Genomic DNA, 72,089 nt, shown 5'->3' with positions numbered 1-72,089 from the left:
ACAGACATTCAAAATGCCAGAGGCGTCACTGCTCCATAGTGTCTGATCTGCTTGGTCTCTGTAGACTCCTCTTTTCTTCTCTTTCTGAGGACACATAGTGAAAGAAAAGATAAAGAAAAATTAACAAAAGATATTCCACAAGACGAAAGGTCCCAAAAAAGATGGTATAAATTTCTAGTGCATAGGATAAAACTTCCCCCTGTCTCTAAAACCCCTCTCATTATTTAGAGCCTGCACTGACTAAGGAAGGCACTCCAAAAGGACAGTGTAACCACAAACATAAAAAGTCTTTTTCTCTAAACAAAATTGTTGTCTTGCCAATATTAGACAGTACAGAAACAGGCTGTATAAATATTCAAATGATACAAAGGGCTAAGGTTGAAATATAATCCTCCACTTGGGTTTTTGGGTTGGTTTCATTTTGTTTGATGTAACCCTGCAAATTGCATTTTAATATAGATTTTTCAGAATAGACAAAAACATAATGCTGAAACACATGACAAACTAAGTCATTGAGCATGTTCATTGCTGTAAGTAAAGCCAGATGCTCAGCGGTTCTGCTGTGGCTGTAGAGGGAAAAAGCAACACAGAAAAAATCTAGCTGTGTATTTTGGTTTTAGAGATGATCAAAGAGATCTTTCCATTCCCCTGATTGAAAGGTTCTTTGAAATCAGCTAGAGTGATTGGCTAGCAGAAAAAAAAACCAGCAAAATGCAGGTCTTTTCATGTTCCTGAGGCAATATCCCTGTTTGACAAACTTAATTTTCTTTTACAACATGATAACCCATCCAACTGATCAAGAAAAGACAGTTGGTGTACTCTTTTTGGATTTCAGTAAAGCTTTAGATACTGTCTCTCACAGTATCCTTACGGAGAAAAAGTCCAGCATACAGCTGGATACACACATCACATCCTGGGACGGGTGAGAAATTGGTGGTGGGTCAGGCACAAAGGGTTATAGTGAATAAGGTGACATCAGGCTCGAAACCTGTCACCAGTGGGATTTTCCAGGCATCCGTCTTAAGCCCTGTGCTCTTCAATCTTAATTAACAACTTGAATGCAGAACTCAAAGGTATATGGAGTAAATTTGCTACGAGTACTAATCTGGGAGAAGCCCTGCCTCGAAGGCAGGGTGGCCCAGCAGAGAGATATCAGTATGTTAGACAGGTGTGCAATCAGCAATCATACGAAGTTCCACAAGGGAAAGTCTGCACCTGGGACAGGGCAGCCCTGGATGTCTGGACAGACTGTGGAATGAGAGGCTGGAAAGTAGAGACAGAGAAAGGGACCTGGAGTCCTGGTCAATGGCAAGCACAACATGAATCAGCAATGCCCTGGCAGCCAGGAGGACCAAGGGTGTGCTGGGGTGCATCAGGCACAGCATCGCCAGCTAGAGAAGGGAGGGGATTGTCCTGTTCTGCTCTGCTCTGCTCTGCTCTGCTCTGCGGAGGCCTCACCCTGAGAACTGTGTGCATTTTTGGGCACCACAATATAAGAAAGATGTAAATCTATTTGTCAGCTTCAAAAGAAGGAGTACAAAGATGGTGGAAGGTCTGGAAGGGAAGCCATCTGAGGATCAGCTAAGGTCATTTGGTTTGTTCAGCTTAGAGAAGAGGACACTCATCATGGTATACAATTTCCTCATCAGGGGAAGCATAGGGGCAGGCACTGATCTCTTTGGCGGCCAGTGACAGGTCCCAGGGGAATGGCCTGAATTTGTGTCAGGAGATTAGGGTAGACATTCGGAAAAGGTTCTTCACTTAGAGAATGGTTGGGCACTGGAGCAAGTTCCTAGGGAACTGATCACAGAACCAAGTTTGCCAGAGTTCTAGAAGCATTTGGACAATGCTTTCAGACACTTAGTGTGATGCTTGGAGATTTCCTGCAGAAGGCCACAAATTGGACTCAATGATCCTTGCATGCTCCTTTCAACTCAAGCTTCCCTTTCCATCTGGCAATGTTTGCTTTGTGCACCCCAGGACATGCATGGCCCTCCTGGCTGCCAGGGCACTGCTGACTCATGTTCAACCTGCCATTGAGCCCCAGGCCCCTTCCATGGTACTGATTTCCAGCCTTTCATTCTTCAGTCTGTACATACATGCAGGGTTGCCCTTTCCCAGGTGCAGAATTAGGCACGGTCCCTTGTTAATCTTCATATAGTTGGTGATTGTCCAACCCTCAATTTGTCAAGGTCTCTCTGCAGGGCCTCTTTGCACTCAAGGGAGTCAACAGCTCCTCCCAATTTCATATCATCTTCAAACTTGCCAAGCATTCCTTTGAGCCCTGCAGAAAGCCACTAGTGACTGGACACCAGTCTGATGTCACTCCATTCACTATAACCCTTTCTGCCTGACCTGTGAGCCAGTTCCTCACTCATCACATAACATGGTTATCCAGCTATATCCAGGACATTTTGTCCAGAAAGATCTTGTGTGAGACAGTATCAAAGGCTCTGCTGAAGTCTAAAGAAGACTGCAGCGACTGGCTTTCCAAGATCAACTATGTGGGTTACCCTGTCTTCTTGCTTTAAGATGTGTTGCATCCCAAGGTTGGTTTCAGATTAGGGATTCTGATGTATGTTAGTTAGCCGGTTCCAGGTACCCCTTTGTACACCCCTGTTCCCCCCACGGTATTCTGCTCCAGGTCAACTCCAGTAACCACCCCCCATTCCTTCCTGAGGTTTCCCTGTCGGTTACCCCAGCGCTGCAACCCCATTTGCTCCGGAGCCCCGTGTCCACCACTGTCGCGTCCCCATTGGTCACCCCGGTCCACGTCACTCCCTCGTAGCCTGCCCCCATTGGGCGATGGGGTTTGCGCCTCCCTCGGCTCGCCCCCTATAAAACCCCACTCCTTCCTTTTTTCGGCGCCATTTTGTCCACGCAGCACTGAGGAGCAAGTCGCACTTCTCCGTCACAGCTCCACGTGTCAATAAAGCCCTCCAGCCAACCACACAGAGTGGACTATTCCTTCCCTCTTTGCCTCGTCTCTCGCACCCGGCAGCAGAAAGCAGCCAGCCCATCCCTGGTGCACGGAACGCAGAAACGCCTGGAAGCAAGCAGCGGCCCCGAGTCCTGCCGAGAAGCAGCACCATTCTAGGCTCTCTAGAGCTGTGTGGGGCCGGAAAAAAAGAACGCAACGTCGCAAAGATAATTTAAGAGACGCTTTTAAATGAGTTGTCTTCCCTTATGGTATTAACCAATCCTTTTCCACTCAGAAACAAATACTGAGTCAATGTAAGTGAAACACTAACAGTTTACTATCAAGTGAAACTGCCAGAGGCAAAAAATAACAACAAATACAAACAGTAGATACAAAAGTGCCAAATCTCCTGAGCAAAGAGAAACCCAGAATGGTGGGGTAGACCTGCTGCTACATGGCAGCTACAGGCAACCTCGTGTAGGGAGACAAAGGAAAAATGGCATCAGCCTCTTCCCCTTCTACTTATGTGTCTAGGTTTTGAAAGACAGGTGTCTGCTAAGGAAGGCAGGAGCCTCCCCTGAAATGGAAAAAAAAAATGTAAACCCCCTCCCTCCGAATTGTTATAAATTTGAAATTAAGGGGGGCTCTCAGGCAAAAAATATGGCAGTAGGAATAACAGTTCTTTATTAGGGAAGAAAATAAAAAGATAAAATAAACAATGCAGTAAACCAAAACAACACTGACAGAGTCAGAATACAACCTGACACCCTGTTGGACAGGGTGTTGGCAGCAGTCCAATTGGAATTGTGGCTGCAGTCCTCCTGGAGTGTCAGGTGTGGTTCTGTTGGAGCAGTGATCCTGTAGAAAAGGAAGTAGTCTTCCTCTGAAGAGGCAGTGGAAGAGGCAGCTGTTCCTCTGGGAAAATCCAGCACAGAAAAAGCTGTGCTGGTGGGCCAGAATCTCAAGACTATATGCAGGTAGGAATGCTTGGCTCCTCCCTCTGGGCGAAACATCTCACAATGGGATGTTATAGTTCTTATCAGTCATGCAGTGACATTCAATAGTCCATTATCAGCAGATATCTCCCCAGAGGGAGGATTGATTGTGGAAGAGATAAGGAAAAACTTAACACAAGACAACTGCCATACAGATGTCAAACAGAATACATCTTGCTTTTCAATCTGGGACATTACATCCACAGCAGCAGCAGCTCTGTCTACAAATGAGTCTGGCAACTGTGGTGCTCGCTGCTCAGTCAGGGGCTGGAAGTAGGTCAGGGGCTGGAACCCGGTCAGGGGCTGGAACTTGGTTGGGGGCTGGAGTTCAGTCAGGGGCTGGAATTTTTGGAGAGACCTTGCCTTTGCTGTCGGCAGCAGAGAGCAAGCGGCCAGCTGCGGTATCCCGGTCTCCACGCCCCTTCACCTCGGCGAGGTGCTGCCAGCGGCTGCAGTGACCACATGGAGCGTAGCTGCTCGCTTATCCCAGCCTGGCGCTACAGACATGGACAGGTGCTGCAAAATTCTCTCTTGAAACATTTCTTGATTATGAAATGACGCTTCTAAGTTGGCACTGTTGCGAGTAGAAGCAAGGAAAAAAACCCAAGAAATAAACCAAGCAGCCGGAGAGGCAAAAGCTACACAGCCGAAGAGAGCAAACTGCCTGGGAGTGCAGACTTTAAAAGCAACCTTACCGTGCTCTCCCACCCCTCCCCCAACACCCACCCATTCTGGTTTGTGGTCGCAGGGTCTAAAAGAGACAGTAAGAAATTTTGGCACAGATAGATATGGAATACAGTATTTTGTGTTACCCTGGACACCTGTTGTAGAAGGAAATCAGCTGGACAAGCAGGACGTCCCCTCATAAAATGGTGGCTATCACCAATGACTGTGTCCTCTGGGTGTTTTTCAAGACTTCCCAAAATAATCTTTGCCATTGTTTTACTGGGCACTGAAGTGGGACAGAGAGTCCTGTAGTTTATGGGTTTCTCATTCTTAACCTTCTTGAAAATTGGGACAACTTTTGACAGCTTCCAGTCAGCTGGGACCTCTCCAGAATCCAAGACTGCTCAAAAATCATTGAGAGAAGCTTTGTGATAAAAGCAGCAGCTCGCTCCTTGATGATTCTCGAATGAATATCAGATACACAATTATTCACATTTGCTATAGCTTTGAGGTTTGTCTGGGTTTATAACCATTATATTAGCTGTGCTTAATATAGTGTGCTACAAACAAATGTGTTCAGGAAGTAAACATGTAGGTTATCAAAAACTTTTCAGGAAGTAAACATGTAGGTTATCAAAAACTTTTAATTCTTGATTGAAAAGCAATTACTGAATGTAAATAATCCGTAAAAGAATGAATCACTGGAATTTGTTGTTTGGGCAAGTCATGGAAGTAAAAAGAGTTGAATGGAGGAGTTACATTAAACTATACATAGGAAAAATCTCCTTAAGCACTCATAAGGAGTACATATCAAGAAATGAGCAAAGAGCAGACACTAAAGAAGTATGTTTTTAAAAATACAATCTGAAAAGTACTGTAGAGAGCTGTAAGGTAATACAGGTGTGCCATCTAGACAGATTTGTGTGCTATTTTACTATTGTTTGGAGACACTGGAAAACACTGCTCTGAATCTGTTTGGACTGGTGTTTCCAATTAAACAGTATGATTCTTGCCAAGGGAGCAGTTAAGTGTATTGCATGTTGTTATTATGGTGAAACATTGTGAGCCTGCCCTAGAAGACTTTTGTATGGTATATCTCTGTTCCAAAAAAAATGGGTGTGAAATTATGACACAAAATTCTTCATGAAAACTACCTCAGAATTTATGAAGTATAAGTAAACACATTTTAAATATTTTGTGTTTTGAAAAAAATTTCTTTCTAAAAATATGGGAACATCAGTCTGTGCCCCAAATATGTATTTCCTGGAGGACAGACAACTAGGATTATTAGACATGGAGTTCACCAGACATCTTAACAAAAGCTGATGAAAGCATCAGAGATGAAGGGGCTAGGATAGACCTCACAAAAGGCCAAGGACTGACTTCTCCTACTCTGTGAGCTGCTTTTAAATTAACTCTCTTGCTCTTTGCCCTGGCTAAGCTGCACTGCGATCCCTGGCCATCATTCGCAATGTTCTGAGAGTCACATTTCACCATGTTGTTAACACAGTTTTTCTAGAGAAGCAATAGTCTTGGCAACTTAATGATATGATGTCAAAGTTTGCTTTCTTTATGTGAAATAAGTGCAGTTGTAATTACAGAACTTGTCTTATTTCAAAGTTGATTCAAGTTCCGATTGACAATGTACAACTTCAAATAGCTTAGCTGGGATATAGAAGCTGGCAAAGTACTTACAGAGTACTTATCCTCCAAGCAAGATCAAACATTTAGACTGAAGCAATTGCTGTTAGTGAAACCCAGGTCTTTCCTTTCGCAGAGAAAGGAAATATAGAGACCTTTTATAATAGTTCATGATACAATATCCTTCATTATAATGTATCTGCTAGATTAAACAAATAATGAGGATGTCATCATGGAAGTCTTCTATAGGCTTCTTAACCAGGACAATGATGACATCAATTTACTTCTTGAGGAATTAAGGGACACTTCCAAGTCAACTGCCCTTGTCCTTATGTCCTTCAACATGCTAGAAATTAATTCAGAGCATCTGGAAACTAAGGCCTGAAGATTCCTGAAAAACCTGGATGGCAACTTTATGAAACAGGTCCTAAGGGAACAGATGAAGGAAGATGCCCTCCTTGATCTACTGCTTGTCAGAGAGGATAATTGTGAGCAAAGTGAAGATTGGCCACAGCCACCAGTGTCTTGGCCACAATGATCACAAAGTGATCAAGTTCAAAATCTCTGTTGACAGAAGGGAAAGTGCTAGCAAAACCTCAACTCTTGTCACGGTGCGTTTCAGGGGAGGGACCCCCGGCGGTGTCCCCGGGAGGGCCCCCCTAGGCTGTGAGTTTGCTGGTAGCAGCAGGCAGGCAAGGAGACTCCACACGGCTTCTGAGGGTGCTCATTAGATGAGGGTTTATTGGGGGTCCTACCCCCAGGAGGCAGCATGGTTTCTGAGGGAGAGGGGGGAAAGGGGAGGGGGAGAGAGGGGCTGAGAGAGCACCAGCCAGGAGAGCCAGCTAAGAGAGAGAGAGCCAGCCTCATCCCCCTGGCACACTTAACAGGGAGATTCAAAGTGGGCGCGGAACAGACTAGGCCAATGGGATTACAGACACGGGATACTGCAGGGGAGGATCACAGGTTTGGAATAAACCAATCATTTTCGAGGGGTGAGACAGAGCATACCATTTAACTAAAATATAACACCACAAACTCTGGACACAAGGAAAGCAGCTTTCAGATTGCTCAGGAATTAGTAAGCAAGGTCTCCTGGGAAAATGCTTTTGCAGCTACTGGGGTCCATCAGTGCTTTTTACTTTTTAAACAACACCTGCAAAGGGCACAGGAGCAGCAATTCCCAAATGCTGGAAGTCAAGCAGGAGGGTCAGAAGACCATACTGGCTGAACAGGAATCTTATCTTAGAAATAAGAAAAGTAAAAAAGGTAAACCCAGTGGAAACAAGGGAAGAATACAGACATGCTGCTTGCCAATCTAGGGAGAAATTTTGTGCAGTTAAAACTCAGCTGGAGCTGAAGCAGGCCAGAACAGTGAAGGTTAATAAAAGGAGGCTTTTTTGAATACATTAATGACAATAGGTGGTATTAAAATGGCATTGGCCCATTAAAGGATGAGGGTGATCACCTCACACACAGGGACTTGGACAAGGCAGTGGTGTTTTAACGCATTCTCTGCCTCTCTCTTCAGCACAGATTACAGACCAAGGGGGTCTCAGCACCCTGAGCTGGAGGACCATGACTGCAAGAATAATCAACTCCCAATTGACTCTGAAGTTGTCTGGGATCAGCTGCTACAGCTGGACCCCTAAAAATCTGCAGGGCCTTATGGAATTGACCAAAGAATCCTCAAAGCGGTGGCTAATGTCACTACAAAACTTCTCAATGATTTTTGACCTGTCCTGGAAATCCAGAGAGGTCCCAGCTGACTGGAAACTGGCAAATCTTGTACCAGTTTTCAAGAAGGGGGAGAGGAAGGACTCCAGTAACTCCAGGTGTGTCAGTCTCACTTCAGTGACTGGTAGAGTTATGGAGAAGATTATTCTGAGAGGTACTGAAATACATCTGAAAGACAACACAATAATGTTGTTACATGTATTAGAAATATTGGGACTGTGAGATTACATGTCAGATGGAACTGTTCATACCATATGAGTGATCTGAAATCATGCTTCTCTATTCCTGTGCTCCTCATGATTGTCATTCACGTAGGGCATCTATGCTGTGAACACAGGATCAATGGAAAATAATACAATTATTTAATATGTAATCATGACTTCCCATAGAATTTTAAATGAGGAAATGCTAAACAACAAGAAATCTGTAAGACTTGGATTTGTCTTTGTGGATAATCATTCTATGACCCTCCTCCATCTGATCTTCTCAGAAAATATATATTTACTGTGAACTTCACACACAGCTAGGCAGTGTGAAAAGCCAAAAAAATACCATTAAAAAAGGAAAGGGATAAATACATGCACAGTAGGATAAGTTAATTTTCTTGTATTTCTCCACTAAAGAATGAGACCGTATCAAGATAACACTGTTATAATGTATTCATTAAACTGTAGTTAGATGGAGATTGCGTTAGATTTATAAATGGGAGGTTAAAATTTCAATTCATGTAAGAAATATTTTCACAAGAAGAATCCCAGCTACCTACATGAACAGCCCAAAGAAACAGCCAAGCTTCAAGGGTATATGTCTTTGCTGCATCCTGTCTCCACAAGCAGCACAAAATCACATATCTTGGTTTCAGAAAAAAGGAAGTTCAGGCACATGGGATGAAAAACAACAGTGTTCCATGATATTAGATCACAGATACAGATGACTGAGGCACCCATCCTCAGGGTGTGTTGCAGTCATGAGTCATTTTACACTGAGTTTGGGAGTTCAGTTAAAATCTGTAATTTTAAAAACTACTAGCATTTAATTTTCCTAGAATCACAGAACAGTTTAGCTTATATTTTAAGTTCTGTGATTTCTAAAGAAGAGACCAATAAAGATGATTATTCATTGACATCTCAGTTATCATATCTAGCAGTCTAAATAATTATTCCATTATATTAAATAACTTGTGCTTGTTTTTGCCACTTATCTGTTGTTGAGATACGGCAGTGAGAGCAAAATCAGAATTTTGATCTCCAATTTGAGACCTTAATTGATAGATTTCATGCTTTCTTAAAAAGAAAAAAAAAAAAACCCAAAAAACAGTTTTCAAACAAAAAGAAAAATTGAACATACAAAAACCCCAAATACACAAACAAACCCTTTAAAAAAGCAAAAAATACTCCAACACAAATTGAATCATTTTACAACGATATGTAAACTAGAATTGATGTAAGTATAATACACTTTCATTTCTTTCCCAGGCATGGCAAAAGCATGTCTGGCACAGCTATGGCAAAATTCCTACTTGAGTACTTAGCAAAATACCTTGCATTGCTTTCCACTGTTTAGAAGGATGACCTAGATCATACACAATTTCACATGGCTTCCTCTCCATAATTCGTTAACCACAATTCAGACAAAATGCATAGAAATGGGAGAAAAATGAAACATTATGTCAAAAAATAATGTAAATTATATTACTTAATATAATCTTATTTTGTGTTAATATCTTTGTATAATTTGTCAAAATCACTTACAAAACTAGACACTGTTGGAAGATGTCTAGATTTTTTGTGTATCTAAATTCAGATCACCAACTATTATTCTAAAATATATGTTCAGTCATTTGCATTACACACTAGATGTGCCCAGTGAAGCAACAAATATCAGTTGCAGTTAAGATTTCTTAATCGTGATTCAGACAGATTTTGGTCACTTCTTTGGTCACTTTGACTGGCAGAGGAGATTTTGGAATTGGACATAGGAAGATTAACTACCCCTTTCAAGACTGATGCTTATTCCATCCGCATTGGTCTCTTTCTTTCCAGAACAAAATCAAAGTTTATTCAGTTACTTCTTCAAGACTGTAAAACTTGTGGACTTCTTGTACCAACACAGCAGTCCAAAACCTTGCTTGAAGGCAAGCAAAATGCAATCATATAATATAATTTAGTACAATGCTGAATTTTTTGATCCATATTATTGTGAAATATTTATCAACTCATAGAAAATAGAGAATAAAAATGCTGACCCCTTATAAATTCTTTCTTTGTTCCTTCAGCAGCAGAGTACAAGCCGCAGTTTGCTTTCACCTGGAGGGACGTCACCTGGTACAGACTGCCCCAGGGGTGGAAACACAGCCACACAATTTGTCTTGGGCTGATCCAGACTGCACTGGGAAAGGGTGAGAACACTTGTGATACATTGATAACATCGTGTAGGGCAACACAGCAAAGGAAGTTTTTGAGAAGGGGGAAAAGACAATCCAGAGCGTCCTGAAAGCTGGTTTTGTCATTAAGCAAAATAGGTCAACAGACCTGCCCAGGAAATTCAGTTTTTAGGGATAAAATATTAAGAGGGACATAATCACATTACAGTGGACATGATTAACAAAATAGCAGCCTTGTCCCCACCAACCAGCAAGAAGGAAATACAGGCTTTCCTAGATGCTGTATGTTTTTGGAGGATGCATATTCCAGATTACAGTGAGGCTGTAAACCCTCTCTCTCTGGTGACGTAGATTTCAAGTGAGGTCCTGTACAACAACAAGTTTTGAACAAATTAAACAGGAGATTGTTCATGGAGTAGCCCCTGGGCCAGTCAGGACAGGACAGGATATAAAAAATTTTCTCTACATGCAGGTAGGGAGAATGGTTCTTCCTGGAGTAAAGAGGTAGCAAGAGGTAGCCACAGGATTCAAGGATGACCCCTAGGCTTCTGTGGTCAGGGATACAAAGAATCTGAGGCTTGCTACACCCCAACTGAAAAAGAGATACTGGCAGCTTATAAAGGGGTTTGAGCTGCTTCAGAAGGGATGGGCACCAAAGCACAGCTCCTTCTGGCACCCTGACTGCCAGGGCTGGGCAGGATGTTGAAAGGAAAAGTCCCTGCCATACACATGGTACTGACAACACACAGAGTAAATAACTTGCTCTGATAACACAACAAGCTTCAATAGGAAGTCTCAATCACCCAGGGATCTTGGAAGTCATCACAAACTGGCCTGAAAAATTTCAGACTATCATTGGAAGAGGAAGAGGAGGAGAAGGTGACACATGCTGAGGAGGCCTTGCCATACAGTCAGCTACTAGAACATGAAAGGCGACACATTCTCTTCCCTGCAGTCTTGAAGTGATACATCAAAAAAGGAAAGCTGCATTATGCTGTGGCAAGTTGCAGAAGCTATTTAGGGACAAGGGGGATTAAGTCAGGTTGCAGAGCTGAAAAACATCCAGATGGCTTTAGATATCACTGGACAAGAGGAATGGACAGCACTTTACACTGATTTGTATATGAAGCAAATACTCTGTAGAGGTGCCTAGATTGATAGAAACAGAACAATTAGCAACATAGAGGTAAAACTATCTGAGCTGCTGGAGTCTGACAAGATGTCAATGCCTGGAGAGAAAAGCTGTCTGTAAAATCATGTCACGCAGATGCACACGCACCTGTGAGCTGGGCTACTGAAGAGCATCACAATGGACAGGTGGATTGGACTGCCAACATTAAAGTGTCTTAGGTGGATGTGGACTAGCAACACAAGGGTGAATTATTTCTGGCTCGGTGGGCCCAGTTATCAGGGAAGAACCACAATAATACAGGTGGGCTTGTGATCAAAGGATGGACTTCACTATAGACACTATTTCCCTGGTTATTCGTATCTGTGAAACGTGCTGGAATCAATCCACTCTGTGATATAGGGGAAAATGGCTGAAATATAAATATGGGAAGGCCTGGCTAACTGACAATATCATGCTCCTACAAACCTACCAAGGCAAGTTCTACATGCTAACAGTTGTGGAAACAACCACTGGATGGCCGGAGGCGTGCCCTGTGCCTCACCTCACTGCCCAAAAACCATCTTGGGCCTGGAAAAGCAAGTTCTGTGGTGACATGGAACCCCAGAAAGAGGTCAGCCAGACAGTGGGGCTCATAGACCCCTGGGCCAGAGAGCACAATATTTATTGGGTATCATATTCTTTACCATGCAACAGCCTCTGGAAAAATTAAATGGGACAGTGGAACATTAAAAACTGTACTCAAATATTGGAATCTACATTAGTGAAAGTCACCTGGTTAGGAAGTAATTTCCTTCTTACCCTGGTCCTTGAAAAAGATAAGGCATGAGCCATAACTGTTGTTAACTCATGGCTAGGGGTGATGCTGCTCCTTCTGCTGCTGTTGCTGTCACCCCACTGCCACCCCAGGGAAAAAGCGGCCGCAGCCAGAGCCAGCCCTTGTCCACAGTGACCCTGTCCAGACCAAACAGCTTCCCAGGTACTGCTAAGCCTCAAGTCTAGGGAAGGATGGGGAGGGGCTGGTGCCATTTTTGTCTTTGCCTCAGGCCACTTGGGCAAAGACACCACTTGGGGCCTAGGACAGTGAACACCTTTTTTGTACCTGAATCACCCTCATTTTGTGTACTTTCCATAGTTACTATTCGTTGCTATTAGTTTTTCTTATTTCATTAATGCTTTGTTTTGTTCAAGTATATGGTTCATATCTGAGCTCAGAATCTCTGCTCTTACACTCCCTCTCACCAGGAGGGGGTGAGGAGGAAAGAGAGTAGCTTAAGTGGAGTTTAATTTTCCAGATAGATTTTTTTAAACCAGCACAAATGAAAACAAATAGATTTTTCTTTTCAATTAAAGAAAGATTTTCATATCTTCTTAAGATACAGAATAAAACCTTAATGGCCATCAGCAAATTCATATAATATTTTAAAAATAAAGTTTTTACACTATGGTCTTTACAGAGCAAGGTTTCTATAACCCTAATCAATCTGGCTTTTTCCCTCTGTTTCTGCTTCATTGTGGAGATGTTATTTCTTAGACCTGTGTAAGAAAAAGAGGATAAATTTAGTATTTTGTTCATTTTAATGAACAAAATGTATTTTATCAGTTTGATGTGGTCCAGAGGTTCAAAAGTATATTCAATTCTGGCAAGTTCCTACTAGTTTTATTATTTCATTGCTTGACTCATGCTTGTTGGAGGCAAAGATTAAATTGTGAAAGAATAGGCATAAAAATAGAGGCTTCAAGAAGTTCTCTGATCTGTTCTCAACTATACTTAAACAGTCCCTGACAGATTCTCTTTTGCCCTGTAGTACAGACTGTCATTAATTTGATCAATTCAAAGCAACCTCTCTGAAAATCTAAAGCTGTAATTAGGACCAGAAAACATAGGTGAGGGGGAACCAACCACCTCAGCGTGTGTTTCCTGGCCAGAGATTTTTCCATAGATTCCTTTTCTTTTCCCAAACATAAAGTCAGGTTATTGATGGGTCACTGTGCTGTCAAAATATTTATTTCATATTAGATGACTAACATTTATGTATTTTTTTAACACTGATGGGAATATGGGATGTTATCAGACTCAAACCCAGGTATAGACTTTTAACTGTTCTCTTCATTTTTGCTGAAATAGCAGGTCGAGATCAGTCTTTTGCATTATGTTCTTTGATCTCTAGAAAAATCAACAGGTAATTCAGGGTAATCACAAGCAGACAGAAAAGGGTCAAGTAGTTGTTGCCTTTCAGACATGTGGAAAAAAGTTATTGAATTTCTTTTTTAGAAAACATCATTCACTTATACTGTATTTCTTCCTATTATTAAGTCACGGTGCTTAGAACAAATGCTATCACAAGAGGAGGAAATCCATTAGCTGTGTTTACTATGACTCTCTAAGAGTTTTCAGAGCATCCCTCAAAGCTGATGTTTAGATCTAAAATTCTCAGCATGTTCAGCAGAATGTTCACAACACAGCTATCTGTTTTTAGAATAAGTGTCTTTCCCTATTTCAGTTAATTGAAAGCAATTCTCAATCACCCTCCTGTGTTTAAAGTATCTGGATAAAGTTATAGTGCCAGAAATGTCTCAGGGTTTTAAAGACTTATAAACAACATAGTTGTTTGAACAGCTGACAAATAAATTCAAACTCCCCAGGATACTCTTGTTTAGGATTTTCCCAATTAGGCATTTTATTTGATCTCTGGGTCTGGGTGAGCCACAATTCTCAAGAATTGAAGAAGAGATTAATGGACTGGATACAATCGCTAATTCCTCTCCAGAGTTTTGTTCATTGCTTGTCTTTGCTAGTTTAATACCATTATACTCAAAGTGAAATAAATCAAAATGAGAATTAGGCTTAGTGCAACCAGCTTTTGAAGGGAATTTAGGGCTTCCAGATCATAAGATTTTTTAACAATTCTAAACAAAACCTTTAACTTTTCTTATGGAATGTTGCAAAGATAGGTTTTCAAGAAAGCTTTTGTAAGAAAACATAAAGTTGTGATTTTACCTATTAGACAGAAATGTAAAATCACTTTAAGACAGAGACACTTGAAAAAGGAAAAGGAGAACTGAGGCCCTAAAATATTAAGTATTAAAAAAAGGTCTGGGGAGCTGGAGCACCACAAAAATATTTGAGGGAAAGCCAGTGCAATGTAGGACACAGGTAAAGGCAAAAACAGTTTTGTGGTTTGTTTGTTGGGACTTTTTTTTTCCTTTAATGACTGCACTTGAATCTGAAATCAGGCACAGCAGGTAGGAAGATACTAAAGGGTTCTTAAAAGGTATCACACATCTGTATGCTAACTGAGTTTGGTTTTTACCCATAGAGATGTGGACCCCACAGTGTTTACAGTCACAAATGGGAATTGTGTATTTCCTGCAAGTGTACTGTGTCCTGTTGACCCACTATTTAGAGCAGATAACTTCTATCTCTTAATTGCAGTTGGCTTTGTTTTAAGAAATAGGTTGCTTTTCTTGATGGATGCATTTTACGCAAGCTCTCTTCCAAGACAGTGTACTTTTCCTTTCCGTGACTGTATCAGTCTGGACAGGAAAGATTTATGTTCTAGGGGACAGGTGTTCAGATGTATAAATAAGCCTAACTCTCCCAGAATCAGGTATATATAATAGACTGCTTGTCATTGCAAAAATCCTCCCTTTCTGATCACGGCACCCTACTGAGCTACAACACACAGTAGTGTGCAGTTCAACAGCTGTGGTACATGTTGTCCAAATGTTTGCAAATAATAAAATGGTCAAAATGCCCATGCTACAGGAGCTTTTTGAAAATTCTGCAAAATGTGATGGGATCAGAAAGGCTGTGATACTTTCCCAAAATGAAAGTAATAGGGGGATTTTTGTTCTCCATTTTTTAAAGCAACCACCACATTTTACCACTCCTGATGTATTCAAAACTGTCTTCATATTTTGGGTAATGTAAAAGAACACTCGAATCTGATTATTAGTATTAAAAGACCTTAGTCTAAGAACTTTGCTTTGTCATCAAACATTTGATATTTGATGTGAGGCATTTTGGGAGCATGAAGGACCTACAGGCCAGATCAAGTTCGGTGGTCTGGTGCTCCCAGATACCAAGCAGAATAGAATAGAAGGTTGCAACCACTTTTTCCTGGAAGTCTTCCAGGTCTGATAAAAGCCTCAAGGTAGAGTTAGCTAGGCTGTAGGTTACTGTACAAGCTCAGTAAAGCTGGACCATGCAGAAGGAGTCAAAATTATATTCTTTCAGATGCATCTCTGGGGAAGTGTGTAGCAACCGTTAAGTCCAAACCATTACAGACAGCATATATCACCAGTCCAGAAGGAGATTTTCTTTCTTTTCAGGTGTTATAGGACAAATGACTAAGGCCAGGACTGCACTGGTCAATGCAGTGTATCTGGGCTTTTTTTCTCAACACCAGTGAAGGAGCGGGAAACCTTAATAAGTTCACTGTATTGCAAGATTGTGTTTCCTAAGAACTAGAGAATATAATTCATATGGGGCTCTAAATCACATTGAAAGTTATCAATCTCTGTCATTTCGGTATCTTTTGCATTTGGAAATTAACTTATTATCTCTATGTTTGTTGCAGGGTCTGAAGAAAAGGAGTTGATGAAGACAGTAGGCCCTTAGTAGCTCTTCAGTGTTCTAACCATTTCATGAAGACTTTTCTGTCTTTACTTTTAGGCGGCTGATAGATGTAACTGAGTCTTTTCTCACAGTATTATGAAGATTTTACTGCAACAGATGGTCAGGCCTGTTACACAAGACATTGCTCATGCACTTGAAAAAAAATTGTCTTCTTTCTTTAGAAATCCTCCTTCTCAGGAAGTTCATGTCAATCCTTGAAAGCTGAGAATTATCCCCAGTTTAACCACCTCTCCACAGCTGTGTCCCATCTAGCTTGCCACTGCTATCTCCATTTCTGAGCTTCTCTATCACTTGCAAGGAAGGACAAGACTTAAATCCAGACTTTACCCACCAGCCCCTTCTAGTTCCTGTATACTCTAACAGGAAAAACCTCCTTGTGAACACGATGAAAATTTGGTCAAGAACACCCAGAAGTTGCGTCCTTGTACATGGGGTCCTGTGTCTTGCTGCAGGCAAAGGAAGTTGAGAATAAATTCCCATGTTCCACAGACTTATTTTGTGGATTAATAAAATAACCAACCAAACAAACAAAACTGAAAAAGCCCTAAAGATTTTTTTTTTCTCTGAAACAGTGCACTCTGCTGGGCACACTGCTTGGCCATTGTCAGTTGTTATGACAAAGCCAGTAGTTACTGTTTTGAGCAATATTGCAATCCTAACCTCTATTAGGGTTTTATGAAGTTTCAATTGCCACAGTTTTCAGCATCTCAGGTAACTAGTAACGCTACTGGTAAAATACATCTTAGGAAAAACAATTAGAGTGTATCTGAAGAAAATGTTATGGAAAATGTAATGAGAATTTCACAGGTAAGAAGGTCAACTTTGGAGATATTTTTTTAACACTATAAAAAGAGAAATTTATTCCTGCATCTCATATGGCTATGAATGTGACCCTGAAAATAGACTGAATTCAAACATATTAATAAGCTATATAATAATAACTATAACCAAACTTAAAACTTTAAAACTGTTTATGGAAGTTTTTTGTTATTATTTTCATTTTCAGAGTTAAAGGGAAAGAAAATAAAATCATAGACAAAAAAAAAGATATTGGTCTTATGACCACTGTGCAAGTTATCCCTATCTGTTTATGGCAGAATTCTGAAGTCCCGAGATGCTGTATTTAAACTGCAGTGCTTCCTGCTTGTTTTTTTTTTACACTGCTTACATCTTCACACTACACACTACAGTGTTGTAGCTCATATGCTTCTCTGCACATTTCTGCCCATTTAAATAGACAATCCAACAAAGGCAGCTGTCAGGATTGTTGAAAGAAGATCTGGCATTTAGACCACATCTTTGGAAATAGTCAAGATATGGGGAATGCCACTCTGCTTCTCAGACTCAACTTCTACAAAGATATGAGTACACTAGGCATTAAATCTCTATGGTGACATCATTAGTACCCCTCCAGATTCCACTCCTTTACTGCTTTACATTCTCATTTGTAACTCTAGAGTGATTAAAAGCTTCAACACCACAAATCATCTGAGTATCCTATTTATCTTAAGCAGCACTTTAAAATAATCCACTTTTTATATTTTTTATCAGTACTGTTTGATGCTCAAAAACTTGAAGTTAAAACATTATCAGATACCTACTGTCCCTCTGTAGTACCTGTAGTACAGTATAAGCTGAAAAACAAGGTCCCTTTCACCTTTTGTACTACTATTAAACACATTAAAGCACAACACTCCACTGAATAATTCTTCCACAACATACAGACAAACTCCTCCATAGTCTAAAATTGGTCAATTGCTTTCCTTTTAGCATGCTAATTTACCACTGCAAAAACCTAACACTATAGTGACAAGAATGTTTTACAGTAATTTCTGCCCCATCCTCTGCTGCTACATTATTTCACAGCTTCACAGAACTCTAATATAAGATACAGTGAGATCTATAATGCATTAAAAATTACTTCAAAATAGAAATTTTAATTATTTCCTTCCTTGGCCTCATGCCTTGACCATCTCAAAGAGATTTATAGAAGTTAATGAAACTCTTTATTGAGCATGTCTTTCTTTTAAGTTGCCCTTTGTTTTGTTGCAGTAAAAGTTATAGCTGAATTAAACAGCACACCCTATTTATGCTCCAAATCTTTAACCAGAAAATGAAAGGTTAATAGATAAATATATGCACTGTACCCTCCCATCATGTGTGAAACTCTCCAAAGCCAGCTACAGCTGTAGCAATTTGTAGAGGTTTGGCTTCAGGTGGCTTTCAGATCTCCACAAGGTTCTTTCACTCTAACTCTCCTCAACACTAAAAGACACGAAAATGGCCAAGCTCATTGGTTGAGATAAAGGCAATTTAATAATAAAAGCAAAAGCCACACATGGAATTAAAGCAAACCCAGGAAATTTAGTCTCAACTTTGATGAACAGGGACTTATAAAAAGAGGGTGCTGGACAGGAACGAACACAGATCTGAACCAATGTGGTTAATCATACATTCTCCCTTTATTGTTTATACGATGGCAGTTTATATACACTTCAAGATAGTTTGCAATTGTGAGCACACCCTCATTGGTAAACAAACATTGTTTGTCTTAAGGTGGTTAAAGTTTCACACTGCAGACTTATACTAATTCACACCCAGATAGCTCAGTATACTGTGGTACACCTTAACATAATTTCTGACTGCACCACAAACTTGTTCTTAACTGCGCCACAGGCTTCAAGGCCTCACCGAGGCCCACATCTGAGGCCTAGGCTGGGGTAGCTCAACCTTCACTCTAAATATACAGATAATGACCTCTTTCTCTCAGAAACTCTTCTACACAACTTCCTATCATCAGGCAGATTTCCAGCCACTTCCTGGGCAGCAGGGCCTCATCATGCATAGGAGCTGCTCAGGATGACCAAAATTATAAATTTCCAATGCTTCCTCTCCTTCCTTTCTTCTTTCCAGCTTTTATTGCTGAGCATGCTGTTGTATAGCATGGGATTACCCTTGGTTATTTGAGGTTCCTCCCTGACTCTTGCCCAGCCCCAAGCCTTCTAGTGGGGAAATGAGGGGTGTTTGGTGCTCCAGCCTTGATGCTGTGTGAACACCATGCAGCAGCAGCTGAAATACCAGTGCCTCACCCACACTGTTCAGGCGCCCACGTGAAACACAGCACCACATGGACCCCTAAGAGGAAAATTAACCATCTTCCAGCCAGACAGGTACACTAGTGAGCAGTGTCATAAAGTATGTTACATTTTAACAGCAGCTTGAAACCTGATGCTTTTTCTCTAACAGAAATTTGTAACAATTTTGTAACAATCCAAAGTTATTCTGCTGGATAAATGAGATTTTATACTGATATATACAGCTAAGGTAATTTATAAGAGTAATGCAGCTTGCATAGCTAGTTTTTGAAAGCCTACTGTGACCTTCTACAAGGTTCTAAAGACATGGGAAACAAATTTTAAAATATTGTTGTTTTTTCTTAATTTGATTCACAAGGCTAAAAAGTGAAAACTTACATCCAAAAGATCTCAAATGCATTCAGAAATTTCCTTTGCTGCTTCCACTTTTTCACAGCTATTTTCTCAGCTGCAAATACAAAGGTAATGTTAATGAACCACTTTGATTTAGTGTGTAAATTCTTCATATACTTCACTGCACTTAACTTTAAATTACATGAAACCTTTAAAAATCCCATTACATCAAATATTTCTGATTTTCTTTTACATTTTATAATTGATCCATCCCTACAAACAATTTGTCTTCTACCAAGATGAACATCTGTTGAATTTATCTGGTTTTCTTATTTTGCAAGAATAATATTTTCACACCCATCAAACCCAATGGCCCTCTCAAGCATGAAAAATTTGATTTGAAGTTAGGATGAGTCTGTACCATTTCCCATTATCTAAAGTATTTAAAAGTTAGTTTATATATATACTCTTATGTAAGAAAATAAAGAGAACTGTAAAGTGGAAATTAATGTATTCTATTAAGCAAAATAAAATGTAGCATAAGTGAAACACATCATTCATTTATGGCAGATACTTGAATCCTTTCCTCAATGTTTACAAATTCTTATGCAGGTCACTGCCAAGTAAATAATCTCATAAATAATCTCTCATGACTATTGTAACAGAAAAAAAAAAGAAGAATCTGTCTCCACATCAATGTTTTTGGCTTATATATTTGTATCTATCTAATCTAATGTGATCAAGCACTTGTGGTCAGTTATTTGTTTAGTAGTTCAGTTTTCCTAGAGGATTCTCATTTTAGAATGACGTTTTTAACCCACCACTGAGATAATCTGTCTCTCAAGTGTATTATATAACATGATCTCCAAATTATATTTCAATCCAAACATCATATTTAAAAGTAATTTCTCTAGATATCTGCTTCAAATACTTAAATTTTTTCCTTTAACTGTTCCATGAAAGATTCACTGTAAAACTTCCTTGATCAAATTTAATTATCTGCCTCCATTCTCTTGTTTTCTTGTAGTTTGTTTGAGATTTTGTTTTGGGTTTTTGGGGCTTTTTACTGTTGTTTGGTTATTTGTTTGTGGGGTTTGCTTTTTTTATTGTTTCCAGCCAAGAGGGTTGTTTTTATACCTTTGGTTATATACTAGGGGAACTATCAGTAGGAATAATGGTTTCTTTATCTAATTTAAATCACAAGGGAGGAAAGAAATAAAATAAAAAAGATCTTTTCATTCTCAGAATAATTCATGAGAAGACAGCAGGCTGTTCTTGTCAGTTAGGAAGATCATCGTCACTAAAGAACAATATTAGTATTTAGTTTTGGTGAGGTGGAGGACATAACATGTGTTTCAGTCTTGGTGAAATTAATTGAATGTCACATGCCACAGTTGAGGGTCTGTTGTCCCACAGCTTCTGAATTAATGACAATGAAAGATGTTTTGCACTTGGGAGAGCTGACACAAATTTGTAACTGAAGTTCTCACAAATGAGAAACAAACAGGGGTTAATGTCTTGACCTCAAGCATTCAGCTGTGCTCTCAAACCAGAGAGAGTTTTTTCACCCACTTTGCAGCTATGAACGGCTGCTAATCTTTGATGAAACAGTGACATTTTACCAATCTCAATAACAACTGCCTCCTGTTGACAGTAGTACTGTGTTTTAATGAACAAATAAACAGCTTATGTACCATTCTTGGCAAGAAACCCCATTCACTGAGGCAGAGCACCAGCTCTCCCAGTGTTACTTGGGCTAATTGACTCACTGGATGAAGTTAAATCACACTATCCCCAGTGGGATGTATGTTTCCCAGTAATCAATAGCTCAACAAGATCCACATGGCAGGTAATTAAATGGAAATTAATTAATACCAATCAAATGTTTCATTAAGTTTGCCATTCCTTCACTCAGAAGTCCCAGTGTACCATAAATAAGGCTCTGAAGAAAAGGATAAATACACTCTATTTCCTAACAAGCTAAATATTATTGCTAAATTCTTCACTGCTCTGTGCACCATTTCAAAGTAGCATCTCATTTTCTAGGTATTACATCCTAGAAAAGATTCTCAGCTCACACTTTTAAAGATTTGCTAGCTTCCTGAAAGAAAAAGGTGGTGCTTCAGTTCAAACCAAAAGAATTACATTGATTGTGGAGAGCATTTGGAGTACTCCTTTTTGCAGTAGTATTTTACCTGTCATACAAGTAAGAAAATGTAAAATATTTCATGTTCACAAAGAGAGCTGGAATGAAACAGTCAAAACAATTACTCACAGCTATATGAGCAGGTGACCACCTCCCATATTCTATGCACCTGGTATTTCCTTAGTGTTCCTTGAACATATTGTAAGAGGACTTTAAAAGGATTGATTGTAATTTTCTGTATAGAGTAAGACGGGGATAGATTTCTGCTCTAGAAAATTTCCTGGGTGAATTCTTACATTGTCCATGGTCTGCAAAGGTGGAATGCACCACAGGAAAGGAATCTTTCCCTCATTACGAGAAGCCTGTTTCTTTCTCTTTTACCGGCCTTTTTAGCTGCTGAGGTTAGGCTGTTGTTGAAATAATGTTTCAAGGATTATTCTGTCTCAGTGCTTCTTGGTTTATATACAAATGAGTAGAAACAGTGAATTAGGGGAAAACATTGAAAAAAAACCCAGGCGAGCAACATGTAAGAAGAATGGTAAGCCTAACATTTTGCCTCAGTGAAAAGGTTTCTTGCCAAGAATGGTACATAGGCTGTTTATTTGCTCATTAAAACACAGTACTACTGTCAACAGGAGGCATTTATCAGTTGTTGTTGAGATTACTGCAGATTTCTTTCTAGAACAATCAACTTTTTATTGTGGGAGACAACTTCCAGTTTGGATAGACCTTAGCATCTGGAGAGAGATTCTCCTCTGTATAATAGCAATTAATGGGTAGCCTGTCCAATAGTGCCCTCAATTATGGAGCAAATTGCGTGAAAATATAAAATGAAGGCAAAAAAGGAGTTTCTTACTTTAGCAGTAAATAGATTTAGGAATACATTCACAGACGGCATTTATAAGTGCAAATAAATTCCATAAAGGAAGACACAAATATTCCCAGATTGCTTAGTGTTTTATTCCAATTTAAATTTTCTGCTTGTTCAAAATCCACACTTTTGGTACCATTTTAATCTGTAACAAGTATTTTCTCTCTTGCAGGGAGAAAATTGGAAATACCAAAGCCCAGGTAGAATTTAATCTGGCTCCTGCTGTAAAAGACCCAACTAATGTTTTTACCAATACATCAGCAACAAAAGGAGGGCTAAGGAGAATCTCCACCCTTCATTGCTTGTAGACAGAAACATAGTGACCAAGGATGAGGAGATGACTGAGATACTTAATGCCTTTGTCTCAGTCTTGAACAGCAAGACCAGTTGTCCTCAGGGCACTCAGCCCCTAAGCTGGAAAACAGAGATAGGGAGAAAATGAAGCCCCCATAATCCAGAGTCAACCATTTTGCCAGTGACCTGCCACGTCACGTAGACACACACAGGTCTACAGGGTCAAATGGCATCCACCCAATGGTGCTGATGGAGCTGATGGAATAATTCACCAAACCACTTTCCATTTTTTGCCAGCAGTCTTGGCTAACTGAAGAGGTTCCTACTGACTGAAAATTATTATATGTGATGCCCATCTAAAAGAAGGGCTGGAAGGAGGATCTGGGGAGCTAAAGGCCTGTCAACCTGACCTCAGTGCCAGGGAAAGCCATGGAGCAGATCATCTGGAATGCCATTACATGGCATTTGCAGGACAAACATGAAGTCAGGACCACACAGAATGAATTTAGGAAAGGTAGGTCTTGCTTGACCAAACTGATCTTCTACTATGACAGGATGACTCATTGAGTAGATGACAGAAAGACTGTGGATGTTGTTTCCTTCAATTTTAGTAAAGCCTTTGACACCATTTCCCACAGGATTCTCCTGGAGAAGCTGGCTTCCCATGTCTGGGACATGTGCACAGTTCACTGGCTGAAATACTCGCTGTTTGGCCAGGCCTAGAGCCACATCCAGCTGGCAGCCAATCTCCACTGGTGCTCCCCAGGGCTCAGTCCTGGGGCCAGCCCTGCCTAATAGCTGTGTTGATGGTCTGGACAAGGGGATGGAGTGGCCCTCAGTGAGTCTGCAGGGACACCAAGTTGGGCAGGACTGCTGATCTGTTGGATGGCAGGAAGGATCTACAGAGGTCCCTGGACAAGCTGTATTGATGGGAGGAGGTCAGTGGTGTGAGGTTCAACAAGGCTAGGTGCTGGGTCCTGCCCCCAGCAGTCCGCTGCAGCATTGCAGACTGGGGGAAGGATGGTTGGAAGTCTGCCCAGTAGAAAAAGAGCTGGGGATGCTGGTCAAAAAAACTTGACTGTGAGCCAGCATGTGCCCAGGTGGCCAATGAGGCCACCTTGATTTAGATCAGAAAGAATGTGACAAACAGGACCAGAGCAGTGACTGAACCCCTGTACTTGGCACTAGTAAGGCCACACCTCTAATTCCGTGGTCAGTTTTAGGACCCTCACTTCAGTAAAGACATTGAGGTGCTGGAGAGAGTCCAGGGAAGAGCAACAGAGCTGAGACAGGATCTGAAGAGTAAGTCATATGAGGAGTAGCTGAGGGTGTTTAGCCTGGAGAAAAGGAATATCAGGAAAGACCTTAACCCTCTCCACCTCAGTGAAAGGAGGCTGAAGACAGGTGGGGATCAGTCTCTTCTCCTGAGTAACAAGTAATAGGACAAGAGGAAATGGCCTCAAGTTCCACCAGGGGAATATCAGAAAATAGCTCTTTGAAAGGATGGTCAGGCATTGGAGCAGGCTGTCCAAGAAAGAGCTGTAAATTACCATTCCTGGAAATTTTCAAAAGGTGTTTGGATGTGGCACTTGGGGATACTTGGTGGGGGATGCTTGGGGATTAGTGGTGAACAAGGCAGCACTAGGTTAATGGTTGGACACAACAACCTTAGAGGTCTTTTTCAATCTTAATGATTCTATGATCCTGTGAACTCACTCTTTGCCAAAATGATCAATTCTCTTTGTTCAGAAGATTGAACTGGAGAAAGCAGACCCAAATATAAAGCTGAATCTAGTGTCACTGTGTAAACACGCTCAGAACACAATCCAAGTGAGAGGAATAATGCCTCTGATACATGAATTGGAAAACACAGAAAATAATCACAGCGGAAATAAATAGTAAAAACACACCCTCTATTTTCTGCTAAAAATATAACTTATAATGTAGGAAAAATATACTGTGTATATTTATATGTATGCCTATTTTAAATCTATTTTTATGTGTATTTTATACATACGTTAAGAATATCCTAGTGCAGTCAAATATACAGAGTAAGGTTAGCTGAATTTATCAGTGATGTCACTATTCTGAACATTTCAGATTTCTTATAATTTCTAGATCTTCCTATACTAAATACAAAGCATTTGGTTTAACAAAAAATCTGCTCTGATACATACACACAGAGTTCCCATTGATTTCTGCAAGGCTGACTTCAATGGGACATGAATGTGTGTTACTGGAGGGCAAAAGACAGCTATTTATAGTCTATCATTCCCAGGAAAAATGAGCAGACTGGCTGTCCATTATACTCTCATCTGCGGCATCTCTAACACTTTTTGTATCATCTTCTCTCACTTAATCCAATTAATTGCAAATGAGCTGTAGTAAAAGATATCTTCTAATGAAACAATTTAGCAACAGAAAACTAGAAAATTATGTACTTATCAGACAGGTTTGAAACATAAAAATTACAAGTTTTTTTTCCTTGTTTCTAAATAATATTGTCTAGTTACATTCCACAGATCCCTTGGAATTTCTCTTTTTAGTACAGAAGAATGAGTAGACTTGAACAAAAAGCAAGGCTTCCTCAACTTTGTAAAAATAGCAAAAAGGAAAAAAAGAATCAAACCAAAAATGTTCATCTATGTGTCTTCCTTTTTCTTTTTTTAGAAAGCAGTGCAACCACACAGATGGTCTGCTGCTTCATAATGCTTTTCTGTTATGTCTGTTTATTTCAAAAAATACAAAAAAAATTTGCTTTAAAGAAAATTTAAAAAGAAAGAGAAGATTCATTCTGGGTTCCAAAGTGCAAAATAGGAACTTTCTTTTCCTGTGTGTAAAATTGTCCCACTTCATTTTCCAGCCAAGAGGATCTGATGCTTTGCAATTTGAAATCAGAAAGGATTTGTGGGAAAATAGCTCTTTATTTTCCTTCTCAGTTTTGTGAACAGAGTATGAGTCTGAACTAGGTTGAGTCACATCAGATGTGTAGCCCTTGAGGAAACAGGAAAAAGAAAATTTATTTTGGGCATAGGCATAAGAACATAGAGATTCAGAAAAACATAGATATAAAGAGTCTTGAAACAAGGCCAAAGTCCAGTTTAACCTGGTTGAATTTATCTCTTTTCAACCTGACTCAGCTGCTTGTTCTCTTAACCAAAGAACCCCTTCCCCATCTTCCCCATTATTGTTCTGGTAATAATTGTGTTTGTAACTGTAACACCTCACTGAAACAGAGAAGATCTTGGTTAGGAATTGGGCTGTAGTCTTTGAAAAATGCTATTTGTAAAATTCTCATTATCTACGGGGAGTGGTACCACCAGAAACTTTATATTAAACATTCCTCAGATTTCAAAGCCATATATTTTACCAGGCTGGATAGCCTGATGAATAAAATTCTGGAGTTTGATGCTAGGACATGTCTTCCAAGAACAGCAGGGCTGTTTGAAAACCTGCCTCCAGCAACTATAGCTGTGTGTGTCTTCTACAACCACATAGTAATGGAAGAGTTGCTAAGAAAGTCATGATCACATCTTTAATGTGACAAATGGTCACTGGATAGCAGTAAAAGCACGTGCAGGGGAAACAGATGAAATGTAAAACACCCTAGGAAAAAAAAAAAACAAAACAAAAACCAAAATAACAAGTAAAGAAGTAGCAGTACTAAAAAATATGAATGAAAATTGCAGAAGGGGATTCTCTCTAAAATACTGCAATTGTAGACAAAGTGTTCATTTCAACCTTGATTCCTCCATGAATCTCTTGGCACAGGTAAAATAACAGGTATTTAAGGACTGACCCTTCTGCCAAATTCTCACCAAGGTGAAAAAAAACTCACTTGTTTGCAGGTAGCTCAAGAGCTAAATGTTTTTTTCAAGAACTAAACTTGTTTTCTTAGAAAAAAAATTGTCAATATCAGGTATTCCAGGGGTCACTGATGCTACACTGACTGTTTAAATGACCTTTACAATGGCTAACCTCAACCAAAAGCATCTTCATTTAATCAGTTTTAGGATTCTTAACAAGTGGATTTATTTGGCAAATGTTTTCTAGCACATCATTAAACAGAACACTCTGTAAAAGTAATTTCATTTCCAAAACGTGTATCTGAAGAGTCAACAAATATAATAAATACATATACATATATATTACTGAAAATGTTATGTTCCAAGATCATGCACTGATTGAAAAAAGAAGAAAGACATAAAAATCTTTCTGTCCAGTGACAGAACTAACATTTCAGGCTCACTAATGTTTCAACCAGCAGAGCAAACCTTTGGTAGCAGTCCAAAAAAATAAAACTTCCTGTAAATTAAATTAAAAGGATAAACTGAAAAATGTGTGCTTTCACATTTTCACAAAGGTCCCTTTCATCTTGTGCTCTGTATAAATTACCCATATGCACACAGCAAGTGTACTTTGTTTTGATTGACTGTGTTTTCACAGCAGTACTTCCAAATGAGGGAAATCCAACTTGCAAAAAATGAGGCAAACAAACCACACAAGTGATTCTTCCTACCACACTGTTCAGGATGATGGAGCACAGGACATGCAAAGAGTGTCAAGAGCTAATTTGTTTGGCCTCCAAAAAAAAAAAAAGAAATGGCAGGGAAGAGAATTGATGGCTGTCCACAGATGCCTAATGAAGAGGATAGAAGGAGAAAAAAGCTGGGAGCTTTGTTAGGAAATGCTGGATAAATCCTAGGAAAAACTTTTTCATCAGGAGTGGGCTCAAGCAGTGGAAGAGATTGCTTAGTGAGGGTGTGAAATCACCTTCCCCACAGGCTGTAAAAATTAAGCTGGGCATGACATGAGCAAGGTATATTAACTCAAGGTATATTGAGTAGGGTTTGAACTAAATACTCTCCTTGATCTCCCTTGGAAACTAAAATATTCTTTGGTTCCAAATGTGTACATTCACTGTTCTCAGGCCTGAATAAAAGCTCCATTCCTAGTCCTCCCTGGGGAATCCCATTACTGACTACCAGCATAAAACAGGAATTAACTTAGTCTCACATACGTATGATCTGGTTACAGCTTCCCAAATATTTTCTCTTTAAGAATGACACCTCCCAAGCTGATACTATGTCTTCCCAAAATTATTATATGCCTACAATATTTTATAATTAAATCAGCAAAAAAAAAAAAATTAAAAGAGGAAAAATCTGTGCTTATTCTTAGTGGAATTTCCACACTGTAAAACAGAGAAATATTAAGAACTCATGCTGTGATTGTATGATATTCAGTGAAATGGAAGAATCTGAGGAAAAAACCCTCCCTTGCCTTCGTAATGTGGGAGTATGAAAAGGATATCTCCTTGAGGACAAGTACCTAAGTTAAACTAAGAGATAGATTCTTTGCCCAGGTTCTTCACAGCTGTTTGAAGTAGCTCTTTCAAGCCCACTAAGTGAATCTTGGTGGTGGAGGGAAAAAATCAACCATAAGATTTACTGTGTTCTGTCATCATTTTGCAGAATGAACAGAGTTACCAGGTCACAACATCAACCCTAAAAGCAGAAATGAGCAATAAACGTTCCATTAAACTTTGTCACAAAATGGAGAAGTGGACGGGCATTATGCTCTATGGTTTTGACTGGAATTATTTACTGAGCTCTAATATTCTTTATTGTTATCCTCTGACTCCTTCAGCAGAGAAAAATAAACCCCATCAGAATCCACTCTCATGTATAGGTATGAATGTATGTAGCATTGTGGTACCTCAAGCTTGTCCTAAATTTTGTATGTTTACAAATCTAGATGAACAATCTTTGGTTTTCTGGGTTTTATTGCTGAAACATGTTTTCCTTTCCTCAGAATATCAAATATTAATATCCATCTGAATAAAGATAATGTGCTCATGTACATAGGCAAAGGTACCTTTGTGATGAAAAAAGAGATCACTGCTTTTCTGTAGGTGTCAAGGAAGTTCAAAAGACATTACAAGAATATGTCAGAGTAAAAAAAAAAATTCTACTCTCTAATTTAGTTAGCATACAAGATGTTGTAAATTTTTTTCCAAAATTACAAACTTAGAATTTTTAATGCAATTTATGTTGAAACATATGCAAGTCACTGATGTACATTTCATGGACCAGAGGAAAACAGCTTCTCTTTTAAGAGAAGGTCCTCCTGTAGCCAAGCTTAAACCATTGTAAGCCGTTAGAGGATTTACATAGATGTTTATTAAAAGCTTATTTACTTGAGTAAGGAGACCTGAAGAAATGCCTTTAAGAGATTCTTCCATGTTTGTCCACTGTCTCCTATACAGAAAGCAAAAATGATTTGCTAATGTTTCCTGTTGGGAAACTCTTGCACAGTCAAAGACCTACAGTCATGTATCTTTTTTATTCCCTTCCCATTCTCCTTCCTTTTCCTTTTTCTTTTTCTTCTTCTTCTTCTTCTTCTTCTTCTTCTTATTTTTCTTTTTCTTTTTCTTTTTCTTTTTCTTTTTCTTTTCTTTTTCTTTTTCTTTTTCTTTTTCTTTTTCTTTTTCTTTTTCTTTTTCTTTTTCTTTTTCTTTTTCTTTTTCTTTTTCTTTTTCTTTTTCTTTCTTTTTCTTTTTCTTTTTCTTTTTCTTCTTTTTTCTTTTTCATTTTCTTTTCTTTTCCTTTTCCTTTTTCATTGAAGGGTAGGAACAGCATTGCAATTTGGGTTTTCTCAGTAACACTGAGTTCAACAGTGAGAGCAGCAGGAGGAAGCACAGTAGAATCAAATTCTATTTCAGTTTTTCTTCATGTTTTAGAAATCTTTGTGGGGTTTTACCTGTTGGTTGTGGCCAATTTTCTCTTTGTCTGATTTTTTCTCTTAGGCTCCTTAGTTGTCTTCCTGCCTAGTCACTGAGCTTTGGTGTAGATTTAAAATCAAAATTTCTTTTTCCTTCTGTTCTTGCCCTCGACTACTTTCAATCAGATCAAAATATATACTGTCACAGAGAAAAAAAATAGGAAAAGGTACGAAAGGACAGAAAGAGAGAGAGAAAAAAATATGAAAAAACTTCTTCTTTCTTTTAGATAGTTTCAGAAAGTAAAAAGCTATGGAAAATATTATTCAGGGTTCTTCCCTTTATGAGAGTGTCTTCCAATAAGTGCATTTTTAATATTAAGAAAGCATAAAACAGTGTTTCTCTAGGATCTGTGATCTGTGTTAGCTGCATGGTTTTGTCTATGTTTTTCCAATTTTTTTCTATTCATGAACAGAAAATAATTTTGCTTGGGGGTTCACCTGTCAGCTTTGATTACATGCTGCAGTCGTACTATATAAGCCACAGCATGCAGAGCACAGGTAGTTATCAGTCCTCCCTGACAGGGGGAGAGGAAGAAGATGAGGATGAGAAAAAGGAGTTCATTTGGGTTTTAGAATTCTTTTTCAGGTGGGTGAGTTTTTTGGGAAGGAAGGTGTTGATTGCGTCTTACTATTTAAACAGAAAGTAGCTGGATTATTAAAATTGCATTGCAATATAAAATTACATTGCAGAAAGATAAATATAAGACAAAGAACACTGCTAGAAAAATCTATGGCTCTTAATCACAATGTGAATATGTAAAAATGACCAAATGTAGAAAAACTGAGAGAGACCTCACAGGATCTCCACAGAGGAGTCTGGCTTGTGAAAACCTTATGGTGGGAGAAAGGGAGTAAACAAGGCTGATGCAATTCATTACTTCAAACTATAACATTAAAAAGACCAAGCCGTAGTTTAGAATTAAAACATCTAGCACTCACAATGGTCAGCTCCCTCTATCATGAATACCTCTTTTCTGCATTCACAGCCATCCATTTTTTTAATACAATAGACTCAAACTTTTGATGTCAAGAAAAATATCCTCCTGCTGAGATATTCTTACTCTTAACATTCTGTGTTATGTCGCTAGTTTAGTTAATTGACTTTACTGTTAATGCAAGTCTGGAATTATTATTATAATTACTGTTATTACTGTTACTATTATATTTTAGTGAGCTTTCTGCATGTACACTTTATGTTGTGGAAAAGAATCCAATAGGCAAAAACTAATGGCTATACTTCAGGATCAAACAAAAATTACTTTTTCTGTTATCGCATAATAAGGCCTCTGTCTCCTCTTTAGTACCAATGGTAGTTGGAAATATCTCTGTTAATGTCCATACTAAGGGTTCATAAAAAACTTTTTTTAAAACTCTCATTTTCACATAAGATGCTATGATATTTCTTTGGAAAAACTGGGTTTTTTAATTATGAGTTTTGTATTTTATGTAATTTCTACTCTTTCCCTTTTCTTCCCAATAAAAATGCAGTAGAAAAGCACAATGCCTTATTTCCTTTAACCAACTATAACTTCAGAAAAAAATCCTAGGTTAAACCTAATAAAAAAATAAAGCTGAAAGTGCTGTTTTTGGTTATGTCTCTGCTTCCTCCACAGATATACTTTTTCTGTGAAGAAAAAAAGAGTGATGGACACAGGAGGAGAACAGGAAAAAAATAAGTTGTGGGGAATTATTAGAAGAATTTTAAAATACATAAATCAGTTCCATTTGAAGAGACCCTAATAAATCTAGACTCAGTCTTGAAGGGTTATACTGAAAATATGTTTTCTAATTTTGCAGACAGTTTTTTTTTTTTCTAACAGCTGTACATTTCTTATTGGTTCTAGAAATTTTGTGGCCATCCCAACCCTCCACAATTGAAGACTGTTTAAATGAAAGCAGAAGCAACTAGAACAGAAATAGTCAGCAAATTTATTTATGAGTTCTAGCAAGACCCATTAAAATATATGACTAATGTCATACATATTTGATACCAACATTTTTTCATTATTTGCTTTTTTGCCCTGAGATATCTAACAGATTAACCCAATATGGCTGAACCATCTTCATTTTTACTTTATTTCTCTTCACCATGCTATATATTTTAATTTTTAATGGACTAGTAGGTTTGAATAAAGTCATGGTCAAAAGTCAAAAACAAGCTTGGAAGCCACAACTGTAGATATTCAATAGGCTAAAAAGGTGCATTCAGGGCAGACTGGCAACTTATATTCTTCAAAAATTAGATTATTTTTTAACTTTATCTATTAAAAAAAAGTGAAAAATATTCTGTAGTAAATAGTGGCTCAATGGCATTATAAATTTTAAGGCTGGTTGCACCATCATACTTAGGAAAACAGACTTAAAAATGCTGGTACCATTAAAACCAAATATTGTGTGCTAGGGACAGCTGAAGGTAAAGGATTGTTTTACATGTTTTTCTGGCAGAAAAAGGAAAAGAAGAAAACAGTGATAGAAACAAAATATGAGGAAGGTGAAGAACAATATTTTTTTAGATTGCTCTTTGGTATTTTGTCTCAGCTATAAAGTAATGTAAAATTTCAGCTGAAAAACCAGCATCCTGGAAGCGACCATAAAATAGCAATTTCTAAATGCTCCATTTGTAATGATGTGTCATCTGGAGGTCAAAAGTGTCATTCTAGCACAGGCTTTGTTAAAAGTTATTTACATATCAGCAGGAGACTCTTCTCCTAGGTTATGACAGGCTCCTACCACAAACAAACCAGCAACCCACAGAATGGTCCTCAGAATGAAACTGTGCAAATCAAATAATTACTATAATAGCATAGCAAAAGACAGAAATTAGAGGGAAAGTATGGTAAGAGAGGGCTTCCATCTAATATTTAGAAAGGCTATGGATTGCATTAGCTGCAACTCTTAATGATTATTTTTGTAAACCTAAGAGTCATATGACTGTATCATACAGATTTTGACAATTCCCATAATATAAAATGGCTCAAACTACCATTACAATCAACAGCTATTACAATCAACTGCAGGACATGGTAGGAAGATGCTGAAATGCCTTTTCTGCCAAGTTGTCATTCACTGAGGCGGATCTCAGACCATTTATTCCTTTGCTGATTCGACCATCTCTTACTGCAGCCAGAATTCCAATTTGATACACAATAATAAAACAGTAATTCTTCTTTTTGCTGGGATTTTTTATTGTCTTGTCACTTTATGCCAAATTCTAACATTTTACCTATGTCAAGAATGCAGATAAAAGATGTTCAGGGTGTTACAATAGATCTTTGGGTGCTAATTGACTACCGCTGCCTTTGCTTATTTTATGTCATCGTAATTACAAGCTGGAAAAAGAAAGGACAGACATCTCCCTAAAGACTTGGTAATGGTAACAGGGAGTTCCTTTCATAGGCACCTGAAAGAAATGCAATTTGCCCCACAGCCCTTACTGCCCCTCAGAGTCACATTGCAACCTGGGGCTCTCCTGGTTTGCAAATATTTCTGTTTTGCAAATACATTTGCACAATGAAGTTGTGAAAGGCTTACCTGTTACTGCCTGTTACATCTGATACTAATAACTTCTGCTCACTCTGGTATTTTGTTTGCTTACAAGTACTCTTGTCACCTTTATCCCTGTGAAAGCTGCAGTCCAGACACAATTCAGGACAGCACAATACAGTGTTCCCCTAAGCACCCTTCAGAAGAGTAATAACCAGATGAGCTAAAACCCACAGCAGACTAGCATGTGGAATCTAGTATTTTTTAGTAGGAGCAGAGTTACACAAATACAATTCTGTTGATGTCAGCGAGCTCAGAAGAAGTGGGAACAGAACTGTGAATTTCAGCTTTAAAAACAGAGTTGGCTGTTCCACCTCTACAGATATTACATTGGAGAGTGGAGACTTCTCTTGTGCTTATTCATTGTAAATTAATTGCCATTATGACTTTGCATTGGATTAAAAAAAGCAGTTGGCTTGAAAGAGAGAATAATAATTTGAGATTATGAGAAAAGTCTGAGATCAGTATTTCCTTTTTTTAATTTTCTTTCCAATCAATTGTCAGCCATTAAATATTCTACAATTTGCAGGAGCATGTGCTTGTTTACCAATATGTTGTACACAATGTCTGAATATGTATCAGAAGTCTGATGACTTTTGTCGATACCAAATTAGAAAAAAAGAGACAGATTAACCCAGAAAAGACTTGAACATCTTTTTAGGGGGTAGGGAGATGGAAAAGTATTTCATATCCAGAATACAGCTAGACATACATTTCTTACAATGACAGTAGGAATGCTAGATATGTATTTTCTATGAGTTTTATTGGCATCCATTTGTCTTAAGCTTTCCTTCAAGAATGCAGAAAAATTGAAAAATTACAAAGATCCCTTCCAGCGGTTTTTATCTCCATTAGGTCATTTTGAAATTATTGTTCTTCTGAAAAAAATATCAAATTTCATGAGATACATTTCATAAGCAATGATATTCACAATCACAGTTCATTTGCTGATTCTGTTTCTAAAAGACAATAGAACTAAGATTCTTGGCTAGAAGGACAAAATTAGATGAAAATTAATTTGAACCATTGTCCCTATTTATTGGCACCTGCTGAATAAGTTATGGGAGTAGTCATATTTCTTCAGTGCCAAAACATACATCTCCATTAAAAAATTAGACAGCTGTCATCTCTGAAATGTACGTGTGCAACACAAATTAGGCTTTTAACTCTTCTGCAATTTCTAGAGGATGACATCCTGGAAGGAGTGGGAATTCCAGAATAAAGGTGGGGCACTCTAGGAGTGCAAAGAGGATTTAAGGAAAATTTCCCATGAGTACAGAAAAAGCGTGAAAACACAGCCCCTGCTTTGGAAATGGCTTCAAATTATTTAAGGATGTGCTCCAAAACTTTCAGTGGAATTAGAAACCAATTTGAAATGGTAAGTGAAATCAGACAGCAAAAGACATATCAACAGCAATATCTCTTCTCAGCAGCAATATCTCTTCTCAGCTCCTGCACCACCTGTGTCATTGGCCTCAACATCAGTCCTCAGCAGTGTTACAGAGTGTGTCATGTTACTCTTCTATGTTTTCTGGATTTGAGTGTGTTCTCATGCTTTCATGAATATTTCCAGTAAAATGAAAGCAGCTATGCTTTCTGCATCCTACCACAAACAATGGGCTAAATAGCTTCATTATTAAAACTATGAAATGTCTTAAAGCACAGACTTTGGAGACTAATGGGAGCCAAAGAGCTTGCAAGGCATCTGCAGGGGAACTCTAAGGACATTCTTGTGTCAAATGATGACTGACAGTCATTTTGGGGATGCAATCTGTAATGAAACATCAAGGGATAACTACTGTGTGTGAGTATGTGCTTAGATGTATTATTAAGACAACTCCATACTGTGTAGCTGCGCTAATCTTTGGCTTGTTTCTTGGATCTACCTATTTCAATGTATGAATACCGTAAACCATACTGTAAAAATATATTCTTGTAAAGTACTCACTAGCAGAATATGGTAATTTTATTTCTGCTGAAGAATGCTAATACTTGTAAAAAATTATATATTAAAGAAAAAGATAATTTTTGTTTTGGTTAAAACATCATAATGTCCATGTATACCAGCAGATGAGAACATGCTAAACACCAACAGCTTTGTGCTCATGTTATTTTTTTTTTGTCTTATGAGCATTCTTTTGTGATCCATAATGTTATTGTATTTCCATATCTACGGAAATGAATAGGGCTAATGCCTTTATTAATGTTCAGTTCTTTATTAAAAATATGAGCTGGGCAGGGGGCCCAACACGGAGCTTGCTCCCGTTGTTGTAGCTTTCCCAGGTAGCCAAAAGGGAAGGAGGCGTGCAGTCTGTCGCTGAAGTCCAGAGCAGCAGTCGTCCCTCCTTCTTTCCTTGTGGCACACAGGCAGCCAAAGGGTGAGGAGGCGTGCAGAGTCTGTTGCTGAAGTCAAGAAAAACAGCTTTTCTCTCTCCTTCCCTTGTGGCAGACCCCGGAAGTTCTGTGTCTCTGTCTCCGCTTCCCATAGCCTACTCTAGTCTAGTCTTTTAGGTGATGGTGACGGGCAAAAGTCAATCAGGGGATGTGTTTACCTATTACTCAGCTAGGGCATTTGCCTAGCCCCCCTCTACTGTGGTTAGTTATTTATTTAGGTGTGTCTTTACCCCCTAAAAAAATTCCCATGAGCCCAAGGGTTTTTTAATTTGCATTTTAGTGCCAGAATGGCAGCATGGGGTGGGGGGGGGGGGGGGGTGGGAGGCCAGTTATCTCCAGGTAGTTTAGAGAAAACAAACAGAGCAGTTAGCTAATTAACATTTCAATATCGGTACTCAGCTAGAGTTAGTAGGCGTTTCAGTGTTGCCATGGGAACTAGGAAGGCCCTGACCGGGAGTATCAGGAACTTTGCTCATTACATCTACTGTCTCCCAAAATTGTTACTACGTCTGTAAGACACTATCTTGTGTGTGTCTGGGGGTGCTATTGAAGCGATACGTGGAATAAATAAATAGACTCCACAACTCGATGTAGTTATGAAGTGGGTATATATGTCAGCACCCAGCACAAGCGAGATAGTTCTCCAAAAACTTGTGCCCCGAGCCTCAGTCTGACCCACATCTTTATTCCCAAAGGTGCTCCATATGCAAAACATTACACAACTTTTCGATGCATATTCAACCCCTGGCCCCACCTGTCCTTGCCTCTCATGCTAAATAGGTCCACACCCTTCTGGGCATGTGTGGTTTGCTGTGGTGGTCACAGTGGTCTCTGGTTGTCTCCTGAGGCTGAAGATGTGGTCTTCCTCAAGATTGAACTTTTGAACTTTTCTCCTTTGCATGTGCGTTTTTGGTCCTTTGGTGCTTATCCAAGTACGTCTGTTGGCCTTGATAAGCTTGGAGACAGAGGAGCCCCTTTATTTGGGTTCTTTGCATCTCCTGGTCTTCTCTGGCATTGTCCTTTATGCAAGAAGCTTCAGATTTGCAAGAAGCTTCAGATTTGCAAGAAGCTTCAGATTTGCATTTTCCTGTGCCCTTTGTACCATGGCAGAGGTTTCTCAAGTAAAAGGTTAAAATCAATTTATTTTGTTAATTAAAGTGAACTCCAAAAATCTCTATTTCACTATCATGGGTGTTTTTAAAATTGTCTCTCATTGAGAAGCTTTGTTCTCTGCTCAGTCAAAGGTTTTTTTCTTCCACTTTCAGTTTTTGGGGCTTTTTCCTCATCTCGGAGAGGCTGCAGCAGCGGTTTTGGGCTGCCCTGGGGAGGATTCCGCAGGTGCCTGTCCACAGCCGAGGCACTGGCCCACAGTGGCCCCGCTCCGGCCGAGCCACCAGTGGCTCAGTGGCAGCGCCCGGCCGGGGACAAGGGAACATCAAGTGTCCCAGGCCAGAGGGGACAGGAACACCGAGTGACCCCCACCCTGCCAGGCCTCTGGGGGAGAGTGCCAGCCTGGGGAGCCATCAGGTCTCCATCTGCTGCTGCACCCGCCCCGTAAGCTCTGCCTTCCGAGAGGGATCTGTTGCTGTTGGAACTCACCCCTGGTTGGGGTGAGCCCGTAAGGTGGAAAAATCTCTCCTCCAACCCATGTCTCTAAAGAAAGACTCAGTAGTCTTCAGTTGTCCGGTCTCAAGGTAGTTTATTGTATGTTATCTAAAAGATTTCTCCCTGAGCTGCTGCGGTCCGTTCAGCAGTCAGACAAAGGCACACTCTGACACCCAGGGGGCTGGTGCCCTCTTTTATATCATACATTACACATTAGATGTTTACAGTTTCCCCCCAATGCCTATCACCTGTATTGAATAGTGACTTTCTACTCTAAACCAATCTGTGAGTGCCAACATCACCAAGAACATGGAGGTTAGGAAGAAGGACAGGACCCGCCGAAGTCCCTCCATCTTAGAACCTCTGACCCCCATGTACAAAACTCAGACCCCTCTGTACAAGGCCTAAAACCCCCCTGTACAGTACTCAAAAATTCTTCCTCTCACTTTGTGACTACTTCTACTACAATATCTAAACCTTTGTGATTTCTTGTTCTTCCTGCAAACTTGGTAAATTGTTCCATGGATCAGGTTCAAAGCCACAGGGCTCTGCGGCTGCATTCCAGGGTCTCAAATGCTTCTAACCTGGGCCCGGAACATCCAAGAGTGTCCAAGGGTTCCAACATGTAGCTATCTCGTTGTCTGTCCTGCAAACCCGAGGCTGTCCCTGCTGGGCACGGTCTCAGGAAGAGCATCTCCAGTATTTCGGGTCTCTTTGGTCGTGTGGCACATCAGATCGTGAGTTTGTGTTATATTCCTTTTTTCCCTTACCGGTTGGCATTCTGTTACTAAACTGTTGTTTTTTTCACTTGTATCTACTCATATCTCATTCATAATCAGTGAGAAGAGATTGCTTGGAATCAAGGAGGAAGTCACTCATTTCAGACTGCCCACCTCTTTAAACTGTCTCAGTCCAAGACAGGCATTAAAAAATATCCAGGGTCAAAAAGGCTTTTCACCTACTTGAAGATTAAACAGGTCTAACCAAAAGGGGAGTCTGTGGCAACAGGCTATTTGAGACTGTAACAGTAGTCTAGGTTAGTAATTTAGGGCTGCCTTTTGAACCTGGACCATTCCCATATTTCTGTTTGGTTCTCCAGATCAAAAGCTTTGTACTGACCTGTATCTCACAAGCTTTTCATCAAAGGTCAGGCTCATCAGTGGGTCACACAAATGTAACTTTTAGGCCAAATCACTTCAATACTCCCTACAACATCCTCAAAAGGCTATAGAAACTCTGATGCTAGATGCAGTTGCCCTTCAATTAAGCTGTGACAGCTGTAAATACCTGCATCCTACTTTTCTCCACCAGCAGTCCTAAGCATTGACTGTGAGTCCAGTGTATATGCAACTGGGATTCCTGTTGTAGGTTACCAGTGCCATGAAAAAGAGTCACCTATTCCACCACTCCAAAGACCAGAAAATTAACAAGGGACAGAGCAGACCTTCAGCCATGTTCAGACTTTCTTTGTTTTTTGGTACATGAAACACAGTGCAACATCTGTTTTGAACTGGATCAACCAATTAATGATAATCATAGCCTAAAAAATTAGTTAGTAGCCAAAGTGAGAGTAGACAGTTTAAATGAATCAAGAATATCCATAATGCATTGCATTTGCAATTCTTTTCCAAGTAAACACCTTTGTGTAGCAGCAAACAACTCAATTTCAGAATCCATTTTTAAATTTCTTAATGAATTCTTCTTAATTCAATGGGGAAAAAATACAGAAAAGCCCCAAAACAAGAAACAAAAAAACCCACAAAACCCCAAAAAGCCAAACAACATCCATCCCTGATCCAACATGTGGATGCAGTTGGTTAAAATAAAGGATACTGCAAAACAGATTACACTGGTTTGAACATTTGGGTTTTTTTCTTTTTCTTTTTTTTTTTTTTTTAATAATATGACTGAGTCATTGCTGGAACTTTCAAACTGCAGTGGTTTGTTTTGTTTGCATTTCCAGGTATCTAAAGAAAATATTAAAATCGGGCACTCTAAATCATTCTGTGGACTATACAAAAATAGTGCAAATATAGAAAGCTTGTTTTCATGACCTTTCATACCATAAACATACAAATTAAAATTGTTTTGTTGTACCTTTTTGAGGGGCAGCACAGAGTTCATGACTCAAGGAAAGCAGATCCCTGTTATGAAGAACAGATTGAGTGCAATGGGGGAAACTGGAGTAAAAAATTACTTTTTATACCATGATTCACATATTTTTCTCGGTAGACATTTCTATGGTAGTTTCTATACAATTTATTTGGCCTGTGTGCATGTTTTGTAATGCAGCTCTTAACTTTAAGACCTAGACCACCCAATGGCACCAGTTATCCAAAACATGAGAGGAGGGGAGGAAACAGGAGGGAAGAAGAGGAGAGGGGAAACAACTGGCACAGAGAGGGCAAAATTGTGTTAAGGTCAGCAGCAGCAGGGACTAGATTACTAAAACGGGTAAAACTGCTGTTTTTCTCCTGGCTCAGAGACTGCAGTGTATTTGCCTTGGCTGAAGAGGGAATGATGCTTAAGAAACTAGTGTACTTCATTATTAACTTAATTCTTCAGGGATTAATTTTTCTTTGAGTTCTAGAGTATCTCATGGCAAAATTCCTGTAGCTTTGCTCCTGGATTTAAATACCTATAATCCTCTCACTGTGGTTCTTGCATTGATGATCCACTTGCATTGCTGCCTGGACCAGACATTTGCCATTTGATGTCTGGACAAGTTATCAGGGCTTCTGCACAAATCAGCTGTGAACTGTAGAGTCAAAGGAGCACATACAAATATATAAATGTTGATATAAGTGTATTTATACCAGAGCAGTCACCTGTACTAGATCTGTACAAAGTTACAGAAGCACAACTGAGAACAGGACGAGAACTGAGAACAGGTGCACGTGGGAGTGCATGACACCCTATATTGTAGGTCTTTTGTATCTGCAGGGTATTCACTTCATTCAAGTAGGAGTGTAGATGCCAGTCTTCTACCACTCATTTGTATGTATAAAATTTTCTGTATAAAAATTTGTTAATAACAAATAAAACATCATCACTAACAGTAAACTAAATGCAAGAATTCATGCATTTTTCCTAGTTTTTCAACATTCATAAATGTACAGCTATGGGTGCTTGTCAAAAGTCATTAACATTCTTCTAAAACTGACTAAATATTTGTTATACTAAATATTTGTTTATATTTATCAGCTACAGATGAATAGCAATAGATACCTAGCTTCAGCACTTCTTCATTCATAGGGCATGGAAGAAGCATGCCAACCAGCAAAACGCATGACTCTCACTACTACCATATCCATCTTTTTTGTCTCTTTCTCCCTGAGTGTACATTTTACAATTACACTCTAGAAAAGCATCTAAATGCAAATACATGTGCCTGCAAATGTAGTTGTCTTAATCATTGCAGAAGAAAATGATACAAAAAGGTTTTGTATATGCTTACATGCATACCTTATTTTTATTGATAAGGAGATTGAGTTGGATTGGGGTTTTTAATTTCATATTTTATTTTGTATTTTTTATTTCATAATTTTCCTAATTAGACTGGCAATTATAGCAAAATTTTACAGACTGATAATGTCAACACAATTCTAAATATTACTGCGGCACAGGTAGCTGTGAAACAAAGCAACTTTAAAAAGCAATATAAATAATAGCAATGGGTAAGTTTTTAGATGCATTTCCCACAAAAATGCTAAAACAGGATACAGAATATTTATAGATGTAACTGAAAATAAAACCTCATAATATATTCTGATTCAGTTCTACAAGCATTCCCTGATATATTGCCAAGTGGCCACTGAATTCAATAATCCAGACAGATTAGTACAGTATTCCTATTTTCAGGGATCCATTTGGTATTGCGGCAGTTGCAGCTCATCAGATTACTGCTATGTCCCAGCTATGTAAAATGCATCAATGCTGCAAGAGGAACCTGCCCTGTACCAGAATGTCAGGCCAGTTGCTGGGAAGCATATGTGTTAACTTATTTTCAATAATCATCATTTATAATTAATGAACAGTCATATCATGTTTAAATTTTACACTACCTTCTTCTAGCATGTCTAATGAAGAGGGACTGACAAATTCAGAGACTGCAAAAAGACCTATGTAATATTGTAAGGAAAGCCATAAAACGAAGATTTGATTTTAAAAAAAGTAAAAATCCAAAACATCACCTTCATGAATCAACAAATACCCAGCTGGGGAAGGGAGAAGGAGGGGGCAGGCAGGTGTGGGTGTGTGTTTGGGTGTGTGCGTTCTTCCTGCTGCAAGCATCAACAGCTACATCTAGTGGTTTTAGGCAGTATGGGCAATTTACCTGCAGCCAAACCATTTTGTATTCTGCATTAAAGAGAAAAGTTAAATTCTTCTCCAGTGTAGAGCTTTGTAGCAGTACTGATGCTTCACTGAAAGTACTTTTTCCCCACAGTTCATTTTGTGCTAATAAATCTATGGAGACTGGAAGTTCTTAGTAAGTTTTCAGTTGTGTATTTGTAAGAGGTCCATATCCTATATTTGCATATTTTCTTTAACAGTAGGCTAAATATGCATATAGCTAAAAATATAAATTCCAAATCCTAAGATTTAAATTTTGTGGAGTGGAATTAAACAAGCTCAGGTAACTTGCCACAGGTAAAAACAACTAACTAAAATTTTTAAAAATCTTTAAGTTTCCATAATATCAATTATGCTGGTTTTCAGATACTCCAGAAGCAGTTGCCTCAGTCAATTAGAGGCAAACTTCCTTTATTTCAAACAATTACACATAATGGTAATTTCAGATTATGAAAAAAAAATTCCACACACAAACCTCCAGTCTTTTTTGAAAAACCAGTGTTAGCAGAAATAATTAGCACTGTTGGTATTTATTCATATCGAGTTTTTATTTGAAATAAGCAAGTATTTGGAAGTAATATTACCAATTCAGAAATCAAAAGCATTCATTTGCCAATAAACTCATACTTCAGTGCAAAGTAAAATATGTTAAAAAACTCCTAATCATCCCCAAAATTAAACATATATGACTCCACAGAGAGTGAAGAGCTTCACTGAAAAATGGCAGAAATAGCAGAAGAACCTTTACAATTCAACTGGACTTCTTGAAGCCTGACATAAAATCCCAAGAAACTTCTAAGATATTTGTTAGTTGTTTAGCAGCCAAGTTCTAGCATAGGTTAGAATATGGCAAGAGTTGGTTGTAGAAGAAGAAGAAAGTAAAATTTAAAATGGATAAAGCTGAGCAATAAGAAATGAAAAATTTTTCTTCATACATTAAATTACATTCATCAATTATTTTGAAAAATCATCTGGCAATTTTTTTATAGTGACCTACAACCACTTAATGTGGATAAGAGGGAAGGACTAAGCAGAGTTTGGAAGAGGCAGAATAAGTTTAATTGCCAAGGTAAGTTATTATTTCCAGTGACAAATGCATGTTACACAATACTTACTACCTGCAACTGCTCAGAAAACCTCTGTTGGTATCACAGTGATCAATTTAATGTAAAATTCAGCATAGCATAATCAAGGAACTTAAAATATCTAATTTCCACATTTCTTTATTCACACAATGCTAGAAATATTATGATTCATTGGTTTGTGAAGAGCAGTATAGAAAACAATAATAAATATAGTAAAGGGCACCTTGCCACCACTTGTAAATCTGAACTCCTTAGAAGCAGTGTGTTTAGCTTTTCTATATTTGGTCCCACTGAATGAAGGAGGCACTTGAATATTTTGCAAAACAAGACATTAAAACTAAAGCCCAGATTTTAAAATAACTTTTTTTCTACATTATTCCAGTGTTTTGAAGCAAAATGGGCATATAATAAAAGCACATAGCAATTTATAGAATTGGGCACAGGTCATCTCTGGGATGGAGATGTAAAACCAGCCTAATTTCCTGAAACAAATTTATGTCATTTTATTTTTGCACTAGATAAACACACAGGGTTGCTTAGCTGTATCACCTTGCCATAGCATCTTCTGTACTAGTGTGTAGTAGAAGTTCACCCTTCTTTGCCCAAGTCTGAATAAGAGAGATATACCACGTGAAGGATGAGTCTTTCAAATACAGGGTTTTTTGTAAACACCCATACACATTTGCTACAGTTTTAGAGAGGTCTGGTGATGTGTTGGGTTTGGAAGTTTTTTTTCATATTCTACAACTGTCTGTGTAAGTGCTTTGAGAAACTTCTCTTGCCTCTCCCCTTGAGAATACATCAGCTAGCTCTTTTTTTCTACTTGATCTTTTTGAAACCAGTGTGAAAAATGGACACTGGAGCAGGGGGGGAAATAGAAAACCCCCGTTTTCCATGATATGCTGAACTACTTTATCTCTCTTTATTATGACAGTTCGGAAACAGTGTCAGTATATGACACTGTTCCGCTATTTCAAACAGCTCTTCCGCTGTTTGAAACTGAATTTCTGTTGAAATACTCTCCCTTGTCCCTGTTCTCGACAGTCAGAAGGTGGCACCAGAGGTCAAATTTTTTGGAAACGCCATTTGGAAACTCGTAATACTTTTTCTAACCTCCCGTAAATTCATTATTTGCTTCGTGAGGGCGAAGCCAAAAGGGTCAGATAAGGGTTCACAGTGAAATAGAACCTGAAGAATCTGTCCAATGCATGCAACAGATGGCTAATCATAAAGTAATAATAAATTAAATGTGACAAATGTAGCATTTCCAGTGTATTTTATTAAATAGTCATGAAAGAATTAGTACCATTTGAAGGAATAGTTTTCCAATATATTTCTAAATTATTTCAACGTTACCAGCCCTTAAGAAAGCTTTTCCTGGTGAATATGCAGGGTTACTCTTTAATTTACATGTTTGTGTTGAAGCTGTGCCCTCACACTAATTTTCTGCTGATAGACTACAAGTGTACAATGATTTACAAAATCGTATTTCAATCTTCTTGTTGCCTTTCTTGTGACCCTTTTTTCTGCTCCCCCCCCCCCCACCAATTTACAACAAAGCAAGGAAACCCTTCTCATTAATTTCACTATGGCCTTTACTGTAACCTATTTACTGACATTCCCGTGACATTTCCTCTTGATTTTACCACTCATATCCCCTCCATCACCTTTAAATGGCTGGACAGCCATTTAAAGAGTGGATCACCATTTCTCACATGTTGGAATGCAATTCAAATTCTAATACATGACTTTCCAATAAAATCATATCTTACTATCTTTGAAACATAATAGGCTACATTGCTTCTATTCCATATTCACACCTGATCAAAGGCTCCTTTATTTTTGTAGATTGTTGTGAAATACCTGCCCCATCTCAGAAGATAATAAAATTCATTAATCCCTTCACTAAAATAGTGGTGAAAATTCCAGCACTGTGCCCCAACAAGCCTCCCTCTGGACAGTCTGAATAAGCACTAAGAAGTTCTTTACAATACAACATTGTCATAGTTGACTTTTGGATTTTGAGGTAAGTTTAGAAAAATTACATTTTTATTTGGGCTTTCTTATTTTTCCTTATACTGGTGTTTAATATCTAATATTGGTTGGGAAAAGAGCAGGAGGAAAATTGTAAATATACTTCCTTGGTACAAATCTGTGGACTCTTCCCATGCTTGAAGCTCAGCAAAGAGAGAAGCATGCTACTGTATGGAGTCCTTAAAGACTTACTAAAACTCATTTCCAGTGGTTTTATGTGACTTTTTTTCCTTTGATGCAAAAAGACAGGAACAAAAAAACATCCAAGCAACCTTTGATTGCTAGTCTTCTGTGGTAATCCATCTTATCTTAATGACAATCTGACTAGAGCTAGCGTATGTAGGCTTTTACTTACATTTCACTGCTGATGCTATTATTAATTTGCATTGAAAACAAAGACTATTTGTGCTGGTCCATTTAATTTTCTATCTCTCCCCTTTACTGTGCAGCATAGCTCTTTAAGACAAGAACTGTCCTTCTTAATGCCAGGAAATGACCTTTCCATTTTGTCAGCATACCTTAAAATCTTAGTTTATTTTGATTTTGTTTAGAAACAGCTCTCACTTCTACTCAGACCATCACAGGGCCTTCTTGGCAGTGACATAGATGGTGCTCTGTTTCACAAGCATTAACCTCAGTCCTATTTTTTGCAGTATGAAAGTTTCCAGACTATAATAAAGGGCTGTAAGTTTCCATGGCAATAAATAGATAACAACATTTAAAACAATTGTGAAATATCCACATGAAAGAGCCACATGAATGGAATTTTCTAAAAAACTTCTGTTTCTTTCAATGTTTAAGGAAATAGCTCCCTAACAGCACAGAATCTTGTGCCTCTCAGACAAAAGTGAATACCTAGGGGGATTGAGCTGGCTTGCAGTAAAACTGTGACTTCTCCTTGATACAGCACTCTACAAACCAATCCTTCCTCTTCAAAACAATCAGCATTTGCATTTTAGAGTACGACAAAAATAAAATACAATCAAAATGCAACTGCCTCTGACTAAGATACATACATACAATACTTTAAAAAATAGTGAAATGCCTTAAAATTAGGAGAAGTGCTTCAAATGCAGCAATGCATAGTAAACAATTCCTGTGTTCCATGGTCTGGTAAAGCCCCTGTAATCAGGTAACAACTGTTTTCATACTACTAACATGTTTATCTTCTCCTTTAGTCTAAATGAAAATTCTAAGTGTTCCCTCATTCCCATTTTGAAGTTGAATAATTAGGCTGGGCTCTCACAAAGGACATGTTTCTGTTGAAACCCTATTGCACTCTGCCCAAAAGAAATCTTAGGCAGATCAGAGCTATACTTGATGTCACTACATTGTTTTTTGAATAAGCTGTTTACTGATTTTCCCCCTCACGCACACTGCACTCACATAACATGAAATTAAATGCAGAATAGCAACAAAGGATATACAAAGTTACACATCGCTGAATTTAATTTTTAAAAGTTTATTTGCTTAGCATAGATGAAAACTTTATGAAAAATGTTCATAATTAATCACGTGAATAGAAACTTGCGGGGGGGGGCATTCTTTCACTTAGGATAAGTAATGGCAACCAGAAATAATGATACTGTTCAGAGCAAGGATATTGAAAAAAAACCACTCTGGGTTACAGGTTTTCAACATAGTATGTATGCACTAAGTGCCATTCCACAGAAACCTCTGTATGTAAAGCCTGTGTTTTACATAAACATGCAAATATAAAGATTTTCTGCAAGCGGGCTTGAGTGCATTTCAGGAACATGAAACTTAGTTGTCACTTCCACATAAAGCCACCAGGATGGTTTCATAATCCCCTTTGAGTTCATCCTGTAAATTTAAGCATGAAAACCTCACAATTGTTAGAATAATGATCTCAAGTAAAATAAATTTCAATTAACATTCAATATACATTGATCAAACATCAGTGCTCCATCTATATAAATTAATCACTTGATAAAACACAAGTTAGCCACAGACTGAGCCGGAAGCAAGCACTGTCACTGAAGTTATTTGTATGATCTAGAAATAAACACATGCATTTCCAGAGTGGAGCATAGGTAGACAAGGCTAGTAAAAATTTTGGAAGGTTTAGCAGCCTAAGTGAAGAAGAGAAGCACAGAAGAGTTTTATCTACCCAGGAGTTTAAGCTTTTACTCTAAATAAAGTTAAACTTTCTTTTTTGATCAGTGGTGTCTAAAGCTCATTAATATTAAAATACTGTGTATACACATAGTGTCTAGGAGCATCTCAAACAAAGGCTAACAGTACAGTGATACTCTGCTCACCATGGGATTGCTTATTCAGTTTGGTAAAAATGGATAATATGCATTAAGTATGCAGTGTAATTATTACATGCATTTCTTGTTTTCTCTAATTTTAATCTAGTTTTCAGAGGTATATGAATTGTTTAGTGTAGCCAAGCTATGCCTCAAGATATTTGGATGCAATCACCACTTTGTAATATGATGAGGTGGTGTAATTACATGCCAAATTACAGGTAACACACATGCTTAAGGGAAGATTAAAACTGACCTTTGGCACCTAACTTAAAAATTAGCAGACATCAATAAAAATCCAAAAGGTATTATCATACATGTAGGAAGTATGTTTCTACTCCAGTCAAGACATCTATTTTTTTTGGTAATGTCTACTACTCTCCACAAAGATGCTCTGCCAGTTTAGCTTTCTTAGAGTCCCTCACCACTTGAATTTTCTGCAAAGTATATTGGGTGGTCAGTCCCTTTTAACAAAATATTTTTGTTAGTTTAACTCATTTACTTAGGACATAGGGAAAACAGGCCAAATACATGTTAATAAAATTAAAAATTCATTTGCTGGAGTACCCCAAATGTTAAAAGCCAATATCCAGTTGTGTCAAATACCTCCCCCAGAGCTGTCATGGCAATCATCTCCACTCTCCTGCCAAGGTACTGCTTAAGTACAAGAATTTGGGGATATTGTACTCTCCTTTCAGCTCTTGGATTCTACTGTAAGATGATATCCTGAGAAATGTATCACTAGTATTTCTATAGCTCTTTTGACAACAACTTTGAACTGGAAAAAGAATTTACTGTCCCAGCCTGTGGGCCATTGGAAACTTAAGGTATTCATCTGCAATGAGCTATGCAGGATGAACTGGTGACTGAGGAGCAGAGAAATTAACAGATCTTTAGCAGACTTCAAAAATTATCTGGTTGCTTTGTGTTTCATGTGTCACATGGGAGAAAACCTACCATAATGGCTTGGCGGAGAGAGATGCCATACAGACTCTTGTAATAGCCTTTGATCTCATTCATATCCACTTCGTGGCGTGAAACCATGATTCTGATGAGGTCTTTGTGCCGGGTCCCAGCACCCTGTTAAAAGAAACAAAGAAGAAAGGGGGAGAAAAAAGAAGGAAAATAATTATTCTACTTTTGTCACTGAAATTCTTTTGATCAAGTTCTGTATGTTAATCCATCAGGCTTCTGTATAGATGAACATACCCCTTTCCTTTTCCTTTAGTATCTCTTGTGACAGGGAGGTCTCATATCTGCCCTATGAGCACAAAACACTTCTGATAGGCTACCTCTACCCTATTGTTTTTAAGGACTTTTAGTATTTTTAAATATTTCTTTTAGCTGTTTCCTAAAAACAGACATCTCTTTCACTGTGCTTGCTCAACATTAGGGACAGCCTAGACTTTACTGCTTTTTTTAATTACTGTTTTAGTAGTGCAGTGATCTGCATTTTCATAATGTTTCACTCAATGTTTCCCAGACTGCTTCTAAACAAGTCACAGGAGTTATGACAATACCTACGTACTAGACTGTTTCATGACCTCCAGCTGCCTCACTAACATGGGTTCCAAATCCGCCAGAAGGTTCATGGATATATCATTATAGATTAGCTTTCCACAATGTTCCTGCTGAGATCTATAATTGCTCTCCTTTTCCCTTTTTATAATAATTGTTGTTTCATAAGGGTTCCAGTCTGCTTCCTCCCTGTAACAGTAAAAGATATGTGTGGACGGACAGATGCCTTCCTGAGCACATTACAGCAAACAGACAACTCCTCCAACAGAAAGTCTCAGGTTTCAAAGGAAGGAACAAAAGGAGTGAGACAAACACTCTGAATTTCCCTCTGCAGTCTTTTTCCATCACACAAAGGGCCTAGAGACCTTTAGCTAACTTTTTATTTTTCTGCTTATAAAGCAGCTCATGTTTACAAAGAGGAGATTTTTATTTAGATTACCTTCATTGCCAAATGGAGTTTTTCTGCAAAGAAAGCTGGCTTGCTTGTGGCACATTTTACTGTAATGAAGCAGTGAGACAAGGTCACTTCTGCTATACATGTAATAAACGTATAATAAAACACTTTCAAAACCCTTTTATTTTTCCTACCTGCATAACCCTATTTATGTACTTTTTTGTTACCTTTCTTCATAATGTACGAGGACAAGAAGATTCTTTCCTCTGTTTATTCAGTAAGTAATTTAATAAGGGGAGAATAATTACCATAAAAACAACACATTTCTCCCTAGTTTACAGAGAGACTATAAAATTTATATTTATATATTTATAATTATTTATAATAAATATTTATATTTAATTATAAAATTAATGAAGATGTTGCAGTTCCCAAGAAGAAAAATGTGAAAACATTTATGCCTTCTATAGCAGAGCTGGAGGTTATAAAATCCGGTATTTTGTAAACCAAGTTATTGTTCAATTTTTATATTAAGAGCAATCTGATGAAAATCATTCTTTTATCCAAAGAATGATTGATATTATATGTTTTCATATGATATGAAAGCTAAGAACAAGATGGGTGCCTGGATTTCAGTTACAACCCTGATTCATTGGTAAGAGGAGTCCCTTCCTTACCTTATTGTTCATGAACAACAGTCACTAAATTTATATGAACATTTTCTTGAACAAAATCACTGAAAGAATTTTTTTATGTTTTTAATAATCAATATTGTAAGTATTCTTGCAACATGAACCTTGGAGAAGAGTGGCTTTGGTTGAAGACAGGTTTAAAACTATTGGATTTTTGATACAAACTATACCTGTTCTGACAGCTTTTTTTGGCATATTTGTTTCTTGTAAAGGTTTTCCGGTGTAGGCAACTCATCTCTTCTCCTTAATAGACCTTTCCAAATATTAGGAGGGGTATTTCTACTCATTCATTAACTTCAACTGATTTTAGGTGTGTCAATTAAATCACCATGATTAGATTAGACTTTCCAAGTCATTTAGCAAGCATCTCTATTAAGCAGGTTAAGTACAGAACAGTTTCTAATCAGAGCAACTATGACTTAACTAAGGTTAAGTTTAGTCAGAACATACAGTAGGCTTCAATCTGCAGAACCACTTACCAAGGGCAGTGAGGCAATTCTCAATATCACCTTTCAGCTCCAAATCCAGTACCTTGTTCATGTCATGCTTGCTGTATTTGGTGTACTTCTGAAAGACTAAATAATGGGAAAGAACAGTATTCTCCCTGCACAGTCTCTGCCCTACTCTGTCCTCACTGCTGTAGCAGAGGACAGTTTGTGGGTCATCTTTCTCATTTTCTTCAGACAGCACAGTGTAAAGAGCAGCGTTACTGTACGTCAGTTACTGCTGAAGGAGTCAGCATATGGAATGAGACTTTGGTAGGATGGAAGGGTTCTTTCCCATTGGTTGGAGTAGAGGTGGCCAACTGACTACCCCAGGGCCTGGGACATTGTGTGATAGGCCCCTGATAGCCGCCCCCCTGTTCCCCCCCAGTTTGTCTAGGGCAAACTGGCTAAGAAGCAAGACCACTTTGGGGAGCTCTCATTGCTTGGCATTGTGATCATAACCCAGCTGAGATTTCAGATTTTTTAATAGCCTAAATGATATTGCTCATCTCTACTACTGAAAGGACAGCTAGGCTGCCAACTACACCCTTTATCCGCAGGCATACTTCCAATCAGAGTAATGTCTTGATAATCTGTATCTTCTCTGAATTCATGACCAGGCGATGTTCAAAAATCATCCCAGAAAAGCATGAAGCTTTGTTCAACCTACCCCTTCGAAGATGCGGGTAGCTTCTTGTAGTAAGAACAGTTATGAACACATTGGTATCTGTTCCTTTCCTTTTCTCTCCTGCTTCATACAAGGCCTGTCATAAAGAAAAGAAGGTCACAAGGTCAATATCGAACCAGTAAAACTCAAACAAGAATACTGTATTTTGAGGGCCATTGCTTGTTAGTAATGAACCCTATTCCTTGAAAAAATCCAGATCAAAACTCTACCCTACCTAACTCCACCTCTGCCAAGTAATACTTCATACTTCACTTATGTCTTAATAGTACCTAGGGAACACTGTGCAGCTAGAAAACATATTTTCAATCATAATCTAGCTTTCCTGGGTATACAGCATTGTTGAATGAAGTTATTTTTCATTTGTCACGATAGCAATCTACATGAAAGCCTCAGGACCAGTAGGATTTCTTAAAACTGCCGAAGTTCAGGAAGTTTAGGACTGGTAGGATTTTTTAAGACTGACTAAATTATTTCTGCAACTAACTGGTGCAATATGCAGGAGAAACCTATGTACTAAGTACTTCCTGATCTTTCCAGGAATGATTTTTACTTCCAGGAAACCAAATCAGTCTCCTCCATTTTCCTCACCTTCTCAAACCTCTCTAAGAGTAATAATAAAAGACCTTCCCACAGCACGAAGATTTAACATTCTTCATCAAGATAAACAGCACTGAACTTTTGAACTTAGAAAAGAGTATTAATTTATTTTCATATCTAGGGCTGATGACAGAACTAAACTCTTTATGTAACAGGAATTAAAGCAGTATTTCTCAATGGCCTTTTCTTGGCTGGGTTTTTTTAAAAAATCAATTTGAAGTCATCTAAATTTAAATTGTAACTGTGATGTAACATTTTGTTGGTGAAAACTCAGCAAGGACTGCTGAGTTTTATCAAGATTTTAGCAAAGATAGTCCCACTAATGTTGGAAGAAATAAGAAAAAGATCAGATGTTTATGTTATAATTATTGAGAAAACGACTGTGAGGTTTACCAATAATCTTGAAAGGTTTGTCACTAAAAAGCAATACCAATATCTAACATGCTACAGAGTTCACAATGGTCAGTGTATGGTAGCTGATTCTGCATATAGATGAGCACACTATTGTTCCTTAATCCAAGAACTGTTTTATAAACAGAAGCAAGACTGGGTCTGATTCCTCCGCTTGTTGACTTGTACTTCAAATGGTCTTCATGCTTTTCATGAACTAGACGAGGTCCTGCAGAAATGTTTCTGAAGCTAGATATTAGGGTGAAAATCTAATTTCCTTCATACAATTAACTTACATGAACTTTGTACAATACTATCTCCTCAGAAGTAATTGCTGCATGACATTGAAATCTCTGTTAGGTCTGCAATGCACAGGATTCACACAGCCAGAAGAATCTCAATTAGAAGAAGTTCTGCAATTTCAACAATCTCAGAAAAAGAAGTTCTGCAAAGTGCCAAGTATGACCTTACCCTGGCATCATTGTCAGCAAGTTCATCATTCACATGAGGATTTTCACACCGATCAGCCTACATGAAGAAATAAATAAAATTTCACTGGTATTCACAATCATTTGGTTCTCTAAAGCTCAACATTTGAGAGTTCTGAAGCACCACTCTCATACATAAGCAAATACAAAACTGGAAATAGGTGCAGTTATGTGAATCATCCTGTGAATAAAACCATTGTATTTGTAATCAGAGAACATCTACAGCCATCAGTGACTTATTTCTTAACTCCTACCTAAAAATCCACAGGAAGTATTTGTTTCTTGACAGTAAACTACAGGCTTCAGACCTGTGACTTGCTCCCTGATGATCATGCAATAGACTACTTTCAGATTTGAAATTTAAAACTGGAAGTCTAAACCATTCACATGGATGCATCAAAAAATCATCCTGTATGCAAGTAAAAGGTTCACATACATATACTCAAAAATCAAATATTTATTAATTTTAAAAGGGTATTTTAATTGGGAAGTTCCAGTGTTTGAACTCATCTACTTTTGAATGCAAATTTACAAAACACTTGGTCCCTTTATTTAACTACTAGAAACATTCATTAACAGGAAAGAAAAAAAATTTATTTCTCTAATTTTAAACATTTATTCTTTTTCTAGTCAATTGACATGACATTATGCCTGTTACTTTTTCTAGCACTTAAAGATAGCACAAAAAAAGTCTTAAAAGCATAACTAATTAAAAAGGAATATTGTATTACAATGAAGTTTTTAAAAGGCGTTTGAGATAAAATCTCATTATATTTTGTTTAAGAACGGTTTCTAATGGTCTAGGATATGAAAGTTTAAAAAAGCAATGCAAGGAAATTAGTATTGCATAAATTTTCATTTATTGCATGTCTCTCTAAAGTAGTCTTGAGAATGTTGATTTTTGATTATAGATACTGTCACTCAAAATGTTTAAGCATAGCATACCTTGGCTAGAGCAACCAAAGCCTTTTGAAAGTCTCCAGATGTGTCAGAGATGATGTCTTGTGTCAGATCTCTCTTAAGCACTGCAACCAAATAGTTTGTTTTGAAGTTATCAACTAAGTTGACTACATAATCTTTAAAGGTCCCATCAAACCACTCCATGTTATTTTTCTATATTTTCTTAATTTCCCACTTAAAAATGCCCACTGGAAATGTGGGTTTCTTACTTTCATTTGGCTTTAAGTAAAGGAGTTTATTTGTAACGTAGCCTTTAAATCCTGAGATGTGCTGTGAATTTGGAGGTTAAACCTAAAATGTGCTGGAAAATGTCCTTTTCTAAGGACTTGTGGGTAGCATTGTCTCGGGTTTCTGCTTATAAAATACACAAACCTTCTTCTAAGCCTTTTTCATTCTTACTTCTGGCTGTTCTTATAAGTATTGAACTCAAAAATAAAACTCTCCCAAAAAATCAAGCTTTTAATATAGGCATCTATGAAGAAATGTCTTGGTAAAAGTTACCTTATCATCTCAGAAAACAGGATTTAATTAGACAATACAGTAAACTCTATATGTAAGAGGGACACCACATTACATTGTAGCAATTTCTTCAAGTGTTTTCCCCCTACAGGTCACTGGTTATTCCTACTGCTAACACATCTGTGTTGCTAACTAAGTAAGATTTCTTTTTTTCCAAGCCTATGCTTTTATCTTAAAATGTCAGCCAAGGTTTAGTCACAGGGGAAGAAAAGCAGCTTGTCTTTGCATGCATCCAAGAAAACATCTGAATGTGTGACTCATTCCATGAGACACCCACAATCCCAGTAGTGCTGATATATCTTTTCCTTCACTATTGGGATCTACATAGGTCAGCAAAAGTCACCATGATCTCTGTCCACAGCAACCCTGTCAACTTTTTGTGAAGCGTCATTTGCCTCCTATTTTGTTCTCAGCTCCTCATGCTAAGAAGTGAGGCTATGACTCTGATGTATCTGCCATAGGGTTATACAATGGTGTAACTTCTCTCTTGCTTCTTAATACTTCTTTCTTGCTCTGAATTACCTTCCTTGTAGTATCTGTTGGCTTCTCTGATCTCTTGGTTGTTTCTTGAGGCCAGAATCTCAATTAAGGTATCTTCATCAGTACCAAGCCCCTGATGAAAGCGATTGAAGTTTTAGAGATGTTCCTCAACAGAACAAACATAAAATTCATAACAGAAATAAGATGAAAATCATTGACTTGGTTTTGAAGGCACCACATGCAATGAGAAATAAAAATTAAAAATATTGTTCTTCCATATTATGCAATTTCAGCTCTTTTGGAATTAAATTTTTATCACATTCAATACATTGGTGCCAAAAAGAAGTGCTAAAAGGATCAAACAGTGCACATAAAAGATAAAAATGTAAAATCTATGAAGAAGAAAGACCCCTTTTCCTTTTTTCTTTCTCCTATGTAAACATTGATGTAAATGCTATGGCTCCCATTAGCAACCAATTTTCAGAGGCCAAGAAAGAGTTCATTCTCACAAAAGAATCTCCCCCAGCTCTGAAATTCAGCAGGGATTATTTGGTCTTGTTCTCATAAACTGAGTTACCAATACAAATTTATTTAACAAAATGCAGTTAAAAGAAAGATAATACACAAGCCTTGAAATCTATGTCCAGTTTATTTATGGGCCTTGAAAAGCACAGATGTTCTCTAGGAAAGTTTTTCTCTGAAAATTTTGCCTTACCTTCATAGAGGCTCTTAATTCTTCAGCATCAAATTGAGCTGGAGTTTTGAGCAAAGCCAAAACAACATCTTCTAGATGGCTTTTCAGAGCTTTTTTCAAAGCCTCTTCTAGACTCTGTTTCAGGAAGAATAAGAAATAGACTAAGTTAATGAATGGTAGAAGTGTAGCCACTGTTCAGCTGCAGTCCAAAAATTAGTCTGACCTCAGATCAATCTAAGTCTACATCATTCCTGTATCTAATAGAAAGAATTATGAAGCCCTACTTCAAGTTTCAAATTTGCCACATTTGACACTTTACATTAATTAAAGTGCCAGACAGGGTTTTTCAGTAAGTATTCTCAAGTGCTTTCACACATTTTCAGCTATATTCATACATTTACAGCATCAGAAGAAGATTCAAAATAGGCTGCTTGTGCTTCAAGAGAAGATAATGTCATATTACTCTTACAATTATGACTGAGTTGGTTATTTGTGTAACATTTGACCTCATTGTTTATTGTATGAAGTTTGAAGTGAACATTTGTAATATCACCCTAAACAAAACCACAAGTTCTGAAGATAGAGACTATATTCTAATTTGACCTAAATTTAAGAGGGGTGAAAAAAAAATTTTAAATCTGATTTATTCTGCTGCCTATCTAAAAATGTTCTAAAATCACTAGAAGTCCCTCCCTATAGCAATGTTGGTAGACTTGGGGAAGAGTGTTATGGTCCTACAACTCTCCTATCCTACTCAGTATTCTATCTTTACTCATATATACCATTTGAGTCAGGAGAAACTTTGATACTCTGAGTGAAAATTAAGCTTGGTTTGAATATACTTTACCTTTCCTTTAGTCTGCTGATAAGCAGCTTTGATCTGCTGTCGCTGAGCATTTGTTCTCTTAGTCAAGATGTCAATGATGGTGGCTTCATCCACACCTATGAATAAACAAACAAAAGTCTAATATATTCAAAATATATACATCACTTAGCCACTTAATTTTTAAAAATTATTATCTGCTTTATTTCATATTTTGATTTCTTGACAAACTCAAATTTAACCAAAGGAAAACTGTTATCCTCTACAAACTCACGAGATTAGTGATGTAGCTAAGAAACCAAATAAATAGATCCATCAAATAAAGAGAGATATGTAACAGAAGCATACAATGTATTATCACCATAATCACTACCTCTTGCAGGAATTCTATGGAAATCAAGCCAAAAAGTATTAGTATGGTATGCTGCAGTATTATTTCCATCTCTAGAAATTAAATTTTTTCAACCCTTCCTTCCACATATTCAAGAACTTTAATATAGCATTAAGGTCTGAAAGCATAATACAACATCAGGCTGAATCTCAACAAAGGGTTGAGATTCTTCACCAAGTGGGATAATTTAATGTATTGCCAAGCTTTTAAAAGTAGAGGCATCTCTCCCGCTTGCCACTGCCTCTTGCTCCCGTATTTTATTCTGTGCTATTCTCAAAATTTTCAAAGGAAGAGTCCTAATGCAGTAAGTTAAATATTTACTCCTGTTACCTTTTACAGTAATAGCTCTGTCCAAAGCAACAACATCAGATGATGGATCAAAATTTGGGTATGACTGTACTCCATGGATACCTTTTGAGCTCTTCTGCAGAGGGAAAATGAAAAATAAAATTTGCTCATACCGAGGAATATTTTTGTACAGAAGCAGTTTTCAATGCCCAAATAAACCATGCATTTGGGATTGCCTTGTATCATCAAAAATATACAGTTTTGTAGCTACAGGTAATTGAATGGGTTCAATAATGGTTATGCCTTGCTCTCATATTAAACAAAAAAGTACTTCATAAATTGGCTCAGGTACCTGAACACCTATTTTTTAGTGTAAGTTGGATTGCATAGGAAAAAAATTAGCTGTCATAATTAGGAAATTATGCTCAAATTTAAAGCCTCTAAACCCACAATTAAATTCTACAGGCACTTCCAGTAAAGTGCTCATTTTTTTGCTCATCTTATGCAAACTGACTGTGTTACCACATTACAGGTGTCCTCAGCTGATTCATACCTAAGCTTTCAAACACCTCTTGCATTCAAGACCTTGGGGAAGTGTTCATGCCTAAGCCTGCAAGGAAGTGGAGACCTCTTGCCCAGCTTTTTTGAAACTTTAGACGTAAGCCACAGTCTTTGCAAAGCATTATCCACTAGCTGATTTTGGTCAATCTGCTCCTAGATGGGCACTCCCCAGTCAACATCTGAAGATCTCTGGGAACTGTACAATAGATCATTTGGCTTGTCCTATGTCAGCAACATGACACATCCAGTTACGGGTAGGACTAACAACATTAAATAACTCATACAGCACTCAACTCAACAGCACTAAATAACTGATTCTAGTCTACTACTACTACAGAATTATAAAATACTCCAAGATTCCTGGATGAAAGATTTATAGAAAATTCCCATTGTTGTGATATGTGGTGAGATTTCCTATTAGAAGACACCACTAGTTTAGCTAGATGACTCAGAAAGGCTACAGACTCCCCTGTAGCCTTTCTCTTGTTTCACAAACTAGTATTTCAAATTTTTAATCCTTTGCCATTAAAACAAAATATCCCAAAAGAAAGGGCAAGGTTTTATGAATACATATTTTACATACAACAGTTCGTATTGAATTTTGTACACTTCTAGCATTTGATAATTAAATGTTCATCTCCCTACACAAATGTCTTACTAGGAGTTGTAAGAGAGCAGACAGACTGCATACTTAATTCTTTAGCATAGATATACTTAAATCTCATAATTAAATCTCTGCATCTTAAGTCTCTAGCACACTTTTCAAGAGATCATTGTGTCTTGTGTGCTAAGTCAACAAAGGAGTGAGACTGTCTCACTGCCTGTTTCTCAATCTTGCAGGCTAACCTTTGTATGCTGGTTTCCATGTCAAACTTACCTACCAGCAATACAAAAGTCTCTGTAACCACCATAGCCAAGAATGTCTCAGGACTCTGGGAATGGAAGGGGAATAGGATAGTGTAGCCAAAGGTTTGTGCACAAAATGTTGTGGAGTCAAAATTACAAAATCTGCAAGGGCCTAGAGCAGAAAACTTTTGTTTACTGAAATTTCCACTATCTAATTTTGTTTTCAAATTTTAAGTTTTTTTGGGAACTTGTGTGATTTCACAGCGTACTGCTTCACCTTTGCTTTCATTTCAGTATCTTCACCTCATCATCACAAAGATTCTCTGAATCATCCTAGCACAGTAACTCTTGACTCCTCACAACTCTATGCCTCCCTTTTAATGTATAACCATACTCATCATCTGAGGTTTTTTATTACGTGCTACAGCTTGCTCCACCATCAGCATGACATATGAAATGAAAGATATACACTAGTGACTTTACATCCTCCTTTACATACCTGGGTTCAAACTCATGGCTTCCTATACCTCAGCCAAAGAGTCCCTGTTTTTTTCACATACATTACCAGGACATGTTCATACACGTTCACACAACTCAGCATCAGATTACTACATTAAAGAAGCCAATCTGAGTGAGTCAGTGACTGGCCACTGGGAACTACAATTTAATCACACTAACTAGTTCTGCCGGGGAATTGATAACTAGACTGATAGGTGCAAATAGGAGCAATTTTTCATCTTGTAGCAAACTTCCTAGGTTATATGGTTACATTAGATTATACACTGCAATAAAATTAGGTTCCAGTTCTAATCTGCTAGACTTTTGCCACTGTTTTCACTCCATGTGCATGTATGAAAGATGTTTAGATTACAAGAAAATAAGCATGGTGCTCTCAAAAGTTGGTAATACTTACAATACATTCCTGCTCCTGGTTGTCAATGAACCATGCCTGCTTCAGAAATTCTGATACCATTGCCATGTTGACAGAGTTTCTGGGAAGAGATGCATCAAGTTACAAACAATTTTTCATCATTTTCAGCACCAGTGCAACTTAAGATTTTCCACCCTCAAAATCACTTTTGTAGCACGATGACATGTTGTGATTAATGTCCCACATGGTAACTGGCCTGTACTATTGGAGGCAGGCAACTTTGATGTTTCAGGACTTCACAGCTGCTTGCTCACCCCTCCACTCTTAGCTACTTTCAGAAGTTTTAGATAAGAATAGCAGTATTACTATGTATGTGTTTATAGCATTACATTAGCATTAGCACTTACTTGCAAAGGGAAGTTACTAGAAACCATTTAGTTACTCTATCATCTATGCCCATTTAGTTTGATTATTTTGAAATTCACTCGTAAACAAGGGTTCTTGTCTCATCATTTACTGACGTTGGAGTTCTAGTGTATTATGTCAGGAAAAAAGAAATTCCCTTGTTAATATACTTTCATGTAATTTCTTTGACTAGACATTTTCTAAGGAAGGTGAGTAAATCCGGGCAGTTTTATATACATTGCATTTTCTTGCATATTTTCTAAAATTTCTGCATAATAATAATAAAATATTACCAATTTAAGAAGAGGAAATAAAAATAAGTTTTGCTTTTTACCACTCAGAAAGAAAGTCCACCCGGCTTTCCCAAAAGTCACTATGCAGAAAAGAAAAAAGTGAGAAGGGATGTAACATTAAGTACTCGAAAATAATGAATAGGTTGCTTTATAACAATTTCTGTTGTTGGTATGGGGAATATAGTGAGGAAACAGAAGAAATAAATAGTTTATCAAATAAAGTTATTCAAACTAGATTTTTTTAAAAACACTCCTCCTCAGCAAGGTCTAGGGAAGACTTGGTTTTAAAGCATACGTGTAAGCAATAACTAGAGATAGTGCTGCTGAGTAAACAAGACTGATTTTGAAACTGGTGTTAAGAGACGAAATTCTGTTTGCAGTCTTGGATTACAGATCACATACACAATTACAAAAAAATATGTTAGTTATGCTGCTAACACATCCCCTCTGTCCTGTAGGAAGGGCAGAGACCAGCCTTTTGACTCAATACAAGTTGAGGCCAAGGAGTGTAGCTGCAGCCCAGCTCTTTCTCTCCCTCACAGCTAAACTGTAAAGCTTCTTTCTGCACTCAACAGACAAAAAAGTGACAAATACCTCACACAGCCTGCCTGCAGCTCTCTCCAAGATAAGAGCCAGCCATATTCCCTCTTCCCCAAAAAACTCTTGCTTTCGTTTCCTTCCCTCAGGAAGGAATTTAGTGCTGCCAGAAAAGCTGAAACTGATTTAAAATCTGTATTTGTATGTTATTTAGAGTAGGTCTCAACTGGACAAATAATGGACAGGAATATTCAGTCAGATTTGAAAATCAACTTTTATGACCTGCTATTTATTCAGGATCAGAAAAGCATGCTCACATCACAACTGCAACCTGCACTTTGCTCAAGCTGTCAGAGTGACTCCTGTGCCCTTCTATTGACAGAAGTTAACAGTGGCATATGAAGCAGTATGGTACCCAAAATTCTGCTGCATTTTTTAACAGCACACATGAAGGCCATATGCAGCAGGATGGAAACACTTAAAAGTCTCCATACTGGGTACACTGAGTCATCAATGCTGGCATGCCCTGGTATGTCTGCTGACTAACTGATTCACAGAGCAGAGAACCACTCAAAACTATGAAACAAGATTCAATCTCCCAGCACCAGATCTGAGAAGACGTGTGTTTTCCCTGATAAAGTAACATTTTTCAGGGAGAGCTAGCTTTAGGAAGCACATCCCTTCTTTCTACATACTCCTACACCCACCCATGACACCATGCTCTAAAGGTTTCCATGCCTCTGGGGCTCGCTGGAGCAGAAGGCTACTAGACTACACTAAATTGAGTTTATTAAGCCTCTAAAACTACATGTCTTTTCTGGCTTAAATGATACAGTAAGAAAAAAAAGTCAGTGCCTTAAACACTTTTTTTTTTCTTTCGTAATAAAGACACTGTTTCCATCTATTTCTATCTAGTAAAGAAATAATGCAATTTTAATAGAAGTCAAAATAGTCACCAGCCCCTGGGGAGAGCTGAAGTCTTTAGTGTGCTTGAATTAGCTTTTCAAGGTAAGAAACCAACTTAATATAAAACTCTTCTGCTTTGGAAGAAACTACAGCTGATAAGAAAAAAGAAGGCTGGAATCTAGGAAGACAGCCAGCCCCCTGATGGAGACATGGTCTTGCCACATGTCCTGCCACTCTAAAATGCAAAGAGATCATGTAAACAATACCTAGATGCAGGAGGGATACATTCAGTCCAAACACCACTTAAATATAGTATGAAAAGGACTGAAGTAACTGATTCCCTGTTGGAATGATCAACATCGCAATGGGATTGAAAAATCAGACATACATCCAGACTGAAAGACCCAACTGTTGTTTCACAAAAATCACCTCAATATTGCTTTCTGTCTGGCCCTTAATCCCCTGCACTCTTGAACAGGACCAATCAAAAATGTTTTTGAGAAAATACTGAATTAAAAATATTTAAAGACACAACTAGATTTTTACTCTACAGTCTGTGTCAAATGACAGCATTTATCTATGCTTATTTAACCATACAATGAAGAATGTCAGATGCCTGGTTACTTTCAAAGGCTCAGTACCAGGATCTTGATGTAAATTACAGTCACGTCACTCAGTCAGAAAAACAGGCAGGAGATCTAATATAGTAATTTACTTTGCAGTAGAAAGTCTGCTGAATTTGGAAACATCAGAGAGAAAAATAGTCTCATCCCTGTAAAAGTCTAAGGAAAGATTTAGCAGCAAGAACCCCAGATGATACAGCTTTTACATGGCTTTGCAAAGTTCTTAGTCAGAAAAGCTGGATTTTGTCTTGTGTTTCTAAAACATTGGTTTGATTTCTACAATTTGATTTCAATTTGATTTCTAAGAGATTTGATTCTCATCACTTTCATGAACAATGATTCCTCTACATAGTGCAGCACACTGTTGTTGAAGTAACAACAGCTGCTTCTATTTTTTAAGTTTACATACACAGTATAGTTTTCTAGGAACTACAGTTTTACTAGAGATTTCTACAGCAGCCTACTAAAAAAGCAAAGAGAAAGCATATGAAATGGTCTACTCCAAGTAAGTTTGCTTTTGAAGTTTTAATCATTTTTTATTCCCTTTATTTAATTGCATTAAATAAAAGCAGTAATTTCCCAAGCCCTTGTGTAAAATGCTCCAGAATGGAAAGAATTTCTCCTGCCCACACCCATCTTTTTCCCTGACAGTAAGTCCAACCCACAGAAAGTTTACATCAGGTCACTTGACAAATTCAGCATACAATTCCTAAAGTGCTGGGTCTACAGAGAGCAATGATGAACTACAAAATCCTACCTTCCTCCTCACGAGCACTGCTTTGCAGGGCTGCACAGTCAGGAGCAAAGGAGCAGAGGGCTCTCAAAGCTTTTGTAGCCTGTGCAGGAAACTCCACCCAGCAACCAGTGTTTCCACAGCCCTAGTAATCATCTGCAGCAGCTATATCTGGGTGCCACCCAAAGTCGAGAAACATTAGGGGGAAAAAAAAAGTCATTGCGAAATTATGTGCTGGTGAAAGTATAAGCAGCTTTCAGAAGGGAAAAGACAACAAATGAGCAAGCCATGGTAGCTCTCCTCTCCTCTCCTGCCCTGACCACAATCCCCCATTTTAATAAATTGCCATAAATCTTTTGGAATCACACAATTAAATATTAAGAAAACAAAATTTGAGTAATTATCTTCACATTTTAACATCTGATATAATTTCAAAAGTGAATATATTAATATATATCTTTGCTCATTGAAACTTTGCGAGAAGAAGGGGTGAAGAGCCAAGGCAGCATCCTCACTTCACTGAGATCCAGTGGCTATCAGCTCTGCAGCTTTTGAACGTGGGTCCATGGCAGAAATAATCCAGGAATAAAACATGTCTAGCATTTCATGTAAATAACTTTTGTTTTTTCTTGGAAAGAAATTCATGGAAAAAGCAGACTTAATATAAGGGCAATAATTGGCACCTACATAATTAGAAAGAGATTTTAAAAATCCAATTAAACTCTGAAGTTCAAAGTGAGAGTGATTTGCACAAGATGAGGGTATATCTGATAGAAGTGGTTTTCTGCAAGCACTTCCTTGCCAAGCCAGCACAACACATCACCATCACTAACATCTCAGACTGGCCTGGAGCATGATGCCCAGTGAAGAAATACATGTTGCTGAATCAGAAGTATTTGCAATGGGCAGATGGGGCTCCCAGCAGACTTTCATCCTCCTCCCGCTGACTGGCTGCAATGCACAGGTACCTCCAATATGGCTGATCTGCCTCACATGAACATACATGAAATGCAGTTTGCCCTTGAAACCCATGTCTAACAATTAATTATATGAGGAGGAAGAGGAACAGACTGATGGTAATTATTAGATGGAATCCTCACAAATTTCTCAAATGTAAAATAACACACATGCATGTTCCCGCAAAACTTACATCTTTCTCTGTACACCCAAATGTGTACTGCTCAGAGTAATCTGCTCATCACATTCAAGGAGGTCCCCATCCCAGAAGCCTAAGGAGAGAGCCTCCAGGAGTGCTAAGGACACAGCAGCCAATCCACCCCAGCCCCAGAATCTGCCCTCAGCAGTGGCCTCAGCCCTCATTCCCCACTTGAGTTACTGCCCTGCTGCCTTGCAGAGGGCTGGGATTGAAAGTGGGACCCAGCCTATGGGCTGATAGCCTGTCACATTCCCATCCCCATAGAGATGTCAAATGCCTAAAGCTGGGGCTGCCTACAGTGCCAACCCCAGGTCTTCTGCTCCTGGCTGGGGTGATGGGATAGGAGGGCTGCCAAGCCCTGCCTGCTGACCCCCATGGGAACACTTCTGGCCCCCAGGGAGTCCCCAGCCCCCCTGACTCTCTGAGAGCAAATTTCTCCTATGCTTTGTTATTTCCTTTCCCCTGTACATTTAATATATCATTTGACAAAAGTATTTTAGATGTTTTCAGTAAACTGAATAATTGAAGGGGCCTACTAGCTGACAATCATACAGTGAGCAAGCAGTCAGGTGTATGTAGATTTGTTTATTTAATTATGATGTGTGATGTACAGATTACTTTAGCCCACCCAAATTCCATATCAGAATGACACTAGCAGTCTTATTTCACTTGGCTCAGGTGTTGGCCAGAATCTCTGTTTTTACTCTTTTTCTGGAACTGTTCCCCCTGTCTATTAAAGAGCATAGCTAAGGGTAGGAATCAGTGTACTAGAAGTTCATAGTAAGACACTCCTCCATGTTGACTCTTTTTTCTAATATAGTTTTTCCATAATCATATTACTACCCCATCTTTATCATAGTATTTTTTAATTTTGGTTTTTGGGCTTTTTAAAAATCTAATTGTATTGTCTTTCAGGCCCATGGTTCCACCTTCAGAGTGATATCACAAAAAGGTATTGACTTGTGCTACTGAAGAAGAAGCTGTTTGCATTTGTTTTTCCTCCTTAATGGGCGGACAGGTGCTGGTTGACTCACTGTCTTCCTGGAGCTCAGATGAGTCACCATCTGCACTAGAGTACTTTATTGTACAAAATGCTGCCACTTCAAAAACTGCAGTTTTCCATTTGGATGGAGCTCTTAACAATTGTTTATTGCTAAGTTTTTAACTGTTACTACGTCATTTGTTTCATAAAGCTATCACAGTTTGCATATTGTTTATTGTTGAGTTGTCATAATTTATTCAGAAGACGCAAAGCATGTAGCCACTGTTGTAGAGGTTCAAATGTCTCAAAAGTGACAAAAATAAGTATGTTTGTTTACAACACTCAATGCATGGAATGCAATTGAGAGAAACAGAAATTTTCAGTGAATATAGAAAAGAAAAATGGTCACTTGATAAACTGCCAGATTTGGCCAGGCCAAACATTTCTCTTAAGGCTAGTGATGACTCAGCTCAGTTGGGAAGATGTGATTTCCCCAAGCAATCCATCCTACACAAAATGATAGGAAAATGAGTCAGGAATTTTCATGGAGTTTGAGAGTGAGAGCAGCAGCCCTTACATCTATTTCAGAGTCTGCTACCAACCTGCTGTAACTCAGTGTTTATTCCACCCAAGGTGTCTGAAAGAAGAGTTAAGGTTAGAGAAATTTAAGAAATGATGATTTTACCTGCATGAAACTGGAGACCACATTTTACAAATGACCTTCAGACTGCCTATAAGATAAAGAGAAAATTGATGCTCACAAATTGCATTGTTATGAAATAGCATTAGCCTGAGGGAGCTACTGACAGTATGGTCAGGAGATAAATCATAAAACAGAGCTCTGCCTGTTTCATGCCATGACAGCCATCCATTTTGAACCATGTGACAGCAATCCAGAGCCAACAGGAATCTGCCTCTCTGATCTTTGGCACCTTTTGACTTCATTGATCTTCAGTAGCTTTTATCCACTTCCTAAAAAACTGAGGAGAAACACATTACTCGATTTCCTTAGGCACCCAGGACCTGCAGCATGGCACCTGTACTCAGGTTACAGGCAACCAAGACATTAACACCGTAGATACAGATGTAGAGTATGTATGACTTACAGCAGGCCTCCTGAAGGCAGCAATGCTCCCAAGAAGACATTCCAGAGATAATGCAGTGTTTTTACTACATATTTACCAATTCCTGTACAAATCCTATTTTAGGAAGTGTGTCTCAGTTACATTATTCAGAAAAATATATTTCCTGCATATTGAGGTAGAGGGCCTCCTCAGACCTTCATCTCTTCCTTTGACATACATTTAAATATCAAATTCAGTGAGAACAGCTACATTATCTATTCATTTGCACCTGATCTGCATGGTTCTAGTGAGGTCCATCTAGAGTCCATCTAGGTTGTGATTATGTATATCCCTGTGATCCTATATTATGGGCTGGATGGATTCAAATCTAGACATACAATTTCTTTTTTAGTTTCATGCTTAAAAAAAAATTCATTAGACATAATAGGACATCCAAAACTGTATAATATCTCTTATGGATTATCTGGTTTTATTTCTAATGTATTTCCCATTCAAATCATGTTTCAGTTCTGAACCTCTTTGCAAGCTTGTAAATAGGGAAAAAATTAGGCACATGCCCAGTTGATACTGATGCAAAACAAATAATAAATATTTTTGAGGAATCGTCTAATAAGGATTCATTTTATTTACACTGCATAAATATTTAACACCTCTGTCTTTTAACATGGATTTGCATTTTATTATTGCCTCATGAAATACTGAATTAGCAATAATTCTCAGGCAGCAGGAATTCCATGGTTTAATCAAACATACATCTGCTTCTATAATCAGCTTTAATACTTACTGCTCTCTTAGTTGCAGTAAATACTTTTCTGCAGTTCCATAAATTTTTAGAAGCGTAATGGGATATTCTGAGTCTTATGGTTAAACATGGCTTGGCTATCCAGAAGACACAAAATGTTAATGAGCAGCCCCCTGCACAGAGAAATATAAATAGCCCATCCTCTCATAGAAACAAGCAGAGTAACCACATGAGAAATCATGTCAAGGCAACATCATTTTGGAGATTAGAAATCCTGTTCAGTTTAAATGAACTCAAGTTCAGAGAAATGCTTCCAGAAGCTTTTCAATGTCTCAGACAGCCTTCTAGACAAAAACCCCTGTAACTGTGTGCCAAAGTAATTTTTATAAGGAAAATGTAGACTTTCTAGGAAGCCTCTAGGAAAAAAACATTGGAAGACTTTGTTACACATACCTTCATGCAAATCACAGTAGAGCAAAACAGACCTGTTTGATGATGAAGTTGTGACAAAAATAGTAAATTACAATGGAAGGTAAAACTCAGAGCACATTCAGGGGAAAGTGCTAAGGGGACAAGAAAAAGTGGGAATGCGTAAGCTTTTTACAGTCCTGTGCAGTGTACAATGCTAATCAGACAGTGTAAATAATAACAGAAGAGTCATTCAGGTCAAGGGAACACAAGTGAATTTAAACAATTGTACTGTGCATAAAAGCTGTGGAAATGTCAGTGCCCTTAATGGAGAAAGCGTCCAAACATCCTCCCCGACAAAAAACCAAACCAAAACAAGAGAGTTGTTGGTATGTCACAACTGATCTTAGGAGGAAGGGAACTGGGCCGTCTCTTCTAGGGAAACCAAGCAGCAGGATGAGCAGTCCTCTGATTTACAATTAAGTCCTCTGCACAATTAAGTTGTTGTAACTTCAGAGAAAGAAGAGACAACACTAATTAACAAAAAATTAATCAGCAGATCAACCACCTGTGGTACTGCAATATGCAGGTTAAATTTATCCATCTGGGATTTCCCAGTTTATTTGGCATTCTGAAATTGATTCCTTGAAGTAGCTTTACATTTAGTGCCATTTCTTGTGCCAGATTTTCTTTTAAAGTAAATTAATATTATAAATATTTATAAATATGCCCTTAGCAAACTGTGCTCCTTTAGTTGCTATTGAAATACATACCAGTGAGTGGATCTATTGACAAAAAATGTCCAGGTTAAAAGAATAAAACATATTTTATTCCCTATATACAACGAGGAGCAAGTGTCATGTAGAATCACTTCAGTCAAGGTCATATTTGTTCTGAGTGGCATAGCCCTGAATTGGGTCCCACTACTATGAAGAAACAAGAATTGCATAATAAGTGCATAATAGTAAATCAAGTTTTACTCATTGTGTACATTGAAGGTGGGGTAAGAACAGTCATAAAAAACCTGAGGAAACTATACATTCCATTCACTCGTGTAATATCTTGTTCCCAGAATAGTGAGGGTGGTTTGTGGTTAGAAGTTTTTGGAGACTGCTTGGCTATTATTATTTCACTCAGCAGCTTACCTGCCAAAATTAGGAGACAGAACTAATTCACAATTAGTCAGTGATTGCAAAACTGCTTTGCTTCTATGGAACATTAGAATAGTTTAACCTCAAAAAAAAAAAAAAAAAAAAAAACAACTTTTCATGTTTAACCTCAAAAAAAAAACCTTTCCCTCAAATCTACACAAAACCGAAGTGTTGATAGTGAAAAATCTAAACCGCAGTATTCCATTTGAATATGTATTTTTTCCAACCTCCTCAATTTTATGCATTTTTTCCCTCAATTTAAATATAATTTTATTGTTGACTTTCAGTAAAATATGATTTGCATCCAGGAGATTTCCTAAAGAGACTTGATTATGATGTTGAACAGGAATTCCTTATTGTGTTTCCAGGTAAAACCCCAGAAAACTCATGTTCTTTTGTTTCAGTTTTACTCTAGACTGGATAGCCTCAAACTCCTGGGGAAGAAATACCACTAGGGCACAATGGTGCGAGTCACAGTTATTAAAGGGAAATTTTAAAGAGTTTAAGCTTGCTTCTGTTTCAGCGAGAACAAGGTTCAAGGCATGTTTGTATTTGTTGTAATTTGTCCCATTATAGAACTGCCTAAAGGTACATAACTTAGAGTTTGATTTGCATTTGATTTTCCTCAAAGGAGAAAGATGCAGATGCAACATTTCAAATGTAGCCCAATTCTATACTAGTTCAAATTATTTATCCCTGGAGCTGCTATAAGTTTCTTAAGGTAATCAAAGTCATTGGGAATATACAAAGAGGAACATGAAACTCCCAGCTGTAGAAATTTAACTTCATATAATTATGCATGAACTGTCATGGATAACAAAATACAAGAGACAAGAGTGGAATAGTGAGTCCCAATGATTGTAATTTAAGAAAAAGACATACAGTGTAACTGTAAAGATACAGGATTTTTTGAAAGGTGTTTTAAGTAAAAAGGTAAAGGTTTGTGAGCTAAAGATTTTTCTTAAAGTAAAATTAGCAAGAATACCAGCCAAAACAAACATACTGAAAGGAGTGATCTCGAGATATCTGTGGCACTACCAGTCTGTTTTAGTGTGTTTATTTAATAGCTAGCACAGTCACATTCTAGTTCTAGAATGGTACTACTACACAGCCCTCAAAGATTAAACAAAGCAAGAAACATCACAGTGAAAATTAAAAATTTAAGCAGAAACCTAAAATACCCTATTTAAATACTAGTGGGAGTGTGTTATTTTCTGTTTGCTTTGCCAGTTTCTTCATTTAGCAGTAGTTGTAGTGCTGATATGTCTTACATAATTTATTACTCGAAAAAATATTTTGGAAATGTAATGAACAAAGTTTCCAGAGAGTGTTCATTTCAGGAAACATAATCTGTCAAATATGTTTTTCTTTTTTATAAGATTGCGAATATTTAAAATCAAACATCCTCATTTGTTTAGATGGTTGATTTTTCTATTGTTTCTTTTTCTCCTTTTCCATTCTTTATTCTTTTTCCTCCCCGTGGTAAGAGGAAAGAGAAAGGAAGGCAAAAACACCCTTTGTTATCATAAAAAGAAAAATCACAAAATAGTTCATTTAAAAAAAAAATACTCTCTCAAAGTCCCAGTGAAGCTATAAAATATTCAAATTAGCATAGCAGAGCAAAGAGTCATAAAAATTAAATTAGCTGTGGACTATTTGTACAAAGGTTCACAATGAAGCTGCTTCCTGTAAACTCACAGCGAAACTGCTTATTGAGTTAGTGATACCAAAAGCCTTCCTTTTGTATTATAATATAAAGGCAAGTTCTTGGGTTTAGTCCTTTTTGTCATAAGGGTGGGGTGCACAACAATAGCAGTGAGGTAGAAATCCTGAGCCATTGGTCTCATCTGCCTAGGCCGGATCACATCTGCCTGCAGATTTCATTCTGTTGGTTTTGGTTTGGTTTGGGTTTTTTTGGGTTTTTTTTTTGTTTTGTTTTTTTGGTTTTGTTTTTTGTTTTTTGTTTTTTGTTTTTTTGCAATTGCTAAATAGTACTTGCTTCTCCATGTTTCTGCTATTGTTTTGCTCATATAAATCTAGGAATATAGGAGAAGTTTTGTGCCTGGAGTTATTCCAAGAGAACAGCATATTTGACTTACAGTTCAAAAATAACCTGCCTGTCTCAGCTGAGGCCAATCACAGCATAATGGCATAGGAAATGATAAATATGTGGGCTTGCATTACCTTTAATTAGCAGAGAAGGAAAATGGAAATACACTTCCTTGAAAAAATTGTAAAAAGCAGGGAAAGCTTTGTTCTAATCTGTTATTCTAATAACAGCTTCATCTGGACAATTTAATCATATAGTTAATATGAAATTAGAGCTGAAATTGTATAAAATACCCCTTGGAACTCTATCAATTTAACTACTCCTGTAAGTGTAGCAAGAGAATCATGTTTCACATTCTTGCAGCTGAAACAAGTGTGGAGATTTATACATTTTTCTGATGAAACCCTTCTCATCTTGTGGATATTTGTGCTTTCAGATATATAGAACAAACCTGTATTTTTTCACTTATAGTTAAGTTTCCTACAGCTTTGAGTTTCATCTAGTAAGTTTTAGTTTGCTGGCAAAACAGACATTGCCTGACACTGGAGTCAGTGAGAAGAAACCTGATTCGTGTCTATTTTACTTTCTGCAGGTATCTTGTTGCCTAGTGAGGCACTTGCATTTTTTGCAGGTTAAATATTTATGTACACAGTGTGGAAGGTTTTCAGAAAATATCAGAAGTTAATTCTCATCTCTCTGGAAACACTGAGAAACAGACGGATAACCATGGATGAAGGTAATTATTAAGGATTTACTTTGTATTTAGTAAAAAGGAGAAACTTGGGACTTACTTTGTATTTAGTAAAAACGAGAAGCGTTGGTGTATGTTACATTATGACCACAGCTTGAGAGTAGAAGGGTGGAGCCAGACCACTATTTTATCAAATAAATTGAGTGCAAAGTGTGAAGAGGACAACCATCTGTTTTTCAGGGAAAGAAAAGAACTCACGCATATGAAATAGGTACTAAAAGAGCTAAGTCCTTTATGTAGCAGAAAGATAAGCACAAATCAATGACAATAGTTTTAAACACAGCTAATTATTTTTCAAAAGCTGTCTTGCTAACCTAGAAAATATGTTTTTGAATGATAGGGATAATTTGGAAAGTTGTGTATGTGTCTTCATAAACATTTAGAAAAGTGTGATAAAGTAAGGTCTTCCAAGTAAAGTCGCTGCAGGTTTTACAAATAGTTCGTGAGTTTTTAGAAAAACAGACCTGACTTTTCACAGTTCAGCACGTTATTGAGTATTTCAGGCATGATACTCATGTCATTTCAGAAAATGCAATTTTAGAAGATGAGCAAGAGAGATTGTACAGGGGGATCCTCAAAGTGCTGATGAATGTGGCTTCTGGTGAAAGTCTGAAAAGTGGAATGGTTTAATAATGTAAGAATCTTCAGTTATTTCTCTGAAGACTGAGTTCAGAAGCCTTAACAAATTTTCTATTTGGTGGTAGGACAGGAAGCTATGAACTTAAGGAAAGGGAGTTTCACTTGGGTTTTAAACATAAACCATTTTCACCATAAGTGACTAAAAAAGGGTTAAATAGATCCTAATTTCTTTTTTACCATTATTTTATTTAGGACTCTTTTGGGTTTTTTTGGGTTTTTTTGCAAACTTAGACCTTTCCTCAAATCCTTACATCCCTGTTGCTTATTTCTATCCTGAAATTTTAATTCCTGGTTGCTGAAAAAAAATTAACCTGCAAGGCAAATAAATTTTCCCAGAGGATTCTGCCTCAAAGAAGAGATGATGAGGTCACAAAAAAAAATTGCCAAAAGTTGTGGGTTTCCTCCTAGATTTTCCACAGAGATAACATGTATCCTAACCGTGATATCTTGTACTCTTAAAATATTTTTTGTCATGCAGATTACCTCCTACAAAAACTATCGCAACTGTTCTTTTTTTTTCTGATACAAACCCCAATGTGGCCATATTTGAGGCGTTGAAAAACTCAAGGTGGTTTGTCTTGCCCCACCTTAGGAGGCAGGGTGCTGAAAAGCAGTATAGGGAAGCATGAGGAAGATTTACAGCTTGTTCTATGCAACCTGCAGATTCTATCAGTAAATCACATAAATCACGAAGGAACAGTCTGCTCTTAGGCCTTCCCACACATATTTGTAGAAGTAGTTTTCCTCAGATGTTAAACATAGTTCTTAAGCATTGTGTTTAAAATTTAAATGCAATAGTAAAGATTGATATTGAAGTGCCATGTCTGATTTAGAGATTAATAGCAACATTAGTGGGGCACTGTGGTCTGTGTGTAGTCTCAGGTAGCTGACTAATGAATGAGCAGACTGGTAATACCATGGAATCTCAGGTCTAACCAACATGAAGGAGCAACTGTGTCTATCAATAGACACACAGATATCTTTATGCAAGGAAAATTAAATCTACATTCTTGCATTTTGTCCA

At 37.9% G+C, this 72,089-nt stretch overlaps 2 protein-coding genes across 3 annotated transcripts in view; one reads left to right on the top strand and one right to left on the bottom strand.

The window, feature by feature from the left end:
• Positions 1-46,254: 46,254 nt before the first annotated feature.
• ANXA1 (annexin A1) lies at positions 46,255-63,524 on the bottom strand. Of its 2 annotated transcripts, XM_068175839.1 has the most exons (14): positions 63,252-63,372; positions 62,126-62,272; positions 58,647-58,725; positions 56,369-56,462; positions 55,672-55,766; positions 54,846-54,959; positions 54,173-54,263; positions 53,117-53,196; positions 52,155-52,211; positions 50,679-50,772; positions 50,003-50,098; positions 48,877-48,935; positions 47,877-47,999; positions 46,255-46,470 (listed from the first exon to the last, which is right to left on the bottom strand). In XM_068175839.1, the coding sequence occupies exons 3-14, from the start codon at positions 58,710-58,712 to the stop codon at positions 46,411-46,413; spliced, it is 1,029 nt and encodes a 342-aa protein (XP_068031940.1). In that variant the 5' UTR covers positions 58,713-58,725; positions 62,126-62,272; positions 63,252-63,372; the 3' UTR covers positions 46,255-46,410. The 2 variants fall into 2 exon arrangements, with proteins under 2 accessions (XP_068031940.1, XP_068031939.1); XM_068175838.1 differs by lacking the exon at positions 62,126-62,272 and having other exon boundaries at positions 63,252-63,524.
• Positions 63,525-70,221: 6,697 nt separating this feature from the next.
• LOC137465238 (uncharacterized) overlaps positions 70,222-72,089 on the top strand; it is a 10,149-nt gene continuing 8,281 nt past the window's right edge. Inside the window, exon 1 of the mRNA XM_068177158.1 lies at positions 70,222-70,411. Within this exon, the coding sequence (XP_068033259.1) occupies positions 70,318-70,411 (94 nt within the window). The 5' untranslated portion in view covers positions 70,222-70,317. The remainder of the gene's footprint in view (positions 70,412-72,089) is intronic.

Source organism: Anomalospiza imberbis, chromosome Z (assembly GCF_031753505.1).
Source record: "Anomalospiza imberbis isolate Cuckoo-Finch-1a 21T00152 chromosome Z, ASM3175350v1, whole genome shotgun sequence".
In the NCBI taxonomy this organism is placed as follows: Eukaryota; Metazoa; Chordata; class Aves; order Passeriformes; family Viduidae; genus Anomalospiza; species Anomalospiza imberbis.
This window is presented reverse-complemented; position numbering and strand designations above follow the sequence as displayed.

Bases quoted from the DNA above. Each gene is read 5' to 3' on its own strand.
- ANXA1 (XM_068175838.1), bottom strand. From the start codon at position 63,421: ATGAGGGCTGAGGCCACTGCTGAGGGCAGATTCTGGGGCTGGGGTGGA. The intron at 56,463-58,646 runs GTAAGTATTACC...TTCCCTCTGCAG, and splicing joins ACCAGGAGCAGGAATGTATT to AAGAGCTCAAAAGGTATCCA. The intron at 48,936-50,002 runs GTAAGTGGTTCT...GCTTCATTACAG, and splicing joins GAATTGCCTCACTGCCCTTG to TAAAATGTGCCACAAGCAAG.